This window comes from Melospiza georgiana, chromosome 11 (assembly GCF_028018845.1).
Source record: "Melospiza georgiana isolate bMelGeo1 chromosome 11, bMelGeo1.pri, whole genome shotgun sequence".
Lineage (NCBI taxonomy): Eukaryota > Metazoa > Chordata > Aves > Passeriformes > Passerellidae > Melospiza > Melospiza georgiana.
In genome coordinates, this window is record NC_080440.1 from 10,516,214 (window position 1) to 10,588,302 (window position 72,089).

The 72,089-nt window shown below is 42.6% G+C and overlaps 1 protein-coding gene across 1 annotated transcript; it reads right to left on the reverse strand.

The window, feature by feature from the left end:
* Positions 1–17,621: 17,621 nt before the first annotated feature.
* Positions 17,622–35,053, reverse strand: TXNRD3 (thioredoxin reductase 3). The gene is made up of 16 exons (XM_058031978.1): positions 34,712–35,053; positions 29,322–29,382; positions 27,599–27,708; positions 27,300–27,416; positions 25,472–25,544; positions 24,465–24,584; positions 23,920–24,062; positions 22,414–22,529; positions 22,081–22,306; positions 21,776–21,868; positions 21,285–21,361; positions 20,583–20,739; positions 20,269–20,376; positions 19,294–19,389; positions 18,953–19,087; positions 17,622–18,827 (listed from the first exon to the last, which is right to left on the reverse strand). Exons 1-16 carry the CDS (start codon positions 34,889–34,891, stop codon positions 18,765–18,767), a joined length of 1,875 nt encoding a protein of 624 aa, XP_057887961.1. The 5' UTR covers positions 34,892–35,053; the 3' UTR covers positions 17,622–18,764.
* Between the last annotated feature and the right edge of the window lie 37,036 nt (positions 35,054–72,089).

Consider the following 72,089-nt stretch of genomic DNA (forward strand, 5'->3'; position numbering starts at 1 on the left):
TTTAGAGAAAGTTTCACCATTTCATTGATTTTTTCAGATCAATTTTATGAGCAAGCACAGGAGAGCAGTTGCCATTATCTCTGCATGGATTGAAACTCATCAACACTGCAGAACATTTTGTAAAATAAGTATCAATGATAATACTGGGGATTGAAATCATAAATTGACCAGCATTGCACCTAATTCAGCAAAAAAAGATGAAATACCTGAACAATCCTTAAAGCAGGAAGCCATGCTCCAAGGAGACTCTTGGCAGTTTTTTTCACATAAGTTGTATCTAACTGGATGGAAAAGATGCATTAGTGTACAAGGAATTACCACTGCCAGTATTGGTGAGGAAATAATGAAAATGTGATTGGCATAAATCATTCAGAAATCTTCCTACACAATCCTGATCCATATATTAGATTGCCTGGCATTCCAGAGCTGAGAAGTACTAAGGTCAGACTTACTCTGGAGTACTGTATTTCTTTACACATTTTATTGTAAATAGAAAGTGGAATTCTGATCCCACGGGAAATTCCAACATTTTGACATTTATTTTCAGTGCAAATAACAAACATACAGGGTTTGAATCACTGAAACTCTTACATGCAATAGTATAGGAATATCAAAATAATGTAAATATCATGGAAGTTGAAATTAAATGAATAAAATGCCAATATTAAATATTTCAACATTGCCAAAAAGAAATAAGGTAAAATTATTCATTTTGATATTTTCCTATCAAATTTAATCTAAATCAATGTATTCACTTAAGATGATTCATTTCTGATGAAATTGCATTGTCTGAGTAGAAAATTGGGTTGCTTTTTTTTTTTCAGCTCCGTCTCATTATTAAAGATTGATCAGATTGTAAAAGCGTTGGGGAAAAAACCATTAGCAATTCAGCTTTTGCAAACTTACTATATTGAGGTAATTTTGATTAAAATTTCACCATCCCCAAGAAGGAAAAGCAAATAGTCACAGTAATTGTCAATCATATGCAAAGGACTTACAGGTGGCTCTAAAGTGACTTCATAAGAGATAAGTAACTGAATTGCTGAATGAATACAACCATTTGAACACAAGTTCTGTCTTTTCCTCTGCAGCTCCTGTGGTTCCCCACCCTCAGCAGCAGCCCCTGCTTTGGTCACTTTTCCAGTGTAACCCTTTTCCTGCCTGTGACAATTTAGAGCTGCTCTGTTGTACCAACATCACAGTGTCCAATTTACTGTGCTAGCAGGGAGAAAAATTTGTATATCTGACTTCCTTCTTATCAGTTCAGTTCTAGCTCCTGCACCTTGTTTCTGTGGCTTCCTGTGCCACCTTGCTCCCCCTTCTCTTCTAATTGTGATTCTTTCGTTAATACCCATTTTTAATCATCCCTCATCTCCTTCTTTAGTTTTTCTGCTTTCTTACAAAATACTCTGCAGAATTTGTGCTGTCACAGCCTAGAAAAGTTCTTCCCTCTCCCCAGGAATAGTCTCCTAACTCATTGACCTGTCTCTCATCCTGCATTAAGCTTAAACACTTCAAGACTCTTTGGGGAAAGAAACTCCACATTTATATAAATGGCAAGACTTCAGCAGTATTCAGAAAACAAAGAATAAATGTGCAGAAACTTTCATTCTGTAGGGAAGGCAATTTAACTCTACAGCAAGCTAATTAAGGCAGCTCATGAAGATAAGGGATGCCTTCTGTTCAGATGTTGCTGTGTTTTATCTACAGCCTGTGCAGTTTCTGTACAGACACGCTCCCTCCACTCCCCAGGTGCAAATGGAGATCAGACCTCAAGTGTTTCAGTGTCCTTGGCTGATTGTTACAATGGTTCTTTCACTAATCCTGCAAAACGAGAGTAAAATTAGTCTGAAACAACAGATTACCCTGGAATTGCTAATAAAACAATAAGGAGGACAAATAAAAGAACTTAGTGTAACATTCTGGCTGGTGCCCAACTTTTGGTGCTGTTGTGCATGGAAAAAATCTGTCTTGGAAGCACAGTTGGACCTACTGATAAATACTGAACCTTTCCTCATCTCATGCACCACTAAACTTCTTGCAGATGCTTAAGTGACTTCAGCAAAGTACTGCCGAGAGCAAAAACACCAGTGAGAAGTGGCTTTGGTTTCCAGACAAGCAGCACATTTGGCCCTCAGTGGTTCTGTGAGTGACCCTGCACACTTCCCAAGCTGGAATTGCTAAGTTCATCCTCCTGAAATATGAAAGTATTTCTTACCACACAGTCAGAGTTTCTCTGGTCAGATTTGTCTGTTTCCAAACTTCTCTCTCAAGGAAGTTTCTCCTCTCCCTGAGTCCATGTAATTAGCCCAGGGTGGCCCTGCCTTGTTCCACCCTAAATTCCTGATGGTATTTCTATACCATAATTGTGAACATTTATCACCAGCAGGTCTCCAGGCAGTCTTGAGACTTGGACAGCAGAATGTAACTGGTGTTTAGCACTTGCTTTGTACACTTCCCAAATGCCAAACAACCTTTCATTACCTGCTCTTGGCAGCTGCCCAGGAAACTTGGGCTTCTCAAGCCCATGTGAGTCTGGGAACAGTACTAAAATAGTCTTCTCAGATTCCTGGATTTTCATTTACTTCTGCTGCAACAAAAGTATTTCTTTATTTTTTCAGACTGAGAAAACCTCAGAAAGCTGGTGGCATAATTTCTACCCCTTTGGCTGCTGATCAACTGGTGAGCTGGACCTGTGCAGCAAAACTCTCTAAAAAATCCTTTAGGTCAGTTCCAGCAGATGAGATTGCCTAAAACTTAAAGCTTTCCATTTTGTATGCAATCTAAGTGTATTTTTTGTGGTTGTTTTTGAGTGAAATTGTTGAATGTCATCTCAGGAAAAGAGATGCTTGTGCTTTACTCATTAGGGAAGGCCACAGTCTGCACATTTCCAGAGATACAAGATAAGTCCCAAATGGAGGGATTCGGTGATCTATCATTATGTTAGGTATTTTCCCCAACATAAATCACCACCCAGTCTGTTGGGTGCTGTATCAGGAGTGGGCTCAGCAGACAAACTGCAAGCCCTGGCACAGTCAGTGCTGAAAACCCAAAACCAAAACACAGCAGCACACAGGAATAAACAGAACAACAACAAAGGGCTGGGGAAATACCTGAGACACTTCTTGGCTTGATGTGTTTTTCTGGTTTCACACTGCTGTCTTCTCATGCTAGGTGTGAAGTGCTGTTATATATTATTGCACTATATAACAGCAATGACAGGATCAGCACACCAGAGAGAGCAAAGGAAATCTAGAAGACAATTGTCTCATATAAAAGAGCAAGTCTAATAAATTGGCCATGACTTATTTATTCTTAATTACAGATGGCTTATAACCTTCAAAACAGAAGTATTTTTCTTATAGTAAAAGCAACACACACAATTCAACTCATCCATTTATGTGCTTATAGGATTTAAAACTTTAAAGTAGGGGTTTTCACCCTTTTAAACTCTAATGACTCCAATGATGCTTCCATGTCCATTTAATGAGGAATGCTAACGAAGCCAGTGCCTGGAAACAGTGAAAGGTCAAATTTCCCAGTTGTTTGGGATGAGACAAACACACATTCAACCACCCAGACCAAATGGGAAAAAGCAAAAATGTGAACTTGCACTCTATAGCTCCCAGATTTAATCTTGGCCACTGGCACAGTTTCTTGCTCAGGACAAAACAACAAAAAACTCATCCTGATCTTTAGGATCTTTTCTAACACTAATTTTAACATGGCTGGTGTGCTTCTAGGAAACACTGAAGTTTTGACAAGTTTTACTGCTAACTAGACTGCTAGAGTGCAAAATATAGATCTTGCTCTAGTGAAAATCTCCTCAGTTCTACCTCAGTGCTTTAATTTTTTTGCTCTGCCACCACTACACCTTTGGGGCAGTCACTTCACATATTGCATACCCATGGTGTTGCATGATGCTGTGATTTTCCCTCTCCATAAACTTTTCCAGGAAACAGAGTTCTGTAACTGTGACTGTAGCTCCTTTCTTATCTTCACATCTCAGACTGGAGCTGCAATAAAGCTCAGGAGTTCTCAGGACAAGAAATGTGCCTGGAGAGATCAGCTGTGCTCACTCTGTATTCTTGGACTGAGTGCTGTAAAAAGCTTGCCCAGATGCAGCCACCTCACAGGTTGCACAACCCGAGGTGACTCCCAGTACCTTTAACATCCCAGCAGGGACACACCCATGCACCCAGAGCCACGGATAAGTCAGCAGAATAACAACCTTCCCCACATTCACCTCGTCATGAAGAAGGAGAAAACCCCTGTGAACTTCAGCAGTGCACAGAGCCAGGCCTGTGAGAGCAAGTGTGAGAGTCTGATCAGCCCTGAATCAGGAGCTGCTGCCCTTCAAGGGCTGCACTGTGCTGCAAAGCTGCTGCATTATTCATTCAAAGCCATGGTGCAACTTCCTTTCATTGATCGGGGATTTAAAGCTGGCTCCAGCGAAGGGAAGGGTCAGAAAACAATTACTTAGGGCTCCACAGAGCCCCACAAAGCCGGGCTAGATAACAGCAGGAGTCACTCCCTGTACTTGCCCCATAACCTCTGCCTGGGGCCACCACTACTCTCCCACCAGCTCTGCCAGCTAAATAGGGGTTATTGCACCTCTGGCTGTGTGAGTGCTGTGTGTGTGTGTACAAGCAGGAAGGAGGATTGGTTTTTCCCTGTTGCTACATAGGTAGATCTCTCACCATTTTCTGGGAGAAAATATTTAAATCAATGGTGTGTCTGAAGATTAAATCCACAGGCAGAGGCTTGTGCAGTGCATTTTGAAATTAACCTCTGCTTAAGAGCAATGACAAGCAATCATATAGATCTGCACTTGTAATCCACTTCTGCATGCTCACTTTAGTGAAAACAGATACTTTAATAACATTCTCTTATAAATATCATTGCTGCTCCTAGAGAATCCAGTTGGTATTTTGTAATTTCTCACATCCTGTCAATACAGCCCTCAAGCAGCTTTCAGATGCAGAGCTGATCCCCACTGCCCTCTGATACACCTGCACACACCCTCTGAGACTTCAGGTGTTGCCAAATTCTTACTGATGGCAGAGTACAAATTGCAGTTGCCCTGGAATTTGTCTAGCAGATTTCCCTTAGTGCCCAATGCACCCTAAGCTGTGCTGTTCAGATTTAACAGCCTCTAAAATGCTATTCTAAACCAGATTTCCCTTACTATGTTCCTAGGCAAATCTATGAGCTTTCACTCTGGATTTATTCTGTTTGAGAAACTTCATTGCTTTTTCTTCCTCAGCTTTCCCTGGAGCCACATTAGATTTTAATATCTTAACCACAGAAGAATAGTAGCTTACTAATATTTGTGGAGGACACACAGGCCACCAGAACTCCATGGGACTCATCCTCTCCTGCCTACATTTCATTGAAATCATCACAGAATCACAGAGTGGTGTTGGTTAGATAGGCATTAAAGACCATTTAGTTCCAGCACATCTGCCATGGGCAGAGACATCTAACACTAAACCAGGTTGCCCAGAGCCTTGTCCAGCATGGCCTTGAACACTTCCAGGGAAGGGACATCCACAGCTTCTCTGAGAATTGTGTTACAGAGCCTCAGGACCCTCACAAGGAAGAATTTATTCATGACACCTAACTTAAACCTACCCTCTGTCAGTTTAAATCCTTTGTGTCCCTTAGTCACAGACCCCACATGCAGCAAGGATTTGGGATATCCACCTAAATAGGCTTCAATGTGATATTTGCCCTGAGACAACACACTTGCATTTTGTTAGAGGTTTTTTTTTTCAGATTTATTTTTAAATACAAGTGGAAGGACTAATATAAATCTAGCCAAGAATGGAGTCAGGCTTTTTGATTCCCAATGTTTACCTTAAAAGCCATTTTATTAATTCTGGTGTGATAGCTATGTGAGTATTCTGAAATAAAGTAGAAAATGGAAGTAACAGAAAAGTAGAAAGGAGAGATAATTCTACCTAGAGACAGAGCAATCCACACCCCACATTACTGTGAAATGCTGTGATGAAGGTTTTGTTTTTCAGGTTCCTGGTTGCAATCTCTTCTTTGAATCAACAGAAAATGGATTTGACTCTGATTCCACCCCCCACAGGTCTGTACCAGGACCATGAGAACAGAACTATCAGAACCAGAGAGAGCAAATCATCCAGCCCCAGTTTGATTTGACAACTTAGCTCCTGGGGAGGAGGTGGAGACTTCTTTACCTCTGGTGGTTAATTAAAAGAAGTTTCTGTACTTGTGGAATGATTTTTGTTCCTTGGGAATGAAAGATGCAGCGGAAGGTGTCAGATAATCCATAACACATTAGCTTCTTTTCCACCTGCTCCACAACACTCCTGAATAAGCCTCACCAAAGGACCAGAATAACAACAGCTCAGTGAAATAAAAATTGGTCTGTGAGCCTCATTCTCAGTGCTCCAGCTCTTGATCTACAAGTCTGATACTGTACAAAAAGGGGAGACCCCAGCACGGGAGCAGGGAGAAGCAGCAGAGCAGGTCACTTCTCCATCCCTGCTTGAACTGCTTGCACCTGACTGCCCAGGGCCCCCTCACCAGAGAGAATCTCATTGGGGGACTAATCCAAGTTAATCCTGGGCTTTATGGATGAATGACACCTATGAACAGCGGTGCTGATGCTTTATCTGAAATTGTGCATCTTGCTGAGCACAGCAGCAGCAGGAATCCTGGAATCCTCTCCTGGCCTGGAGGAGAGCAGGAGTGCAGCAGCTTTGCTGGTGGAAAGGGACATGAGAATGTTTTGTGACAGAAAGAGACAGCAGAAACAGTGGCCCGTATTGTGAGTGTTGTAACAATTTGGTCTACAGTCTGTATCTTAAATGTGTTCCTTTTTGTATTTTTCCTGTTTGAGATACACAGGGAGTAATAGAATTTTTGCTCTGGGTCACTTGGTGATTCCCTAGAAACACATTAGAACCGCCTTTGGAAATCAGCTCCACTGCAAAGCCAATGAAAGCACCCCAGAGTCACTATTATATTACACAGGAAACAATTCAGCAAGATTGGAATTATTTTATTAGACAGTAAAGCAGAGTCTATTTGGAGATACTACCTATTTTAAAATTCAGTGATTATCTGAATTGGTATTTTCTTTGTTACTTAGAGGAGACAATATTTGAAAGGGGCTGGAGAGAAATAAGTATTGCTTTTCTTTTTGTTTCTGATTTTTTTTTTTAAGAAAAGCTCAAGCTCTCTTTTTCTTTCTTATGACTTCATTGTGGGAGAAATTATAAATAGAGTTTGGAGATAAAAAGGAAATAAAACTAATAAGTTTGCTTGATTATTTACAGCATATAAGATCACTGCATGGCTCTGGCTACAGCTCATGTAAATTCAGCTCCCTGACTGGCAGCATCCTCACAGGTTCTTTTAGTTTTCTTAATCTAACATAACTTCACATAACCCCAGACAAACTCTGTACAATACAAATGGACTCTGAACATATTGTGATGCTTCTAAATCCCACAGACACCTATGTAAATAAACAATTACACACTCAATCCTCTCTACATGCACCACAGTGGGTGCTTCAGGAGACAGCACACATATTCCTTCACTGAAAATACAGCCCATTTGTAATATGAGCTTTGTAAGTGTTGGATTTAAACTTGAAGCATATTCAGAACACAACTAAAATCCCATTAAAATGGAAATGAATTTTCTGACTCCTATTTTCTATCAAAATTTTTTTCTCAGTTTCCCTCATCTTCAGTGAGGGTTACAATTCAGTATTTGTAGCTTCCTATTCAGTCTAGTAGAATAAGCAGTATTAGCAAGGTGGAAGCTTATATTAAGGAATAAAAATCGGAGTATTTTCAATAGTACTAGGAAGGGAAACATCTGGTTACATCAGCACAGCTTTCTCTCTAATCACATCACAGCTTTTGCAGAATAACAATTTCTGTGATGTGAGGTTCATAAGGAAGGGATGTGAAAGCATTGGGTTAATTTGAGGCTCTCAGCACATCACTTGCCATGAACAGGTTCAGGCAACCAGGGCTTGCAGAGAAAGCCAACAGCAGCAGAGAACCAGCAGCTCTTACCTGCTCAAGCACTCACTCACCCTCTTCACACTCCCCTGGCCCAGGCAAGATGAAGTTGTTGTGTGTTTAATCCAGACTTTAGCAAGGCCAGTGCAATCCTGGCTCCAGCTTCACCACGTGCTGCTTCTGCAGCTTCAAACTTCCCCATCCCTTCTCCTTAGCAACATTTTCTACCCTCTTTCCCACAAAACCTGTGCAAGCACAAAAAACAACTGGAGCAGGGGCATTTCAAAGCTTACCATAGCTCAAGCAAGATCATTTTCAGGAGACTTATATCTACTTTAAGTGGAGCAAATGCATTGAATGAACTTCAGAGTCTCTGTTTTGTTTCCTGTGGCTTCTCTAATGTTTATTCCTGTAGAAGGAAGAAAGCCAATATTGACACTGCAACCAGAAGCCACTGAAATATGTAATGCACCAATATAGATACATCTTATCTATATTCATATATACACACCCCCTCACCATCATCTCATCTGATTTCAGCTAGAAAACTGTATTTGTAATTTTTCCTCTGCCAAGAAAGTGAGAGAGATGGGACAGAGTTTCTCAGCAGCCAAGGGCAGAACTTTGGACAAGCAGCATTTTGAGCAAGGGAAAGGGCAAAAGTAAAGCCAGGACCTTTCTGTGCAGGGTATGAGATCCCCCAGAGCTGAGTTGTTCCATGGGGTGTTTGGACAGCAGGCTCATGGCTGACTGCAGCAAGGACACAGACATATCCCATTTGTCTGGGTGCGGAGGGAGCATTTCAACCTTAGCCAAGGGAAAAAAAAAAAAAAAAAAAAAAAGAGGGAAAATGATAAATTAAAACTAAATTTTCATTAAAGGAAAAGGATTACCTTAACTCAATGCTAAAGAGCTTCCATTCAACTAGTCCTCTGCTGAGGAACAGCCTTGCTGTTTCAGAGAGTGTTTCTACACTTTCACTTCATGCTAAAATTTGTTCCCCACTGATGCAATTAAATGGGGGGCAGCATATACTTCATACATTTTTAAACACTAAAAATTATTGGAAAATTTCAAATTTTGTTAAAAGTGTTGCAGATGATGAAAAACCATCTAGCTGGAGATGTCCAGCTCCAACTTTGATGGAAGATGTGTTTCCACCTGTAAGTGCTGAGAGGTTGCTTTGTTGGTTGGGACCTTTCCCACACATTTCAGATTTTTGGAATTTACTGTTTCAGTGTTCTGCCATTCCCACAAATCCACAAACCTGCTGTCAGCCCCCAGCCCCACTGGTTTCTCACTGCATTCTGTGGGCTGGATTACTTGCACCCTCAGAAATGGATGAAGCCATTCGAATGCTCAGGGGCTGCCATGAGAACAGCACAGCAGCTTCTCCTTTGTCAGGCACCAGCTCCTTTCAGCATGCAGGGCCAGAGCACAGGCACAGAGGAGAAAATCATGAAATAGCTGTCAAAGGCAGCCAACATCAATTACAATACACTGCAGGTTAAATTGCACACGACGCTTTCTCAAAGCAAATCACCTTCTCCTATAAAGAGGTTTTATGTCATTTTTAAATTCTAATGATTTGCTGAGAACTCAATATCAAGAGAAAAAAAGGAAAAAAAAATCGATTATTTTCCACAGATGGCCAGTGGACTCAGATGCTGCTGTGGCACAGAAGGGGCAGTCACAATGACATGGCTTTTCCCTCCTGTTAGCAGAGATTATGCTGCATTAGATGGCATTGAGAGGGTGGAGAAAACTGGAATGCTTCTAAGACAGTGATGTATTGTAAAGCTGGATGAGCTAATTTTAGACCATTTAAAGTCAGATATTGGCAGCAGTTTTTCTGAGAGCTCAGTTAAGGCTAATTTACCACAAATCAGCCACTGAACTCATCCTGCAGATGGCAAAAATGTAAAACTATCATGCACTTAGAGGATAAAGAAAATACTGTGCTGGTTCCTGCAGGTTACATAAAAATGCTTTTAGAGGCAGTAATGCCAGGAGGACATGACTTGCATTTTTATACTTATGAATGCTCTTCCACAGTAATTAAAAATGACATACCCCATTAAATCACTTAGTACATACCTTAAAGCATATGATGCAGAGGTTTCTTGAAAAAGCCAATTACACAGTGTAGCTCTGTACAAGGCCAATGCTTCAAAGCAATTTTCTGATTTTATGAGTTACATATGCTTCAGAAAGGGAGATTTTTTTTTTATTACTGGCAGGAAGATACACTGCAAATAAGATACAAGCTCCTACTTTATTTTTTTGTTGCTGCTGTGAATTAAAAATTTCATTGCATATCTGAGCTTCAGCACAAACAGCAACACTTCACTGGAGAGGTCTTTTAATGTGAGAGAATCCTTTTCATGCTGAACCTCCATGTAAATAAAGCAGTAGTAATGATTAAATGATGGAGAGGAGTTTTGGCATTGCTGCCTTCTCCCACCAAAGAACATTTCTGCCAGAATCCAAGGGAGAAGCCTTGAGTCCTTGCCATGTAGCAGGATACTGAATTACTCTTGCAAGACTGCAGAGTCTGACTGTGCATGTCATAGGAATCATTCAGATTTCTTTCCATCGTCTCTGTTTAACCAACACTGTTTTGCTCTGATGACACTTCAGGAAAACGAGCTCTATTTGTCTACATAAAGATATTTTTCTTACCCAGATTTGAAAGAGGAGCAGTTCCACTGAAAACTGCAGTTTTCTTTGGTCAGGGCAGGGTTCTTTCCTTCTGTTTCAGAACTGAGAGACTCCCAGACCAGAGCACACTGAGAGCACGAGCCCCCAAGTTTCAGAAGCCCAAGAGCTGGGAGAAAGGCTCAAGTTCAGTAAAATCCTTCATGAAGAGCAGCACAACACCCAGCACTGAGGGGGTCTGAGTCCAGTAAAAACCCACCTGAAAACTAAAATCAGAAGAAATGTCAGGATGATGTTTACCTGTGAGCTGAGGACACCAGAGAGGCTTTGCCAAGCTGGCTGGAGGAGGTGAACAGGGAATCTCATGTTGGAATTTTTAACCTGTAGTGAGCAGGGAGCATATGGCACCTCTCAAAAATCTGTCTTTAATGCTGAAATTCACAAATTTTTATAAATATTCTTCTTTTAGGGTTGACCTCCTGTCACTTGAAATTCAACCAAATGTCTCGTTACTCACCAATCCTTGGAAAACCTCTTCTTTGGACAAATCTCCTTGTCCACTGATATAATCTCATTGCTCCAGCCAAGAATTAAAATATTAAAAAATGAAAAAGAAATATTTGAGTGGACAAGGGGATTTGTGACAGCCTAGGTATGTCTGTGACTGAGCCCTTTTTACTCCAGCATTCTGCTGTTTTTAATAAAAAAACTATCAAATCACACAAGATTAATTCCCAGGAAGATAAAAAATAATTTCATCCAATTGTTTTCCTGAGACTACCACTAGAAAACAGAATAAAGGAAAAATTAATTTTTGTAATGACAAAAAAAAAAAAAAAAAAAAAAAAAAGGCAGAAGTTGGCTTATAGCCAGAGAGCATTTTAAGCCACTAAAGAAGCTTTAAAAGTGCCCAAGACCCTTTTTCCTGATAAACTTCACTACAAATTTGTAGTCTTGACATTTTTCCAGTGTTTAGCATTGGCTTTGACAGCAATATCCAGATGTTCCTGCTCACTAGCAACTGCAAAGTCAGGGCCAGCCTCAGAACAAGTTTATCACCCTCAGAAGTTTAAGGGCACAAGTTTAAGGGAGAGATTTTTGAGGGATGACAGGCAATTAAAAACGCTGACACCTCTTTTATGAGCAGTTGAAAAGATAATTGAGGAATACAAACCGATCTGAGTTAGAGCTCAGTGCGGTGAGCAGGCACTGCCTGAGCTCTTTGCCTGCTGCTGTCCCAGAAGATGAACCCTGGATGTCCTTTGGACACAGCATTTTGCAAGCTGGGTTCTCGAGCCCACCTGAGACAACAACAACCTAAGAAGCAAAGCAGCAGCTGAGGCTAAAAAGGGGCCATACAATATTTTGTCTTTGCTCCAGCTACTGGGGTTCTAATTTTAATGTAACAAATCAGTGATACAGAATATTAGACTACTACTTCGTTTCCTTCACATTAGGTAAGTACTCCTCATACTAAAGGCTAAAATCTTTCACATTGTAATAATTATTAAATACATTTAAAGTACCATCATTCCAGTAAAGGATGACTTAGGAGACCACAAACTAAAAAGACTCCAAAAATTTAGTGTAAGATTTACCCTGAAATTTTTATATTTCACTCTGAAAATCATTAAGTTTTTAAATGCATGCTACTATTTTTAAGACGAGCTGGAAAATTCTTTTGATCCTCCAGGTATTAACCATCTGCTTAGAGCACAGGAGCAATGAAAAGGCAGCAAGGTGAGCTCCCCATGGTGCAGCCCACCAAGCCTCCTCTGCCAGAGGCAGCACTGATGTCTCCTGTAGGACATGGGAAAAGGCCACAGAGTTCCAAAGTCAGAGATGAACAAATCCCATCTCTACTGCAAACTATGCTGTTAGATCCATTCTTATGCTTTCCCCTCCTTTTTTTCATTTCCTTAAGGTATTAAATCTAAAAAACCCAGAACAATCCCAAAAATAAATATCAAATCAAAAAGTGTAGCAGATATTTATATTGCTATCCAAAATTGTGAGTAGCTAATTTCATTTGTTTATGTTAGGTTGAGAGATAATAAAATGTTTTTTTTTATTGTCTTGTATTGTTATGCATAAAAAGCACTACAAATTAAAATATTAGTGATGACCTGTGCTGAAACAAATTTTTTTTTCCTTTGGAAGAGAAGAAAATAACCATGTAAGAAGAGTGTTCCCAAACTCTACTCAGGAACTCATCTTATCTTTAGAACACTGTGAATTTTGATGTGTATTACTTTTTTGGTGTCTGAAAAATACATCTGTCTTTGTGATTATGATGGAAGAAAGTAACTCAAGGCTCAACAATCTTCTGCAATATTTAGGAGCAGTCTATGCTTGCTATCACATGCCACAAGGATGGACTGCACAGATAGTTTAATCCTTGATTACAAGTACAGACTCTTGGAATACTGGAGCAATGCACAGATGGTGTGATACTAAACACAACAGCTCTGCCCTATTCATGGTATTTTGTGAGCAGCAGAAGGACCACAGGAGAAGTGCCAAGCCAGAAATTCCCATCCCAAAAGCATCAACTACTTATTTGTGCTTGATAATTTGAGAGGGACTGAAGGCAGTAAAGTGAAGCTGTGTCCGTGGGGAAGCCACATGGGGAGGTTTGGGATGGTTCTTCCCAGGAAGGGCCCCAAACTGGAAGGATCAGGGGAGATGAAGGGTGATGACCTGACCACAACCCTCCATCCCCAGCTCCCTGTGCTCCTGGGGAGAAGCTGAGCCAGCCAAGAAGGTTGGTTTGGTTTTTATTTCTCACTGTCTTACTCCAGTATTGATTTGCAGTAAGTTAAGTTACTTTTTTCCCAAGTTGAGTCTGTTTTTCCCATGACAGTGACTGGTGAATGGTCTCTGTCCTCATCTCCACACAAAAGCTTTCTCTTTCTCTTTGTGTTTCCTTCCCTGTCCAGAGAAGGCAGAATGAGAGAGCAGCTTGGTGGGCAGCTGATGCCATCCCAGGTTAACCCACCCCACTTTGCTTACAGAATTTTCATAGGGAAATCCAGAAATTCAGCTTCTCAGGGCCCCCAGCACCACCTGGCACAGCTGCAGACCCCCAGCCAGAAACAGCTTCGTGTCAAATGGATCCTGTTGGTGACATTGCCTTTAACACATCTCCCTTCAGACCTCTCGAGTGCTGTGCAAACACCAACTAATCCTCTCACTCATGCAATATAAGCTTATCCTTGGAGATGTTAAGTAACCAACCCAGTCACACCACAAATGCAAGACAAAGCAAAGCTTTAACCTCTGCTGTCACAGCCCACATTAGCAAACCTGAGTACAAGGCACAAACACATTTAAAAAGTCTGCATTCCCTGCTGATTGAGGTCAGGATCAGCGAGATGAACTTCAGCTCCTGTAGAGTGCAAAATAAATTAAATGTGAACATCTCAACAGCAGAATCTTAGGCTTCCTAATTTAGAAACTCAGCTCCTTTAATAAGAGGGAGAGACAAACAGGAGCCTGAAGGGAAGGGGCTGTTTAATGATGCTTCATCCAACGTGGGAAGCAGCTGGCTTGGTTCCCAAGCTTTTTTCCTCCACCTCCCTGGCCCAGCAGAGACCTTGAATATTATGGAGATGCCAATCTGGAAATCAAGGAGCACTTTTCATCACCTTCGAGGGGAATAATCCTTTTCAAGCTTGTCCCTCAGCTGGGAGGAGGGCAGGGATTGGCAAAGGTCAATAAAATCAACATTCAAGAGCAATAGAAATGCAATTGGGCTGTAATTGAAAGCCTGGAAAGTGACAGAGGAAGGGGAAGAGAATTAAAGCAGGGGGTGTTTGCTCCAGGGAAAGTGTGGGGCCTCTTTTTTTGGGGAAAGAGTAGGAAGATCTCATATCCCACAGGAGAAGCAATAATCTTGCCAACAGGGGCAGATGAGTAGAGGAACAGAATTAATCAAGCTGAGGGAAGTTCTTCCTGAAAAGGAATGGAACTTTGCATAGTAAAGTCTGTTTCTCAGTCTGCTCACTGGACTCTATCTACATTAGAGGTAGAAAAAAGACAGAACATGCAGGAACATCACCTGGCAACAAACCTGGCTGCTACAGTCCCAGCAAAGCATTTTTACCACAGGCTGGTATAGGCTTTATCATGATTTTTCATCCTGCTTGAGGCAAGGGAGGCAAAGAAGAGGTGAATGAAACCAATCCTTCCCCTTCCACCATTCTTTTTCCTCTTCTGCCCAGGCTGTGCCAGTGAGGGCTCCCTGCCCTCCTGATGCCCACTCCAGCCCCATGACTCCCACTCCATCCCACTGCCAGAGCCCAGACCCCAGCCCTGCTCTGCCCTCGCCCACACAGCATGGCAGCCCCAAGTCAGAGCACGTCCAAGGCAAGGTTACACAAGTGAGTCAGTGCCAGGCTCCCAAGAGTGACATTTTTACAAGACAGAGCAGGGGTGAGCCCTGCCAGCACCTACCCACAGCACCAGCCCCTGTGAGGAGCACTCAGCAGAGCAAGTGCTGCTTAGAGGGAGTTTCTTGTCCAGGTTCACTGAGGGCTCATCCCACTCAGCCACAGCTCAGGTGCAGCAGCACAAACAGGGCAATTCCATCCCAGCAGGGTGGAGTGCCCAAGGGAGACAAACCAAATTCCTTACACACCATACTATACACAGAACCCCCCAACTCTGGTATTTCAGAAAAGAGAAGAGAGCAGTAATAATTTTTAACCAAGTTAACTAAAGAAGTAACAGTTCTCTCCTCTCACTAGCCAAACCCACAAAGCTGTTAAATGGTTGCAAAGCCCACAAATAAATTTTCCTAAAAGTCTTTTAAGACAAATTTTTCTATGTAGAAACCAGAAGTCTTTATATTTTCACCACATAACATTTGAACTGTACACATTGTAAGAACAGCAAATTATTTCAAGAAAAGCTAGTAAAAAAATACTACAGGTCAAAACACTTCCAAACTTGGCTATTTCTACTTGAACCTCTAGATAAGAGTCACTTTTTTCTTTTTTATTGATATCCATCCACAATTTTACAGCTGATTTTGGTACTTTGAACATTTCTCCCCTTGCAGAGCAGGAACCACAAAGCACATGACATTCAATAGATCCACTACTATTTTTAGTTAAAATGCTTGATCCTTCCTTCCTCAGTTGTTCCCAACTCTTGTAAGGCACATCCAGGAATTTTTCCCTTGCCAATATACAGGGAAGGCTTGACAAGCACAGAATTTTAACATGTACTTTTAACTTCAGTTTAGAGCTAAGGAAAAAAAACCAACCCTATTTTTCAATTTTCTGCCAGTATGAGATGTGCTGTAAAAGGGTAAACACTTCAAGTCTTTGTCAAAAGCAGCTCCAAGGGGAATTGTGAGAACCAGAAGATTTAAACAGTTCAGTTACCCAGGAAAAGTCTTTTGTGTCTAATTTTGGCATTTCATGGCTTATTACAGAATACTCAGCTCCCCCTTTTGTCTCTTACTTGCCCCCACAGTTCTTGCACAGGCCAACTTTAGCTGCTTGTGTTACTCAAGATAAATTACAGTGCTCAAGGTATAATTAAAACTTATGCTATGTGGAAAGCCATCTACTAATTTGATGATTGTCTTCAATGTTTACAATAACTATAATCATAACCACTTTTGGACCTGAAATGGATAAATATCACCAATAAATTTTAAAAACACAGAGCTTTGCTGTTCATCCACTGTTTCAAGAGCTCCAGTTGAGGTACAGAGTGCCATAATTATCAGTGATCTAGACAAGCAGCTAAGCACAAATTCAGTCACAACTGAGCATTTTCAACTACAGCTTACAAAAGCTTCCTGGTATTAGAGCATGAATAAATACCAGTGTTTTAAGAACACAGAACAGCTCTTCAGGGTTTGTTCAACATTTATGACAACAGAAATGTAAACTCCAATTTGCCATTAATGCCATTGCTGGAGTGTCCTTATTACCCAAATTCAGGGTATTATTATGTTGCTACAAGTCCCACTTCTCAGACCTCACCTTCTTCTCTAACACCTTCTGTCCACCATAACATTTTGGCTTTGATCCATGGCTTGTTGTCACACCACATTTTATTTCACACGTGAGCCTACTGAAACACAAGTGACATGTTCACTTCCTCCAGCTATAAGCTACTTGCTGTGTATTTTACCAGGAGAGTTGAAAGCTTTAAAGGGTAACTCTGCAAAAGTTCCTGATGCCACCAGCTGTGTATCACCTAGAGCTGACAGCTGGGGCAAGCATGACAAAGGGAACATCTGCAATTAGGACACTGTTACAGATATGCAAGTGGTAATTATTGATCAATTAACATGAACCTGCAAATCAAATCTTAATCTGAAATAAAACTCAATTAGTGCTTACTAATAGCAAATTCAGGAATTAGCACTCATTGGCTTGGCTTCCTCCTTCACTTCCTCTCCAGCAGGGCTACACCAGGTAAACTTTGCTATTCCCAGTCAGTTTGTCATCATTTCTACTGGACCAGAAGTGACTCCTCTGCAGCAAAGCAGCCCCTGCAGCTCAGCAAGCATCTCCCCTGTCAAGTATTTTGCAGTGCTACTGAGACTGGGTTTTGCCCAAAGTCTCCAAGAGTTACTAAACTTGAACACCAGCAAGATTTGCTGCTAACACTACCTAGATTTTACTGAGCATCTTTGAGCTGTGTTGCAGTTAAACAATACAAGGTATTCAAATCTTCTGGAATATAGAGAAATGGTATAAAACTGATCTTTCAAAGTTTGAACTCACCTAAATTCAATTCTGTATACCCAAACAGAAGCACATCTGATATCCTGAGCAAGCCCCCAGGGGAGACAAGACAACTTGTTTCTCCATTTAAAAGATTACAATATGCACAAATCCACAGGGGTTTTAGTACTGTATGGGATACACAACATAACTCAAGCCCAGTAAAATCTCAGGCAACAGAAATCATGAGGTCAGACACCAGTGTTGTATGCATTGTTTATTGAACTTCAAATGCCACGGTAGATCACAGATTAAATAGTTAAAAACTGGTTACTATCATACAATGTTCAGAACAGTCTTTCAAAACAGCTCTTTGGACAAAACTAAGAGCCAGATTCAAGCACAATTCCCCCAGGACAGAATGCTAGGGGTGGAAGAGAGCTTCAAAGTACTGACAGCACACAACATTACACAAAGCACAGCAGGTCATTGCCCTGGGCTGCCACATCAATCAGAGCAGCTCTGTACAACACCTTCTGCCTCCATGGGCAGGCACCTGCTGTGTCAGTGGGACAGAGTCTGCTTCTCCAGGACTTCAGCATTCCACATAACAGCACAGATAGAATTCTGGGTTCTGTGAGATTTTGAATTACAGAGCTGAAACCAGATTTAAGCAAACTGACATGGCCTTGCACTTACACTCTTTAGCCTTGACACACAAGACACCTACAAATCAAATTTTTATTTTGAAGACATGATGTCACCTGAGGTCAAAAAATTGTGAATGTGAACAACAGTGGTGTCCTTCAGTTACTTACTCTGAAGTTTGACTGGTTGGGGTGGGAGACTAGTGCTTGAACTGCACTGCTCAACACTGCATCCTATTTATGCCACCTTGTCTCAACTGAACATACAATTAAGTATAACAAAATGCATCAAAAAGATAAATCAGTCAACAGAAAACTGTTGGCAAGAATCACTCAATTATGTATTTGTCATCTATTTCAAGCATTTGTACAAGACACTGGAACTAGAAGCATTAGCTTTAATTTGTGCAATTTAAGAATTTCCTTCAGGAGGAGTTCAGTCATCTGACTAGAGAGGAAGCTCCCAGCCTTGCCTGGCAGTCATCAGTCGTAGCTCACCTCCCAAGAAGATTTAGAGCAACAACGTCAAGAAAGCACCACAGTGCTAATCCAGGCAAAGTCAGGATTCACAGTCTGAGATTTCTCTGCTGCTTTACTGCTCCATGTGCAACACACCTCGTGCTGAGGAAGCCTCTCCAAGGCACCACTCCCAGCTGCAGCACCCACAGTGGCACTGCTGCAAAGCAGTTGGATGTATTAGAGCTTCCACAGGACCGAGAGTGCACAACATGGAAACAAGTAAAACAGCAGGTTTAACCTCAGCAGCCCTTCTGAGTGATGTCCTGGCCAGAAGATTTGGTAATATCCATTGTAGTGAACACCTGTAAGAGAAAAAAATAAGAGTTTATTTACTGTTGCCTGCATTATCCACATGGCTACTGATCTCTTGGTAAAACTGTCTTCAAGAGCAGGTTTTAAATCAGGCTGTGCCTTCCCCCTTTCTCACCTCTGCACAAGTAGGATGGATACCAATTGTTTCATCAAGTAATTCTTTGGTGAGACCACATTTAATTGCAGCAGCAAAACCTTGGGTAACTTCACCAGCATTGGGTCCAAGAACATGCAGTCCTATCACACGATTCTGCAGAACAGATGAGAGAAAAATATGAGTCAGTACCAGGCAAAGTTCAACAAAAGCTCTAGTGTGTAACTCCCACTACAGTAAAAATGTTACACAAGCAGGTCAATAGCAGAGTCTTTAAGAAAAAATGAACTTCTTCAAATAAAGTAGTTCTGCAGTCCTTTCCATTTCAAGAATACCCTCAGCATATCCATCCTGCTACTTACATTGTCCTGTTTATTGCAGATAACCTTTGCATAACAGGTATTGTTATCTCTGCCTGGCACTGTCCATTCAAGTGGCCAGAACAAAGTGTGATAAACCTGGGAGAAAAACAAGAAAAAGAGCATTAGAATGTCATTGATTCAGTCAGGCACAATTCTAATTTTAAGTATCCTTATAAATTGGTGGTTTGACATTTAACCCACTATATTCTTGTCTATAACAAACGAGATGAGTAATTTTTTTTCCACTCAGCCCACAGAGTCCATACTCCAAAACTCAGCAGAGGAAGACTTGATTCCAACCATGTAGCTCTGACTTAAATACTTGATAAAAACAGCTACATTGTACAGTAGTTGCAAGTCAAACTTTCAGAAAGAGAAGTACAAAATATCCAGTTACTGTAAGTTTAAACCTACTATGCAAAACAGTAACAGCAGAAGCTCAATAATGTCAAGTGATTTTGACAGATATAAGGAATTAAACAAAAGGCATGCAAAAGCAGCTTCTTCATAACTCCTTAGAGATGTGCAGAAACCAGAAATTACCATAAAATGGGGAAGTTATCCCCAATACTCCTATAGGCCTATGTTAAGGTCAGCAAAAAATAAATTCACAAGTCAACAACAGTGAGCCAGCAGAAAATAGTTCATCCCAGGAGTTTGGTACACTTCAGCAATAAAAGCCTTCAATTCCTGACAACAAAAACCACTCCTACAGCTCTGCAACCCAAGTCTGGCCTCCTGAGGTCAAATGCTTCTCTCAGCCACCTGCAAACAGTTATGCACAATTCTAATGGCATTAAGTCCAGTCCAGGTTTCTGTGAGTCCAGTACCTTGCTGGCCAGATGAAAACAAAGCCACAACAGTTCTACCTGTCTAAACTTCTAATCTTGTAAATCTATGCCTTGAGACTAAAGCAGCATGGCCCAAGAAAAACACCCTCAAGCTACAGGTTAATTGACTCTTGGGTGTTCTTACCTCCAAGTTTTGCTCTCCATATTCATCTATGGCTTTTTGTTCAGGATACCCACAGCTGCCATACTCTAAAGGGGTAAACACTGTTGTTGGTACATTGATATAGTCACACTAAAAATAAAAAAAAAAAAATCATATTTAGACTATGCAAGTTCTATACACTACATAGCAGAAAAAGTTATAGAACTTTTCTTCTTTTTAACAAAATACTTGCAGAGCCAACAGATAAGTGGATAAATTAACTCATGTTATTGCAGTTTTGAGGGAAAAAGCATCTTATTGAGAAATAAATTGAAGTTGTCTGCTTATAGCTTTACCTTTTTGGAACTGCCTCCATACAGCCTTTGGGCCAGCAGTCTCCCTGCCTGAATGGCAACTGGAGTAAGTTCAAGCTTTCCTTCCAAGATATCCCCAATTGCATAAACATGAGGCACATTGGTTTGTTCTTCATCATTTACAGGGACTTTCCCATTCCTTTAAAACAAACAGAAGACCACAGAATTTAGCATTACAACTTTTCTCAGATCTCTATAAAAAAAACAGGGGAGAAACTTATTCTAACTACTGAGCTCATTTCATTAAATATCTTTATGCCTTTTTTACTTTAACTGCAAACTCTTCAGAGCATCAATCACCTCCAACTCTGACACACTGCTGAAGTCTGTATTCAGTGGGCCAGTTCAGACATGAACAACAGTGCCTGGCTGATGGCAGTCAAGCTACTCAGACATCTTTGGACTCTCAGTCTTTCACCTGATTATTACAGAACTCTGTGCTATCAGCACAATGACCAACTAGTACATATTCACTCAGAATAGTTATTTTACAAAGTACATACTGAAGAAATTAAGGTAATGGACAACTGTACTCAAATTGAGAACAAAAAAGTTTGCAAAGGTTTACATAATTGTCATATATAACAGTGGGAATTAAAAGACCATCGGTATCATAAACTACTTTTACAGAGGTAAAAAAATATCCTTGCATTTAGTGGTTTTAGGGAGTTCAGCAATACTCACTTCTCATTGATTTTGACACCAATTGTCTGTAGCCCAATATTCCTGGTACAGGCATCACGACCAATGGCTAGCAAAACCTAAAAAAACCCAAAATTAAATGCAAACACTTTACACAAGAGAAGTATAACATACGATTTCCTTTAGTTTTTCAGTGAAAAAACTGAAGCATATGAATAAAATGCCTTCCACACTTTTTTTAAAAATTTGAAGGAGCCACCCATAACTCTCTTCAGGTACAACTTGTTTTAGAGATGTAACAAGCAGAAAAACCAGAACAGAACCAGAAGCAACAACACTGTTTATATGACCTAAACTCCAGGCTGACAGGGTTCAACTAAAGACAAATAGTGAATTTCCACTTTTTTTTGCTGCCAGTAAATTACATGAACAACTTTTTAAGGAGGAGTTCCCTTCAAGTTGTTCAAGAAAAAGTATTTGAATACTATTCATGTGCATCAATAGCCATTTATTTCAAATCCAGACATGCTTACTGTGTTATATTCTTCTTCAAGGGTTTCCGATCCTTCAGTAGACTTTGCTGTCACTTTCAGTCTTCCTGGCATTCCTTGCTCCAGCTGCTCAACCTGTGCAAATTTTTGTAAGCTTAGAATGACCTGAAGCAGCAGAGCTCACTTCCATTGTCATTCAAGCCTACTAATCTACCATTAAGCAGTTAAAAAAAGCTCAGTCTCATAAAACATTTATTTGTGCACAGAGCCAAAGCCTTCCCAGACAACACCTGCATTTTACATGTGCTGTTCAAAGCAATGATGTGTTCAGAGAAGAAAGCACTTGCCTGAACAGGTACAAACTTCTTGATGAACTTCACGCCGTGTGTTTCCATGTAGGCTCCGACCTTCTCTGCCATTTCCTGGTCGAAGCCCCGCAGGAGAATGGAACGGACCATCACAGTGACATCCAGCCCCAGGCCAGCCAGAAACCCTGCACACTCCAGAGCCACGTAGGAAGCACCCACAACCAGAGTCTTGCCAGGGCAGTAAGGCAGGGAGAAGAGGTCATCACTGAAAAGAGAAGAAGCCTAAGTTATAAGGTCCTTCCAACACAAGCTTGTCTGACTTGGCAAACACCAGAGCAGACAAGTTCAGTCTTCTGTGCCTTTTCATCTCACCTTGTAATGCAGAATTCTTTATCTCCAGGGATACCCAGGTATCTTGGCCTTTCTCCTGTAGCCAGCACAAAAGTTTCTGCTGTGTGATAGGTTACTTGTCCCTTTCTGTTAGTTGCCTGTTGATGAAGACACAGTTAAGACTGACATTTTCATATGCTTTAAGATAAAAATTATGTAATCCTTTCCTTAATTATTGTAGATATGTTTAAAAATCAAGAATAAGCAGTTTGAATCAAGAACAAATGCATTTAGAGATACCACACAGGTCACTGAAGAACAACAGGTTTAAACAACTGACTATCAGGCTTTTCTTCCATTAGAGCACTTAAAATCATTTGCTCTTTGAATCCTGCCCATTTTAACTGCTAAATTAGATGGGATTACTCATGAGAACTTGACTTCCGAGTTATAAAAAGCCACAACAAATTAAAGACAACCCCTTTATCCCCACAATAAAAGGCCAATGTAATGAGAGGGACAGCATAACATGAATTAGTCCTTCAGCTAACGTCAATAAAAAGTAATTAAAAAAAAAGGTAATTAGTTACATGATTTCAGTTCAGAGGGCCTAAGACCCAACCTTGCATGAATTCTAACTAACTTGAACTCTAATTTGAGATTCTTGGTCTTTGGAAATTCCATCTTGCCAGTGCATCTCTTCCAGAATCTGACTTTCATTCTTGCTGTTTGTTAGTTTTTCCATCACAGATGAAGGGAAACTTTTTCCCCATTGAGTCAACAGGTAATTCAGGTTGGAAGTGATCTCAGGAGGTCATCTAGTCCAGCCTCCTGCTGGGAAGTCTCTCTGTTCTACTTCATTTATTAAGGACACTTAAGTGGCTTGGACACTTGAACAGGTGGTACACAAGGTAAATTGAATTTACTATTATCTTTCAGTGCTGAGTTCTTGGTTTAAAACACAAGTAGTTCAGCCTTGATATTGCAAACAGACAATTACATGCACTGAGTGCAACAGTTGCCTTCAATATGCACTTCTAGGTTAACCTTGCTTCAGTATGCTCACCTATAGCAAGATTGGCAGAACAAGCTTTGTCTTGCCAGACTGACACTTTAATTTGTATGCTGATACAGCATAAGGTTCTAGCAGAGCTCTTATGCAAGCACTTAATCTAAATTTAATTTCAATAGTTTTTATGCTTTAGTATGAGGATTTTCCAAGTTGCAAAATCACACAGCTGGAGTTTCCTTTCTTTTCCCCCCTTCTCACTCAGGCTGCTGAAATCAGTATGAAGGTACAAACTAAGACCACCTTCCTTTATTCTTATAAGACACAGGTTTACACATACCCACATCACTCTTACAGAACTAGGTCTGCAAACACTGTGGCAGGTACTAAAGCACAATAATTATCTTAATCAGTAACTTCACAAATTAGTTATTAACTTCAGTTGACCTAACTTGGCAACGTTAAGATGAAGCCTTTTTGGTGTTGAATTTTGTAAGGCAGTTTCCCTCCCAAGTAAGTATTTTAAATGCAGAATATACCTTGATTTTGTGTGGTTCCACGAATTCTCCATAAGAATTGAGGTATGTCACAGACTTCTCTCTCAAAGACACTCGATAGCCCCAGTTTAGAGAACCAATGTAGTTCTGAACTGCTTCTACCATGGTCTCCCAGTTGTGTTTAACTGAAACAAGACATTAATTTAGTATTTAAGAAAATAAAAGTGCAATGTGCCCCTTAAGAAAAATTTAACTTATTAATTGTACATCATGCCAAGAAAACATCATTATCAGTAATGATGATACATATTAAGGTCTTGTTCTATTATGTTAATATTTATGTGACTTGTTACTATCTGAACTAAGCCCATTCTAGAAATTCTGTCATTTTTCATATTTCAGTTAATACAGGGAACAAAACACAATTATCTTTCAACCCCAAAGATTTCTATGACTGAAGAAGGAGGACACCTGCTTCACCTAAGAAAAGTACTAAACTCTGCCTCTAATTTATTAAGTAAAAGAACAGTCTTGAGCTCAGCATCTCATCTGTACAGTCTTGGGCTTCCCTCTGTGTTCTTACCAACCTTGTTCTTCATACTGCCACCCAAACTTCCTTGAATCTTGGAGTGCCTGACCCAGAAGTGCTGCTTGATGCATCAGCTTCTTGGGAATGCAACCTACATTTACACACGTGCCACCAAGTCCTAAGATGGAAAGAATCACATTATTGCTTCCATGAATGGGATTGATGCTTTCCCTAGCACATACTTTGTATATTCACTATATCACTCACCTCAGGGAGGTTTGTATAGTCACACAAGTAACATGAAACTTCTGTTGCAAGGGACATTTTAGAATACAATAAACACATTAAGTTTGTATTCAGTTTAAGATGTTATTAGGCTCACTGGCCCCAGACAGGGACAGCATATCAAACACAGAGCCTGGTTACTTACTCCACAAGATTTCAGATTTTAGTCAGGCTGCCAAGTAAGCCAGGCAAAAACTCCAGTTTCTACAATTTAGTATGATCTATTATTTGGTATTTAAATATGCCTGTGTTTGAAATACTGTCTACAAGAGTACATTCATTCCTTGACTCAAAAGAAGTTTCACCAAAGTTTCTTACTCATTCTCAGCTGCCAGTATCACTAATGAGGTCAGCCAGCAGCTGTCCTTAATTAGGAAAATGTGAGACATACATAGCCAAGCAGTCACTGTTCTAAAGGGAGCCTATCAGTTGTCTACAATATAGAACTGGATGAACTAAAAGGCAAAATATCCCCACAAACATTAGAATGTGAACATGCACGCACACACTACCCACACGTGGTTTGAAAGTGAACAAAGCTAGAAAAACTTTTGACAGAGAACAGAGAATAGCAATGCCCAAAGCAGAAATAGCCATCCAGAAAAGCAGCAGGCATGCCAGGCAAATAACTCTTGTTATCTGTGTACCCTCAATTCCTCAATTAGAATTGAGGTAAGAATTACCCTCAATTCCTAAGAACACAAATCCATAATATGTAACATCTCAGTATGTATCACTGGTACTCAAACATCATCAAACACAAGATTAAAAAAAGCTTACCCCATGTGGTTCCAAGAGGTGTTGGAACAACATAATCTAATACCATTACTTTCTTTCCCAAGGCAGCAGCTTCCTATAAAAAATGGAGAAGACCAGTCAGCATTACTGAACAAAGCAAGCCTGTCCACTCATTTATAGTCATAATACATTTAGCACTAATAAAAGGCTTCTTTACTACCTTCACCAGTTAGACATTAACATACATGGCTCTTCTGTCTCCTTCCCTAGACAAAAACTGAAATCCCTCAAGAACTGACTTTAAACTTTGAATGGCTATTTGCATGTTCAATGCTGCATCAAGATCATCCTATGCTGTCAAAAGCCATGATATGAAAAAGGTATGAGATGGGCTCTCTCCTACCTCACCTAAAGAAATATTTATGCTGTTAGCTCTGCTTTCCATTCAGGACAGAACTGACTTGGCATGTTCATGCATGGAACAGAAGGTGACACACTGGAGACATTTCAATGCAGCACCACCATGATGTTCAAGGGGCTGGAGCACACCCACTATGAGAAGGGCCAAGGGAATTGGACACATTCAACCTGGAGAACAACTGAATTTGGAGGGGACACCAGAGAAACTTTCCAGTGTATGAGAAGTACATTAAGATGACTGTGCCAGGCTCTTCACAGTGGCCAAGTAGCAAAGGGACAACAGACAATGGCTTTAAGATGAAACAAGCGACTCAGACTGGATATAAGGAACTTTCACATCATGAGGACAACCAAACAGGTTTCCCAGAAAGGCTTCCCATCTCCACCCCTGGCTTATTTCAAATGGATGAGTCCCTGCACAATCCTGTGTGACTTCACAGTTGACCTTGCTTGGAGCAAGGAGCTTATATTAGATATTCTTCTCATGTATGTCCATTCCAACCTGAATATGCCTATTCCTCTATCCAAGAAATTAGCAGGTAGACATTGTTTGATTTTTCAAGCACTTAACTCAAATCTCTAGGTGGCTCAAATCTATTTAAGATCTGCAATCCTGCCTCAAACAAGGTTTAGCTGGGTGGCTAATATTTTGAATATTACTCTGAACAATTTGGCAATTAGCACAAAGTTTACAACTGATGTCCCAGAAGGTTCTGTGAGGAAAGATCTGAACATTCTGAAAATACACAATTGGCCAACTGAAGAATTCCACTGTCAGCCCCTCCTGCCTGCTTTGTATTTTCTAATGAAGGCTGCATGTTTGGCTGTAGAGCTCAGCAATTGTCAAGACATAAACTGACAGTTTAGGACCTGGCTGAGAGATGGGAGTGTGTGTCCAAATCCCTTGGGTAGCAGAGCAAACTGAATCTGGACCTTAGGTCCTGAGGCACTCTGAACAACAGCTGATTGTGTAAGAGCTACACAATCTCAGCTTCCCTTTCTGAGAAAGCACCTGAAAAGGGAACTAAAGAGTGAGGCAGCTCCTTGAAGGGGACTGCTGGAAGCATTTAATTTTAGATGACTGGTGATACTGAATCCTAAACTGTCAAAAGGCTTCAACAGCAGCCCTTAAGTTTTCTAGATTACTGTTTGGAAGCACCTGTGTATTACACATGCAGAAGAGATAGTTAAAAAACATTTGGTTCCACCCTCAGCCAGAAAACTAAAACCTATAATTAGGATCAAGAGCTGAATAGACATCGGCAACAAAATGGTCCCTTTATCCCCTAAGTAAGCACATTACTAGACCACTATTGGTTCATTAATTAACAAGTTGAACAGTAATACTCATCAAAATATACACTGTTTTACACCAACATAATTAATAGTGAGTAACTTTTGAATAAATTTTACATACCACCTGTTCTCTAATGTCATTTTCACATCCTACCTTAGAACATGCAAGTCCACCTGAGCCACCACCAATAATAATGAGATCATATTCATAGGGTTCTGTAATGGTTTGGTTATCCCCAAGGAGTTTCTGCAGTGATCCATCCTTATAAGCCTGGGAGAGAAAAAGAAATAAATAATCAAATCAGCACACATGTTTCTGAGCAAACAACTGATAACACTGCCTGCTCTGAGTGACGTCACCCAGGCTGCTGTGTCACACAACATTCAGCTACAACCAAACTGCAAATTCCCTCAGTCTTGTCCACTTCCAGCTGGTTTCTAAAGCCAGGTTACCTGGTATGTTGCATCACAGCCACCAATGTGAGTTCCATTCACAAATACATTAGGCACTGTCCTCTGGTTCGTCAGCTCTGCCAATACTTGCTGAATACTGGCTCCATCATCTAAGAATAAAAGAAATATGTACATTATAAACAGATTTCAGGAACAGAGGTTTTTAGAACAACCTGAAGTATTAAAGGTTTGGACTGTGAACACTGTAGGCCTGCCAAGAAAAAAAAAATGTCTATAATTTCATTATAAACATTCCATTTGCAGGTTTCCTGGACATAAGCAAGTCTTCAGAAACTACTTCTCAAAGGAGCAGGCTTAAATACAAAAATTAAATTGATATTTCAAGCCACAGTTCTACAGCATGGAGTAAAGCTGAAGTAGTAAGAATTTAGCTTTTCTATTTCAAGGATTTTTATCTCTTACAGTGTCACATTTGTTGCTACACACTACAGTGTTCACTACAAAAAAATTCTTTTCCAGCTATCACAGAAGATCACACACACACCTTTTCTATCATGAGAACTTCTTGTTTTGGAATATGTTCTGTGCACAGGAACATAATTCTGCCCAGCAGCTTTGTATTATGAGACAATGGGTAAGGGAAGTATGAACATGCTTTTCTACTTACCCTAAAGCTACCTTCCTCCTTTTTCTACCCACCACACTGTCAGAAACTTTCTAGTTTTAAAATTATCATTGCCTGACCTCACCTGCCATCTGAATCATCAGCACCTACACATAGGCTCAATTTAGATCTCTCAGCAGTAAATGGGGGAATGGGGATTTACAGTAATCACTCTGACTAAAATCTTTTTATTCCAAGGTTGTATCTACTAAGTATCAGTAATCAGAGCAACTGCAAGGGAAATATATTATTAATTAGAAGTAATTCCAGGAAAAAAAATGCTGTGCATTGTACTTTACATATCTTGGGCTATAATTAATTCACAGTATGATAACTTGAATAAGAAGCAAAAGTAACCAAGAAGAGATGAATAAATAGCTAAATTTCTCCCAAATATTGCTTCAGCAAAAGTAAAAACTTCAAAAAGGCACAAGAACTTTAAAAAAAACCTTGGAAATTTAAGTTTTGTGCAGGAAAAAAGAATAGACACTCAACAGTTTACCAAACGTGCATTTAAGAGCTCAGTAAAAAACATATAAGAAACTATCTGTTCCTAAAACTACATTAAAAGCTAAGTGCATTATGTCTGTGTACACATAAGGCACTGCCCATGTCCTAAAACTAAAGCAGCTTGGGCTTTAAGGAAAAAAAACAACTTGAAACAAGCAGCAGCCAAGTTACTGGAATTTGCCCTTCCTTCCAGTGACTCAGCACTCTTCCCAAAGAAGGTCACCAACATACCAAGTCAAACATTAACAATTCATCTGAAGCCACAAGAGAACCAGGAGTAGGAAAAAATTACAGACTTATTCCCCAGAAGCCATAGCTCCTTGGACAAAAATCAGATCTCACATTCTCTATCACCTGATGGTTTTTACAGTCAAAGCCTTCAGTTATATTAAAAACACATCCTGTATAAAAACCACATTGAAGCCTAATTGCCTTTACCTCTGCATTTATTAAAATGTATTTTACTTGTTTCACATGTCCCCCAGTTAGCTCAAGACAGCTTAAGGAATCATGCAGCCTTAAGAATCCCTCATTTTTAGTTACATTAAGCAGCAGCACATTGTGATACATTGTTTTTCTCCTACTCACCAGTTATATCCAGCTCCAGAGCATAGTAGTCCACATGCAGGGAGTGGAAGAGTTCCTTCACCTGCAAGAGGAACAGACACCATGGCAGCGCAAAGGTTCCTCAGCTCAGGGTACACCTTCCCTGCTGGACACACACAGGACACCTGGAAGGCTCAGTTCCCCAGCTCTGGGGCTCCACACAGCTTTGGTAGCTTGGTTCTGTGTTCTGTGTGTTCCTCACTTAAAGCCAGAGCATTTTACCTCCCATCACCTTAAGAAAAAGCTTCTAGATACAATTTGCTTAGCTGCTGACTTCTCCACCTGCTACATACCAAAAGCTATGGAAGTGACTGCCATATAAAAAACAAAGAAGAGAGATAAAACAGCAGCAAGATTCCTTGGTAATACTAAAGAAAAAAAAAAAAGAATAATAAGCAAAACAAAAAAAAAATACTGAGTACTCAGCACTCAGCTGGGTGGTTTTTTTACCTCAGTTCTGGATGGGCAAAATGTATCATTATGTGATTCAAATCAGGCAACCTTTTAGAAACAAGATTTCTACAATAACATTTTTTGTGATGCTGGCATGTGAAAACAGCTCTAGCAAGAATCCCTGAATGTCTATGGGATGGACCCACTTGCCAGCATGGAGTCTGAACATTTTGAAATCAGCTTTCTGAGGAATCTCAAATTTATGGACAGAGCTTCATCAAGAGTATACTGAGGCCCATCTAGTAAGTTTAAAGATATCTAACACACAGGGAATAAAATGTTTTTAATATTGTTGTGACTCACACTGTTACTATACTGAATACTGAGTATTCCAGTGTTTTCTGATTAAGTTTCAGCTTTATGCAGGCAAACAAGAAGATTCTGTATTCTGCACCAACTACAAATCCTTAGCACATCATATATCAACTGTAACATTCAAAAAAAAAAAAAAAGCTTTGCTTCTGTAGCTGATGATATTGGTTCTACAGTTTTAGAATAGTGGAGGTTCTAAGGGACCTTTTCAGGCCACCTGCATGAACTCCCTGCTCAAAGCAGAGCCAAATGTGAAGGCTGATGACATTGCTCAAGCACTGTCCTCTCGCTTGGAACATCCACAAGGACAAAGACACCAGAACTTCCCTGACCTGCTCAACATTTGACCATCCTCAGAGTAAAGAACTTCCATTTTACCCCATTGGAGTGTCTGCCATAGCAACTAATGTTTGTTTGTTCTTCTTTCACTCTGCAACTTGAATAACACTCTGATTGTCTTCCCACCTGTCAGCAAAAGGCAGCAACTAAAAATCCCAGTCAGCCTTACCAAAGTTCAACAAACTGAGCTCCTCCTTTCCACATTCAGTGTGTGTGATACTCCAGCCCTCTAACCATCTAGATGACCCTTGAAATTTCTTGTCCTAAGCTCACCATTACCTTCAGGCTTGCCTCCTGGAATGATTACAGCTACAGGCAGAATGAAAGGAACCACTCCAGACCTCCTGTTCTGCATCTTCTGTTACAAATCCCAAAGTAAATGCCAAGCAAGAACCAAAAAGCAAAGCTAAAGTGATTGCTACTAAGAAGTGTTAAGAATGCAGAGGCAAGTTAGAAAATTCGCTGCTTGGTTGCTGGTTTAGTTTGCAGCAAAGCAGTGGAGTAACAGGGAAGAGTTCACTGGTTTTTGTTTTCTTTTTTAAAAAACTCTGCCAAAACATTGCAACAGCAGCTGGCAGGAAGGAGGACAGGACGGAACATTACTAAACCAAGGAAGATTACACTCAAGAAAGGACAGATTTAAGGCATTTAGACCACCTTTATTCTCTACTGAAGGTACTCAGTAGAGAGAAAAAAAATCAGACAAATGCTAGCATCCTAATTAGAGGCAACTATTGCACTTTACACTTATGAACAAATCATACTTGTGTTGTGCTAATGAAACTGAAGGAAGGATCATAGCAAGCACATGAGCAGTTACAAAATCTTCAATGCAGGCAAGAGATAATAGATGACTTTGGTTTGGAGAAGGAAATGATTAGGAGGAGTAGAAAGATAACACACTAATCATGACTAATATCAAGATAAGCTGAACAGGAAATGATTTCTCAGAAATACTCACTGGAGCACTCAGCAATAACTGCATTTACCAGAAAACAACTTTGAAATGAAAAGGAAGTAAATCTCCCTGGGGAACACAACAAGAAAACTCACTGCTATCCGGCATTGTAAAAGCCAAAATTAAAATGAGATTAAAGGAGTTATTAGACCATCTAATGAAAAAGAAAATCAACTGAAAACTTTGAACGCAATATAAAACTAATACCAAGTCAGGTCAAGAAATTCCTGTGTCACACACATCCCACTGGAAACTTCAGCAGTGCACTGGGTGATAGTCTTACTTACAGCCCAAAGACAAAACTGTCATTTCTTCAAATGTCTGGGGTGGGATACAAGGCTGAAGTCACTGATACAGCCACTTACTTCCCTTTTCACCAATGCAATGGCCTCAGTTATCTACTAAACCCTTTCAGTTTTCACAAGAAGTGATGGACTAGAAACACTTCCAAGTATTATTAAACAATAGATAATTCCTCTGAAATCAAGAAATTAGTCTAGCTTTAGGAAATGCTTCCCACAGATGCTTTCTGTCACTAGGGAAGCTAAGCAGGTTTGAGATAAGCTTTCTATCATAAAATAATAATGGCATGTCCTAGGTCTGCTTTTTCAAGTATCAGCTAACACTCCATAATAGCTACAGCTGAATTGGCCAGAACCCCCTGAGGACAGAGAATGTAATCTGTAATTGCATAAAATATAACTAAAATAACCAGTAACTTTATGCAATCACAACTGTTGCTCCTAAAGTATCAACATATCACAGTGTTCAGCCTTGCCATTTTTTCATGCTAAAAAACTGTGTTTTCTTTATGCATTTCTATCTTACTTATTATCTTTTCTGGATGCTAAGCAATTGAAGAAACAGCCAAGTTACATTATGACAAGGAAGTAATTCTACCACCACCCCCTCTCCACCACTGCCCTGTTAAAGCAGTTGAACAACAAATTGCATTTGCAGAAGAACAACAAGCACAATTGCCAAGTCATGCTATTAGCTAACCTGAATACAATCACCTACCTAATTCACTCAGGGAATTTATTTGCAGTTGTGTTTCCAAAGAAAAGTGCCATTTTAATTTCCTTCTAGCATGGCTACCTCCACTTGAAAGAGAGAATTCTTTCCACCCCCAAATTAGGTACTTTCAGCCCATGAGCACTAAACATCTTTTTCTATTAATCCTACCAAAAGCACACTGCTAACAACCATCCACAGTAAAAGATAATACAATGCACACTATTCATATCTGTCTAAGAACTCAGAACTATGTGATTACAGTCTAAGTACTCAAGCTGTAACTACACTTCCAAATTACATTCACTTCATTAATTCTATAGACTTGATCAGCTAACAAGAATCCTGCATTAGCCATTGTTTTCCCATTCCTTTCAGTAATTTCTAAGTCTTTGATAAGAGGGATTGTTAATACCCTTAGTGTTACAGATATTCCTCTGTTTTATCACTTGATGTCTCACGTGTGGCTTCCTTCTTCCATAAACTTTCTTCTTCTAATTCTCTGTCTGCAATCTATACCCCTTCTCCACATTTTCTTTGTTATATTACCTTTCTGTTCTGTTCCAAGCAGGAAAATAAGCCAAGGAAATGTGACTACCAGGGCAGTCACCTCTTCCCCCCAGCTCTATTTATGACCTGTTTCTTCACAAAAATTCACACAGCATTTCTCAACAACCCCTCCTAGAAAGGGCCGTGACAGAGGGTCCTCCTACTCCCTGTGTTCATTCCTCCCCTTTGCCAAACAATAAGGATAATATTCCTAACATTCCTCATATCTGACTGCTTCCCTGAAGCAAGCCATCTGCCTAATGGAGAAGCTATGAACAAATGCAGGAAAGAAAAATCTGGAATTTAATTATTGGACTACAGTCAAGTCTTTTCTCCCCTTCTTGTCTTAGTCTAGAGCCTCTGCAACACCACAAGCAGATGAAGGAAAAAGACACAAGGTTTAAAAAGTTACAGTGCCATCATGTGATCTCAAACCCACTGAACTGAGTGCCATGAGCATCAGCATTTACAATCACACAGCAATAAAAGCACACAGGGCAATACCGACAGCCATGACTAGGTATTTCTTAATGGGCAACTCTGAAGTCCTCAAGAAACGATTTTTCCTCAGCAGAAGATAACACTTTTGTCAACTGGACTAGACAGAAGCAAGACCCCAGCTCTTCATTTACTGAAACTTAGAGTAAGTTGCTAAGAAGGATTTGAGCTACGTACTCTGATTTACTATCTGCCAAAAAGTTCTTAGACAGAAGGCACTGGTTTGGTTGATCCTCTCAAACACAGAAGTTTCCTTTCCCAAAACCTCAAAAAAGTTGCAAGTGAGGATATATTCAGTTCAGTTTTCTGCAAGGAGGTCATAATATCTCTTCCCTTCCCAGAACTAAACCTAACCCAGAAATGGGAGTGAGGCTTCTGAGTATTTTCCTGGTTATCAGTTGTATTGAGGAACACCAGGACTTGATCCAACAGTTCCACTCATGTTCTTACACAATGGCCATATCAAATATGGTAGTGTGAGGTTCAAATAAAATTTCATAATATACTCTTTGTAACTATCCAGGAAACCTAAGGCCTACAAACCCTCAGGTCCTGTGTGGACTATGACCAGTGTATTGGTATCATAAAACTCTAATGAAGGCCTTGGGTTTTTTAATGAGCTTGGCATACTAGCTATAGCCTAATGAGTGTACATTGGTGTAAAATTAGGGCTAAAAAGGTATTTTTCTCTAAATATCACAATTAACCAAGAGCGCTTTTCTCTCCTTTTAAACACACGCTGCGATCAGGATTTAGAACTTTTTCATTTGCTACAGAGTCAACCTTCCTTAAATTTAGAAAGGGCAGAAAACTTAACTCATCCCTGCCGTGGGGAGCAGCTTTGCCCAAGCTGAACACCAATGTGGTACCCAAATTTCCAAAGAGAAAGGAACACAGCCTGAGCTTCGAGCGGCTCTAGAGCAGAGGAACAAACACACTGTGCAGAACTCGCCACACATCCACCTCCCACCGTGGCAAAGCGAAAGAACCACCACGAACTCCACTTCGCCTGATTTAGAGTAGCAGGAGGTTTTCCAGCACGTGGTGCTGGAGCGGGACGGACACAGCGCCACTTCCACACGCCCCAGAGCCCGCAGGTGCCGCCGCACGCCCGCACCGCCCTCCCTCAGCCCCGCGCCCTGCCCGGGCCCGGCGGGCGCCCTCGGGCCAAGGTCTGCCCGCGCCAGCCTCGAGGGACGGCCCGCGGGGGACCGCGCCGAGCGGGCTCCAACGGCCGCCGCCGCCTCACCTTGTTGCAGTAGGGGCAGTAGCTCTTGCTGAAGATCATGACGCGGTGCGAGGCGATGAGGTTCCGCACGCGGAGCTTCAGCCCGTCCCAGTCCGGGAGCCGGGTCTGGACCGGCGGCGGCGGCGGCGCCATGGCGGCAAGATCGCCTTCGCCGCGGCGGCCGGGCTGACCCTCGGCCATGCCCGCCCCTTCCGTAGCCGGCAGCAGGATGAGCGGGCCAACCTATTCGGAGGGAGCGAGGGGGGGACAAAAAGCCAGGGAGGGCTCTCCACCCTGCATTTCAGCCACAAGCACTATGAATCGTTGTAAAATAATAAAAAAAGTCTTTTATACCAGAGGCGAAAGCGTCAGAGTCTGCCTAAAGGCTACGTAGAGAAGAACAAACTTGCGTTGTTTAAGCCTCTCTCCCCTCTGAGAGGGGGCGTGAAGTGAGCCAAGAGGAGGCCGGCGCGAGCGCGCATGAGCGGCCGGCGGGCGGGCGGTGCCGGGCGGGGCGCGGGGCGGGGCCGGTGACCGGGTGGTGCCGCCTCAGCGCCCGCCCGGCCGAGGCTGGCCGAGCGGATAGTGCTGGGCAGCGCGGGCGGGGCAGGGGGTGGTGTCGGGGTTGTCCTTTGCCCCCGCGGGGGAGCGGTCGGCCTACGGCCCGGGTTGGACCTGCCTCGGTGCCCTTTAAGTTAGCGCGAAGTGTGGGGGAAAAGCTGCTTCCCCCACGGGCCTCCACCTGCCCCTTAGATCTCCTGCACAAGAAGGAGAACGCGTCCAAGTGGAGCATCTCCTATAATAAAATGGATTAATAGCAAAGAGAGCAGAAAAAGTTTCATTTTCTTACACATTGCAGGTCTGAAGGAAGGGCATGCTGAGGCATCTGGTACTGCTTATTGCATACATTGCGATGAGACGGGACTACTCAATGCGCACGAAGCCTGGTGATTGCCGGGGCTGGAGGGTGGCACGGCAAGAGCCCCTGTGAGGGCAGGGGCAGGAGGAGCCCTGCCTGGGCTTGGGGCAGTGCCGGTGGCGAGCCGAGGCCCCGAGAGCTCAGTCATGTCCCCGAATGTGCGCCCATTACAGCGGCAGCTTCTGTGACCGATCCTAGGGGGTTGTTCTGGTTTAATGTCTAAGAGCTTCTCTAAATCAAACCATGAGAACTTCTGAGTGACAGGAGTTATTTTCTGTAGGTGAGGAAAGCAGGGAGTGATTTCATAAGATTCAATAAGGAGTTTTTAACAACCTAGGTAATGAAGTCCATTGCTCCTCCCACACCTGCCACAGACCAGTCCTACTGCTATTTACTAATGCTAAAAATAGCCACATATAATAGCTGTAATGCCACCAGCGATGAAAATGGGCCTGGTGGGAGACAACTGAATTAACTTGCTTAATTTCTTTTTGGATCATGGGTACCTACGATGTTCACTGCCCAGTGAGCTTGAAAAAAATGTACATTGCATTTATTTGAATGTTGGCAATGAAGGAGATCTAGACTAAGACTTTCTACATTCCCCCCAGAGAAAAACAAATCTACGTTTTGCAGCCTTTTATTTCAGTATCACCATATAGGAAAGTGGATACAGTACCTGCAGCTACTGAGGTTTGACATAACATGCATGGGCCAGAACTACCCACTGTACTTTGTTCATAGTCCAAACAAAACTGCTTGTTTGGCTAATTGTTCTCTCTCCTTCTCAGACTTGTTGTACCTTGTGAGAAACAGTGCTGCCTTTATTATTGGTACAGGAATTAATATCCTAAGCTCAAAGGTTTGTGCCACTGTCTGAAGGTTGGTAGGTTTTCATATTAAACTTGGTCTGTTTCCTTCAATATAAACATCCATCAGCTCTAGAAGGGTCTGAGAAAGGAATAAATATCCAAAAGATCTTTTTCTGTTGGCGTGCTCAACACTGATGGCAGTGTGCCAAGTCCCATGAGGAATAAATGTCCAAGACAAATTAAGTCACTTGAGGGTTTATTTTCTGCTCTGTGCACTCTGCTGTTGGTTATTACCACTGTTGCCTTAGAGCAAGAATGGGGTAATGGTTTTAAACTAAAGGAGGGTAGATTCAGATTAGATACAAGGAAGAATTTATTTACAGTGAGGGTGGTGAAGCATTGGGCCAGGTTGCCCAGAAAAGTGGTGGATGCCTCATCTCTGAAAACATTCCAGTCCAGGCTGGATGGATCTCTGATGGATCCCTGCTCATTGCAGGGCTTTGGAGTTGGTGGTCTTTAAAGGTGTCTTCCAGTCTAAACCATTTTGTAATTATATGATTCTGTGGAAAATGGAGGAGGGGGACAATGTTGACTTGCAAAACAAAGGGGTAATCTGGCAGCACTCTGATGGCAGCTTTTTGCTTAGCTTTGTTTTCGGGCATTGTAGGTGGTTGACAGAAAAGGAAAGGAATGAACTCTGGAGAAAAAGAAATAAATTAGTGCTCAGTGAATGTCCATTCAGTGAATGGACTGCCACTTTAGTGTCCTGTCTCTGTACCCCAGTAATGGCTGTGATTATCATTAACAGATGATGCCTTAAATCTGTTTTCTGTTCTGAGGCTTTTTTCTCCCACAGAATACCAGATCATACTCAGCTCTCAGGATCTTACTCTTCAGGTGTGCTGGGGAGAGATGTAAGAAGTCCTACAGCTTTTTGGACAACTGTTCCACTCATTAAGAGATTATGTCAAAATATTTGAAACAGCAGAAGTATAACATTCATAAATGAAGTGGTATGCAAGAAGAGATTTTGAAGAAGGGGCAAGTGACCTGTGGAAAGGATCAGAAACTGTTTTAAGGATAGGAATGCAAAAGACTTGTTTAATAAAGGTTTAAACATGCTTGCTTGAACCGTGGCTCCCTGCAGGCCAGTCAGCAGCTGTACAAAGTGCTTACAGGATGATGATGAGCTTCCCCACCTTCCACATGAAAGGCCCTGGCCTGCTTTCTGTAATATAAACTGTCTCATTATGACAGTTCTCTCCTAGGCATTATTCAGCTTAGTCTGAGGATTAAACCAACCACATAAAATAATTCTTAATAATGTAGCATTATGTGCTATGGGAAGGCATTGAGGTAGAAGTGGTAGGGGAGGTTTATGAATAGAATAGAATAGAATAGAATAGAATAGAATAGAATAGAATAGAATAGAATAGAATAGAATAGAATAGAATAGAATAGAATATGCATGATTTACTCAGCTCTTGCATAGGACTAGAGCGCTCTTGGCATTATAAAACTCTGATCTCATATTTGAAAGAGTAAAGCTACACACCATTCTGAAAACCATGAGTAAGATAATTTTTGCCACAAAGGAAATGTTCCAAAAGGCAAGTCCATGCAGACAACAGGTGCTGGAAGCATTTCTAAATTAAGTTGTTTGCAAGAAGATATTTGGAGGAAAGAGCAAATGGCTCGTAGAAAAGAACCAGGGAAGTGTGTTAAACATAACTGCGAAAATCTTTAGCCATTCTTTCATCTAAAACCAAATTAATTTGTCACCTGGGCTTGCTCCTGTTCCTCGTGTGCAGTGAGATAGCCATGAGCCTTGATGCTGCTGAAAGCAGTCAATTTAACAGCAAAGAATAATCAGAGAGTTCCCTCCAGCCATATCCCTTTGTTCCCTGACACAGCCTCATGTCACAGGACAGGAAAAGAAAGAGCATGACCTACCTCATTCATCTTTATATTCTATTGAGGACCTGTCTATGAAATGGTATCCTCTGAAGTTGCTCCCTCCCTCTTTTATGTATCCAGAATGCATAACACAGATAAGAAAGTGTAGGGAATGTACTTTGAAGACCAAGAAGGTGACAAAAGGCCTAAACTGTGGCCTCAGTCTTTCCCACATTATTCCAATGCCTTCACTGGTCTTCTGGGAACTTCACCCATCTGCATCAGGAGACGAATAAGGGTGCTGCATTTTAGAACTGCATTTCCTGTTTTGGGGAAGGAGCTCCAGATCTCCCCAAAGCCATAAGTATTTCATGGGTAGAAGAAAGAAAAGAGATGCTGGTTATTAATTCAGAAAAAAATAACAAGTGTCTCTCATTGGATTACTGTAGAAATTGGTCTTAAGCCAGGAGACAGCCAAAGTCCTTAGCCACGAGCATGGCTACGCCCTTTGTCAACACCAACAATGGAGAGTCAGTGGAGCCTGAGCCATGCTGGAGGCTCTTGACAACCTGATTTGTTTGCCAGCCTTTTGGGTGACATGTGGATGGCCTGAAGCTCAGACTTTATGGATTAGTGTTCATGGCAAATGATATCAAAAGTCTTCTGGTTCATTCAGAAATTCTGGCACCATTAAGTACATTAAGTCAGCTCATTGAAGTGCTGATGGTGAACATAATCCAGAGTGTGTAATAACCCTGGGCTGCAGGCTGAGATGAGGACAGTGTGTCAGATCACACAAGGCTTTGGCCAGGGAGCAAGGGGGAAGAGTTTAGGGAGAAATTGAAAGAAAAAGGAAAATAAGCTCTTCAGCTGAGTAGCAGCACTCTCCAGGAAGGGCCAGGCACAGCAATAACTTGTGTTAGCAGTGGTACAACTAAAATACAGCAAGCATACACACAGCAGAGGGCAAGCACATTTTCATTGTTGTAAAAATTCGACATCCCACCCAGAAAAACTTGTCTGGACAGTGGCAGTGTTGGAATGAGGCCTGAATGTTAGCAGCTAGTGAGAAGTCAATGGGGGGAGCTCAAGACCCACCAGGAATAATTTTTCTTCAAGATCTTGAATAAATAGTGAGAAACTGTTTTGCTCCTTTTTAAAAGGCATCAGAAACAAGGCAGTTAAAAGGAAATAATCAAAGTGGTAGAGTTAGGACCTGCATTTGCTAATGATGTACACATGTAATTTTTCCATGCAAAACTCATGCTTGTGAAGTTGTAAAAGACAGAGTGGGTGCTTCAAGTTCACTTTCCTGGTTTTGCAAGCCATCTGCTAGTTTGTGCCTGCAAGTGAGATAGGACTGTATCTGCTTTCCTGCAAACGTGATGTTGGTAGTCCTCTGTTTCAAAATTTAGCTCTGGTGGTCTGCTGAATGTGTCTCATCTAATCTTACCTGTCATACTTTCAGTCTAAAATGTATGGTTAATGTCCTTTGAACAGTGTTTTAGTTTTTATATAGTATCATTATTATGAAGGTCTGAGGTTAGCATGAGATTTTCTGAATGTGCCCTAATTAGATTGCCAACACTTAGGCTCAGAGAATGTGTCCTCCTGATGATGTCCCATCATCAACAAGATGTTATTTTACAATAAATAATAGAGAGTTACAATAAATAGTAGAGAGTTTCAGGCCTTTTTCCTCAGGAGGCTGCAGTGTGAGGGAGAGCAGTGAGGAGGCTCCAAGGATTTGTGCAGACCAGGGTCTCCCTTTGCCCAGTTGAAATATTAATGAAGGAGAGAGACTCAGGCAGGATCTAAACCTGTGGGATAATGGCCTCCACAATTCAGTTGTATTAAGTGCTGCAAGCCAGAAGCTTTCTCCAGCTGACAGAAAAAGTGCTGGTGCTCAGCTGCTTTACAGGATAAGCCCTTTATTTATCTGCTTTAATGAACAGCATGGTGTCCATCTGCCGTGCACTAAAGTCACCTTTCCTTTCTGGGATTCTTATGAAGGCTTTTTAAAGGAGAAAGGAAAAGAAAAGAAATGCAGACATAAAGGATAAAAAAAAAGTCCTTAATCTTTCAGAAATATGGGAACTTGGCTGTATTTCTAAGCAAAACCAGTTCCTTTAAGTAGTCATATGCTGCACATTTCCCAGAAGGGTATTTTAATGAAGGTTGTTTTGTGGTTTGGGATTTTTGATTCTAATCCATTTTAGCAAGACAACTTTTGCACTTCCAGTGCAGGGGTCTCAGCTGGGGTCTACTCCCTTTTGCAGTCCTCTCTTCCAGTGAAATTCCTAGAGCCTTCCTCTGTCCACAGTGCCATTCTCCACTTGAGAGAGATGGTCAAAACTACCACAGGCTAATATTTCAGAACAAGGAATATTCAAATGTGTCCTACAGTTTCTTTAGCTAGTGCAATTTATTTTATCCTGCAGCTGCATGGGAATGCTCAGCAGGAAGGTCAGATAATAAATTCAGAAGCACAGATTTCTACATTGCCTTTTGTCATAGATTTATTATCAAGAGTGTCTCTTAAAGTCTATTTACATGGTTTTTCCTTTAGGTAATTAAACACTGTGCTGAACAGAGATTCTCCCAGCTTTTCACCCTTGGGGTAGCTATGGCAGAGAGATCTTTCTCTGTATGTAGATTTGCCCAGAGTTTTTAGTCTCCTGCTCAGTTTTGTCTTCCATTCTGTGGACAAGCAGGCTGGATGTCTTTGAATCTTTGGAGTTGAGAACTCTGCCCTTTGTGCATTTTGGTTCACACATGCTCTGCTCCCTGCTGATCAGAATAATGTTGCTGACTCCATGTGTCAAAAGAAGCCATCCTTTTAGGATTTTTGCTGCTTCGGTGGAATTAGATGATTTTCATAGTAACTGGTGCTGATAAGCTGTTGGCTGAATTTCTGGCTCTGTTCAAGGTTTCACATCTGCTCTGTAAGGTGGTTCCTTTGGTAAAAACAGGCCCGCCCAAGCAGCTCGTGGTATTTTTCTGCTCCTGGGTGGTGATCTCAAGGAACAATCTTACTTGAGGTTATTTGGTGCTTCCAGGCCTGGCTGGGACCCAGGAAGAGGCAGAAAGCACAGGAGTAGGTATTGGGGAAAGGAGAAGTCTTAACAGACTGGTATTTTCTAAAGGTTTAGAGATTGATGAAGCTCAAATTTCAGGGAAGATTCAAATAAACATGTATTTTTTTCTTAAATAGATTTCTTGACCTTGCTGAACAACAGTACATCTCAAGCACAAACCCAGACTGCTGTCAAATCTCATAATTTAAAAAGTTTCTCAATTTTTTATATTTTGCTAAAGAGAGCGATGGGGAGAGAAACTTTATCATCTTTTTAAGCTCCTCATGCAAACAGTATTTTGGAAACATGGGTCTGACTATGTAACAAACTCAATATTTCTTAATAGTACAATTTTAGAGCTAGTTGATTTTTGTAGGCTTTGGTGGAAAGACTCAACCCTCGGGTCTTTAGAGATTGTAATCTCATTGACTCTTGGTACAATTTTTAGGTAGACTCTATTCTTCTACCAGGCTAACCCAGAAATCAGAATGAAATGTTCCCAAACACTGGTGCTTGGGTTTGAACACAGTCTTATGGAGTATCTGAAATGTTTTTGTTCTTCGTCTGCAGCACTAGCAGGGTGCTGTTTTAAAATCCTAATGCCTGTGCATTCTCTGAATCCCTGTGTTCAGAGGTGCCTTACATTGCCAAGACAATATTCACAGTATGTCTAGCTAATTTAAAATTATTGACTTTATAATTGGTGAATCTGTGAACGAAAGCCTTAGTACTGTTCAGTGAAGGCCTAAACTCCAAACCAAGACAAATGCAGTTATTGATTTTAATTAACTGAGCCTGAAGTGATAGTAGCTCAAAGTAAGAATTGCTGAAGTACCTTGTTGGCCTCGAGTTTCTCAAGGCTGTTTTGTGTTTGTCCTTCTTTTCTGTGGTATTCCACAAAGGTCCCTGTCCCCTGGAATGTCAGCTGCTGGCACTGCTGTCAAAAATGAAGAGTGAGATGACAGAAATGACTTTTCCCAGCCCATCCTTGTCTCCTGAGAGGGTGCCCAGCAGGAGCTGAGCTGGCTCCATGTGGTGCAGGTTACCTGGCACCAGGACTGGGAGGGCAGGGAGGGCTTTGCTTTGGCTTCTTCACACAGCCCTTGTGAGCTTGGAGGATGTGCTGATGGGGTTGAGGGTGGTGGGAAGAACAAAGTAATGGCAGTATAGGAACTAGTTATTTAGCTTAAATCACTGGGTTTGGAGTTCTGCTTGGAAAGCAGGGCCAGCCAGGCTAAGGCAGGGAGCTGCATTCCCTGCCTGTTTTTTCAATTGCTTTCACTGTCCCTTGTATAGAATTCATTTTGTTATTTTGACTTTTCTCTGGCTAAAGTGTTTTATATAGTACTTTGGATGTTACTGAGTCATTGATAAGTACTAACAAACCATCTGCTTATCTCAATTTGAGCCAGAGGATAGGCTGAAAAGCATGGCTGGGTTGTTTTGGGTTTTTTGGTTTTTTTTGGGAGTTTTTGTTGGGTTTTTTTGGTTTTTTTTTTCCTGTTTCATTCTTTTTTTTTTTTTCTTCTTCTTTTAATATGTTGGAGAAAACTGCAGCAGAGGGCACTGTGTTGTTATGTTTCAGGGGAACACTTATTGAATTGCACTGGGTGGCTGAGAGCAACCTCTTCCTGAATGCCTGTACAACTAAATAACAGAATATTACAAGCAATTCCTCTGAACATGAGGGTTTTAGGGTTTAGAAAGCAGGCTTTTTTTTTTATATTGTAAGGACTTGGCTGTTTTAATTTTTAGAGTACCTGGGAACTGCTGGCATCAGGATCTTTTTCTGTTCTGTTCAGGATTTGATAGACAGCCTCATTAAAGGAGCAGCATAGAACACAGATGACATTGAGTAGGCAGGCTACCTATAATAATGTCATGTTTTGTCATCTATAATAGATAGTTCTTCCAAACCTTTGGGATTCCCACAGCACTTGGCAAATTAAATATTTGAACGTTGTTAAAGGGAAGCCTGTTCAAAGAGACCAGGCCGCTGTGAACTGGGACACCAGTGCCTCTGCAGGAAGAGGTGGAGTGCTGAAACTCCAATTCAGGGAAGTCTCCATTCACACAAAGCATGCCAGGGGACATTTTTAAGTGTCTCTTCAATAATAAATATGGCCTCGTTTGAGTCATGATTGGTGAGAGCTGGGTACAGTAAATAACATGCAGTGTTTGCAGAGCCCTGCCTCAGGGCTCATCACACAGCAAGCTGTGTGCAACCCCCTTACCTTCAGCTGGCAGTAGGGAGGTGGATCTAACACGTCAGGAAATGAAATCCATGCCTTAAAAAGTCTGTGTTTGTTCAGACTGGAGCCTGGAAGTGCAAAGCCATCCCCCCCATGCCAGCCTTTGCTCTCAAGATAATGTTGAAGATTGTTTTAAGTTAATTATTTCTGGATCGTCAGGTCAGTGGTGAAGGCTTCTCTGGCAGACTGGGACACTGCTGGGATAAATACTGTACATCCCTCTGGAGCAGGGCTTTGGTGCCACAGACTGTACCAATTAACAGTGAAGCACAAACTCACAAAAGACGCTCATGATTGTTCTGGTGCTTCAAGTTAAGCATGTGCTTAGAAACATAATAATTGGTTTTATTTATTTAATCTATAAAGCTGGATTTCTGGAAGAGGGAAACATATCAAGGAGAAGGATGGACCACTCTGAAACCATCCAGTGTGGCAGGGTATTCTAAGGGTGAGGAGCAGATGGAACCCTAGAGAATGCAGGTTGATGCCATGAGAGCAGGAAGTGAAGTCTGTCTTGTTTTGGGTCAAAATCAGAATGTCTTACTTCAGAATAAGTTTATGACTTTCCTAGGGGTCATTAAAGAAAGTGGAAAGTGAAGAGGCAGCTATAAAAATGAACAGCATTAAAGTCTCCAAAAATTAGAAGAGGAATAAAAGGAACGAGCAGAAAGCCTTCCACTCACTCCATCACATAAATGATGTTCTTATTCTAGTAATGGTGACAGGAGGTGGTCAGGTGGCATTATTTAGCTGAATGGCCTGCGTCTCCATGTGTGCTCAGATAAAGTTCAAAATGACCTTTAAAAAAATCCATTTTTAAAGATTCCTTTTACTTCAGAAAGGTCCAACTTTAGTAGCTTAAATTTAATTTTGTTCTTGAGGGAATCAGCTGTGGGGAGGGAAGGCAGCGCCAGAGATACTCACGGTAAACTAATAGCAGGTAAAATGTCATTTTAAAAGACTGAGTGGAAAGCATTTGCCTTTGAGAAGAGGTAATTAATGAATGCTTTTCCCCTAATTTCCTTTCCTCAGGTTTGATTTCTGATGTCTTTCCTGACTGCCTCTGTTTCTGTTAACACGAACTGATTAGCTGGCTCATTGGTCAGGCTGAACCCAGGGTCACAGCACAGGGACTCTGCAGTGGCCAGCTGCACACACAGGCACAGGCATGGGGACACCAGTGTCTGCAGCTCTGGGAACACACAGCTCACAGGACAACCCCCACTGCTCCTTGGTAAGCACAGACCGTGCTTTTTCCCCTGTAACAGAAGGATAAATTGAGTGCAAGCACTTTCACAGCTGTACCCTGTAAGGAACAGCAGTGACATGTTGTACATGGCCAGGGACTTCATCACTTCTGAGGAAGCAGTTGCACTCCTTAGTTCCTACACTACAGAAATCTGTTTTCAGGTTAGTAGTGATGCCAGGCCAAGGAGAAATTGCTGGGAAACTCCTGTCAGAACTGACTGGATGAGGCATTCTGGCACTGGCCTGTTACACAGGAGTGGAGCCACCTGTCTGATCCTGAGGTGGCCTTTGCTTCAATGGAAATTTGATTTTGAGCTCCTTTTCGTGTTTACTGTCCTTATGTAGAAAATAAAAGTTGTGCCAAGTTTCCTCAGTAAGCATTTCAAAATGCACCATTGCAGCAGCTGGTAAGCAAGGAAAGGAGTGGCCAAATGTGTTTTACAATCAGCAGGAAAAAAAGTGCCACCTCAGTCATTGGAGTGAACAGTAAAATCCTCCACACTTATCACTGTTGTCCACAGAAAAACATCCTTTCTTCATCTCATACTTCCTTTTGCTGCTTGGAAAATCCTGTCTGGATGCTGGGGACAGCTCAACACTTTCATGCTGTGAGTTTGAGGTGCACAACACATGAATTCCTGGCTGAGAATTCCTAATGTCAAGCACTTAAGAGCAGTTGCAGAGCTGCCCAGGACACTTGCCTCTTGCACCTACAGTGTCCAGCTGCCTCTTGAAGTGAAGCTGGATTTAGCTGTGCTGATAGCATTGCTTTGGTTAAGCCTCTGACAAGCTAATTCCCACCACTTCATCTTCCCTGGAGATCCCAGCCCTCCCTTGGGCTTGTTTAGAAGCACAGAAGAGGTTGGGCTGGGGATGGCCAGTCCAGAGTGGCCATGTGTAAAACCAGCATGTTCTGGCCACTATGGGGGGGTTGTGCAAGGCTGGCTGGGTCTGTGGCTGCCCTGGGGTGGAGGGATAAGCAGCTCCTTGTGGGCTGGGCACTCTGTGGTGCACTGGCTGAATTTTTGCCCATAATCCCAGTGCCTGGCTCTCACTGCAGGGTGCTGCCAGGGCTTGGCTGTGCTGGCAAGGCAGCAGCCTGGCCCCCTGCTCCCACCCTGGTGTGTCCCACTGATAATGTCCAACAGGAGATCCAATTAGAAGCTTGACTGGCTAACCAGAAACAGCAGCTGGAAGCTGAAGTTGGTGTGCCTGCTGTGGATAAAATAGAAAACTCTACCTTCAAATCCATCTCTTGGAAATTGCTGTGTCTCAGTTCTTTATTGCTAAGGAATAGCCTATCTGCTTCCAGGCCTCTGATGCAATGAGTCATTCACAGGAGTCCAGTAACTCTTTGTTTTCTCTTCCTGCCATCAAACACAGATCTCCCTCCAACAGCAGGTTGTGTTGGATCTAAATCTCTGCTGAGCCATTGTTATAGAAAACAAAAAATTCAAGTCTGATCCCATTGGTCTCTCCCTGCAGGAAGAGCTTGGACCTCGATGTACCGCCTTCCTGGGAACATCTGCAGGCTCCACTTTTTTTTGGTATTAGGTAGCTGAGAGCTGTCTGGATGACCCCAGGCAGATAGTCAAAGATGACTTTAAAGGCTGGATAATGTATTTCACAACAGCATAATCCTGCAGTAGCCTGAGGGTTTAGAGTTGTTTTGTACTGTTTTTGATGTAGGGCTTATTTTAAGTTTTATGAAGAGATGTTGCTTTCTTAACTAACACTGCAGTAGCTTAGGAGCTCTCCTGCTTAGGACCCACTTGCTTTAGCTCTCTGCACAAACCCCAGTAGTTTTGGGGGGGCTTTGTTCAGACATGTGCATGACAGGCACTGCCACTGCCACATGGAAAATCTTATCTTCCATGTCAGATTTATGTACATGTGCAAACACATGCTGGTACATGCAGAGAGGGAGCTGTATGTCCTCACAGGCATGTGTCTATACAGGGATGTGCAGAAACAAACCCATACATGCAGTTCATTTGAGGCCTCTTTATAATATTTGTTCATGTAGTAGTTGTGCATGTATTATTGTCTGCATCCTGACTCCCCTCAGATCCCTCTCAACTGTTGGTTTCACCTTTGCCACAGAATAACTGGACTAGTGATGAAATCTAGGGAAAAAATATGGGGTCCTAATATAATAGAACAGTGTAGGAGTCAATATTGAGGTGTTTTCCTCACCCTTTCCCCCCAACCCCTTCTATACCAGTCATAAATGGTACTCCTGCTGTTTTCCTCTTCCAACATCTTTCCTTACAAACTAATAAGTAATCAGGTGTGATCAATTCCAGCTACTACCCTCCTGCTCATCTACTACATCTAGTGCAGAGCCATTGTGTAAAAAAGACCTCCTGGGGCCCCTGCATTGATTTATTCTCAGCTGATCTGAAACTTCAGCCATTTTCCTTCCAACATTGTCCCTGGCAGTGCCTGTTCTGGGAAAAGGAGGATGCTCTGCAGGCAGCCTCTGGTGTGTGACCTGGATCTGAAGCCTCAGTGAGTCTCTCTGGTGCAGCAGGACAGACGTGGGGCAGCTTCAGGCAGGGAAATACACGGAGGCTCAAAAGGGGGCATCTCAACAGTCTCCTTTTTTGCATCTATTTGTAAGCCATGAGAGAAAAGGACCCATATGTTTTCCTGACATGAAGGCTCACAAGGGAAGTGGTATGAAATAAGGAGGGAGTTAGGAAAGTGAAGCTCTCTTCACTCATCTTCTGCAGTATGAGAGACAAAGCACAAGAAGTATCAAATAACCATCTAATCCAGATCCCTGGTGTTGACCAGTAATGGGGGATGGTGGTGGAGCCTGGAAAAGGAAAATAAGAAAGAGGCCAAATGGATAGAATAGTCTCTTCTGCAGCTCCTCCCCAGCAGCTGGCAACCTGCAGTTCTAGGGATAGTCTTGGAACCCAGATTATGTTCTACTGAAGGAATTTTGCAAACAAGCTGGGTTTGCTGTCCCAGGATGAAGATGGAGCTCAACAGAGAGGTCTCAGAGCAGAAAACACATAGCCCTAGAGGGACTAGAGCAGCAGTTCAGACTTTGGTCCTCCTGGACCTGCAAGCACAGATGCAAATGCTCTGCAGTTCAGTCTGCCAGCCACTCAGAATTAGCCCAGCTGCACCATCCTTGATCTTTCTGCATCTAGAGAAATGAAACTCAGGGGCTGTACATCTATGCTCATGGTGCCAGTGTTGACCTTCTCTCCTTTCTAGCTGAGAAAGATGAAAGAAGGCAGGGTTTGGATGCAATCAAAAACCACCAGAACTCTGGCAACGCTGACAACAGTGACAACACTCCCCCTGCTAAATCAAGGGGGTTTGGGTTAAAGCCTTGACATCAGGGCTCTGTAAAACACAGGATCACAAGATATGTAAGGTTAACAGAAAGTTAAAGCCCCAAGTACCAGAATGCCTATGTTTTCAGCACATCTGTGTTTTCAGTTTGGATTAAGTGCTATGGCACCCTTTGATGCAGGAGTCGCGTTACAGCCTGCCTGTAGCTGTAACCAACAGAGGCTGCTGCTTTTGCTCCCTGTTCTCTTTTTGTGCACAGCCCATTGCATCACTGGAGCAGGATGAGGATAGGGAAACTTTGACCCCAGTGTGCACCCTTGGTGCATCTGGGAGAATAAAATCCGCTTCTCCCCTCAAGCAATTATAAGTGATAACTATTTTGCTATTCAAGGACTGTGATTTCAACACTCAGGGGGTTAATGCACAGGGGAGGCAGCCGAGGCTGTCGTGCTGGTGCTGTATCAAACAGCACAGTTTCCAGGAAGATGAATATCCGTAACCAAGTAGCACAGCAGAGCCCAAAGCCTGTTCAAAAGAATTCTTTTTGATGATCTGGTTTTATTACTTTCAATGAACTGGAGTCTCCAAGGTACCAGTGAATGAGGGATGCTGTAAAGCTGCATCTTGTATACATGTTTCAAGCTATGTCTGCTGGTGCTGAAAAGGATGAAAGGGAAACTGCTTAGCAATGACCCAAGGGCCCAAACCCAGCTCAAGCTTCCATGGGGCATTTGCTGAGATAAAAAGAAGATCTTAACCATTTGCACTGGGACATGACAACTGGGACACAGCCTACATCATTTGCTGGCCCCACTGGGAAAACGAATCCATTTCCAGGACAGAGCATGTGGCATGTGTTATGTGTTTCATAAAAGCTCTTTGCCAGCTGGAAATGAAAAATATGAAATGTCAGATCAGGAGCAGGTAGATGTGAATTACAAGGCTCTGTGCTATCTGGAAAATCTATGGGATTTATTGTGAGACACTGCAGTGGTCAGAAGCCCTCTAGGGAAATGCAGTGCTTAACTTCACTGATCTTGTTTTCTCTGTGCAGAATATGTGGATTTGGGTCTGAAACCCAGCTTGGACCAGGAGTACACGCACCCATTTGGGAATGTGGTTCAACATAAGCCCTGCCAGACATGTGAAGGGAGGCACAAATGAGTGAAACTTGATCAGAATCAGCAGAAGGAGCACCCAGCCATGTTTTCTTCTTCAAGCACCTTCTTGCCATTTCTGTAACAACACCAAGGAGAAGTTTTATAGCTATCAGCTGGAGCTCAGCTTCTAAATGGACAGACTCTGAATGGTGCAGAAACGGGGAGTGTTTGGAAGTACTCTTATCAGTAAAGGAGGTCAGCTAGTGCCCATTCTTCCTAAGCTCTGCATACACCATTATAACAATATTAGCCCATGCACTGCCTCTCAGTGCTTTTGCTTTGGAATTCAAATCATGTGTGTGTTTTATAAAAGGCTCTCTAGTGTGAGCCTCAGAAATACATATTCACACTCCAACGGTGTGGGTTTTCTCTTCCCTGCCTAGTGCACAAATTACTCATTGTAACATGATAAATGAATGGGGCTGTGTAACCCTCTTTGTAGTTTACAGTTTTTATAGTGCTTTGCCACCATATGTTTTAAATTCATGAAGTAGTTGTAGTGTGTAACAGGTTTTTCTGTTTGTTTATTTAGTTATTTGCTAATTCTTACCACTGTATATAGATGTATGGGTGTGTGTAATGTATATAGATATTTGCCTGGTGAACTGAAGCTTAGGAGAAAAGATCAGCTGTATCTGGAGAGCACTTGGGGAGCAGAAAACAAGAAGGATAAAAGTATTTCCTTGATATCTGGTGAGAAGTGAGGAGATTGAATAGACAGTCACTTCACAGGGGAATTCACATTTCATGGTCTGCAACATTTTGGGGCAATTTTTGCTAAAGTCAGCTATATTGTACAGTCAAGGAAATACAGAATATAAAATTGTGTTTTGAAAAGCCTGGGGAATCTTCATGTGATCTGCAGCTTGCAGACAGAGAACAGAAGTGGTGAGCCAAGGAATGAGGAAAAGCCGAGCTTTGAATAAACTTCTGGGATTTCTGATAGGCATTGTTATAGGATCCTATAGGAATGGAAGCTGGGGGGAGGACCTGAAAGAAGTGTCTGATGAGGAGAGTCTGGATTCCCATGTATGAGTGTGAAATCTTTTGCTTCAAGCTGCAATGCAATAATCTTCCCTAAAACCCCCATTTAACTCAGTGAACTTCTGTGTGGTGCAATCACAGGAGGAACAAACCCAGCTGGTCCTTCAGGGGGGTTGTGCTGGGAAGGGACTATTTGTGGACTGGGCTTTCTTCTTGCCAATTATTCTGTTCCTCTTGCAGCTCTCGTGTGACTTCCCAGCAGGCACTGTTTGCTTGGGCCTATCTGCTGGATTCATCAGTTGTGAACAGGGAATTATATTCAATGAGTACCCAGACAGATTGATTAAATTTTCCCATGTTTCCTGGTGGGAAATCAAGCTGGTATTTTAGTGGCAATCCCCAGATACTAAGACAACTTGCAGTCAAGGCCAGGCAGAAGGAGTACAAATAACTGCCTATAAATCTGTATACATCTATATCTGTGTAAGGTGCATTGTTTGCACATGCACAAACACATGCATAGGTGTGTATAAGTGTGATCATGTGTATTTACTCTGTGCCTGGCCAGTTTCAGTATCTTTCTGAGCAATTCCACTAACATTCCCATGTGTCTCACTCTTTAATGGAGTTGGACAGGATGTGTTTGCACTTTATTTAAGAAACACTGTAAAAACAAGGGGATCTTAATCATCACTACGCATGGTAGCTGCAAATTAAATATCTGAGGTCATGGAAGCTCATTCATCACAAATATCCTAAATGTCTCTAGGAGGGGACTTGAAGAATCATTGTTAGGTCACCTGAGGGAGACTATTAGGAGGACATATGTAGTGTAAATAAAACAGAATAATATCTATAATGATGGATCTGATGCTTCTAATAAAAGTAGTTCCTAATTTTTTAATGTTTTATTTTAATTATATATCTTTCCCATTTATAAAACAGCTTTTTAAGATGGTACCCATGCCGTGACTTCCAAGCTTAGGAATGCAGAAGGGAATCAGGGAAGCTACACAGGAAGGGGTCAAACAGCATGGGGGAGAGAGGTTGTCATAAAAGAACAAGAATAATTTTCAATATCCTTTCTCTGGCCTCACCAGATGAACCATGGGGCCCTTTTGTCTGGTAGAAATTACAATGTAGCTGATGATTCAGAAAAAAACCACTAGCTTAATTAGTAGTTCCATTAAGCCAATTTTCTAATAGCAAGAACAAAAATTCTTTGTTCTCCTGGAAGGGTAAAATGATGAGTATTTTCCCATTAGGATGGTTTATTTACCTACTGATGTTACATTTGTGCGTGTATTCTGGAATAAAGCTAAACCTGAGCTCTGGATCCAATACTACTGAATTTTGGCAGATGGAAGATTTATACACTGACTTGGAGTACAAACTTGGCTTCCCCATTGTGCTGACAGGCTGAAGAGACCTCTCTGTAGGTCTAATACAAACCATGCCTCAGCAGAATTGTGCAATTCCCAGCCCCTGATATTACATCAGACTCGCCAGGTACTCAGCCCCTCCTGGAAGTCTCAATGTGAGGCTCCTGAGCAAGGCTTTGAGGGCTTGCTTCGCCTTCTGCTTTTGAAATGGAGAAATGCAGAATTTCTTATTTGCCTGCATGAGGATTGAACTGAGGAGAATGTTCCCCATAAGCTGCAGACATCCCAGCTGTGGATATTAACTTCATCAGGACGATGCAAGGGTGTATAAACTGCACCCAACACAGAGCAAAACTTTTCTCTTCAGGGCTGAGGTTTACATGCTGCTCTGCAGCATGGTGTTAGGAAATGGACAGCAACAGTTGGGGATTTTTAAAAAGAAGCACGCAGGGCTGCTTTAGCCATCTGGAGAAGCAACCTTGATAATGCGCAAATGCTTTGCAAGGTTTTTGTTGGCAGTTGGGGAAGATATGGAGGAACTCGAGTTCCTGAAGTTAACATAGCAGCTCATTGGCTTGCACTTGACCCAAAATGAAAGCAAAGCACTTGTTTGCTCTAGAAAGGGTCACCATCTCCCAGATATTTCTGTTCAGGGATGTTTCCACCAGCAGTGATACAGCACCCAGTCTGTACCAGGGGAAGCTGGTGTTGGTGTCCAGGGTGAGGGTGTGCATGTGAGTGCAGCTGAGTGCTGGAAGTGGGGAGAGAGGAGGGAACTCACTCTTAAAGAGGCTCAGAGAAAAAGGAGATTAAAAAAAAAATTACTCTCCTCATCCTTTCCTCTGTGAATCGATTGAGAGAGATTAAACAATTCATTGAATCACTGCCAATCCAATGAAGCATTTACCAGCACAGCCCCAAAGAGATCCTCAGAATAACAGTGGAGATTCCTCAGCTCAGATAGGACTTGAAAGGTTCAGGGCTATGCTGCAAAGTGGTCTTGAAGGCAAGATCTGAGCTGTGCTTTTGCCTGAGGAGTGCTGATGTGCACACCTTGTCCTTCATCACTCGTTAAATGAGTGTTTGCAGAGCTGCAGGATTTCACAACTGCCTTCTGCTTGGGATGTAATCTGATGGGGAGACCTGGGGGGCCACAGTTGTTCCGTGGTTGGTGAGGTAATGCCTGTGATGTTGGTCTGTATTGTGTTGAACAGCAGAGACAGATCTGGAACCAGCCCCACTGGTGGTTGTTTTGGGTCTCTGGGCTGTGCTAAGGAATTTAGCAAGACTGAATCTGTTTATGCAGATATCTCTGGGCTTGTTTACACCCAGGCTTTGTGGGGCCATCTCACCAGCCTGCTTGGCTCTGTCTCCTTTTATTCACTAAAGGCAAGCAGAACTTTGCCCTCACCCATCTGCTCCAAAGGTATTCACGCTGCCTGTCTCTAGACAGACTTTCTTCTAAAGACATCACGTGGCACTGCTCCTTCTCATTGTCTTGTTCCCCATTTTGCTTCAGTCAGATCTGGATTTCAAGACAAAATTTTGGGAGCAAGAACAAAATTGAAATGGACATTACTTGTGAGCAGATTTTAGCTCTACAGGCACCAATTGTAATTAATCTAGCCTAAGGTCCTCTTTGAGCCATAGAATTTCATTCAGTGATTCCTGAAGAATTCCTTTGATTGCTTTGATGTTATTTGACTTCCCCTTCGGCAAGCCATGGTCCCCTGTAAGGTTCAATCTCTCAATTACCTGCACTCCCACTGTTAGGTATGGAATAGTCCTGACCCCCGTGGAGTCTGTTGAAATCAGCTCTGGGCAAGATCAAGCCACAAGTCTGTTCTGCCTCCTCCCCTCCTCTTCCCCTGCACTTCCAGTTTTGTTGCTTGTTATCTTGTCAAGTCCTGCCTGTGAGAGGCCCTAGGTCCTGCATTTTTGCTGCTGTCTCCCTGCTTCCAGCCCCTCTGAGGTGAGCCCGTGCTGAAGTGGCAGATCCTGTACCACAAGATGCCTCATGCTGAGGACACCAAATGCCATTGTCAGAGGAGGTGAAGCTGACACTGGTAGTACATGCAAATTCAGCCAGAGACCCACATCCCAAGCTGCCATGTAAATCCACATGTTGACATCTGCAGGCACATGCCCTTGGTTCAGGATTTCAACAGTGTCAGAGGAGGTGGCTGCCAGGCATTGACTTCTGAATCTGATTTACAAGGAAAATTTGCACCGCTGTGGCATAACCTTTTCACTGCCTTTGCTCTGAGCAGAAAAATGAATTGTTTCAGACAACTCAGGACATGTTTCCAGGACCACAAGTGATAAACTGAGACACAAGTGGCCATCAGCAGAACCAGCTTCTGCCCGTGCAGCTGCTCTTAAACCCTCCCCAGCGGCAAGAGAAAATGGTGTTGCTTCAGCTCTCGGGTTTGTGTAGTCAACAGAAAGAATCAGGTCGGGCCAGAAGAGTGATGTGGGACTTAGGAAATCTTTGTTTCCCATCAGGCTGCTGATTCCATGTGTGGCTATGGGCATTTGCTCCTTGATAGCCAAACTGCTGCAGAACATGTGGACTTTGGGTCTGGTAGGGCACAGCCATGGGGGAGTTTATTGTACTCTTCCCATCCTCTGCAGACAGACATACAGACATGGTCAGGTCTGGCCACATCTGCTCCTGGATCCATGAGCCATGGAAGCTTTCTCAAGCCTCCTGCTTCCTTCTCTGTGCCAGAGCAGAGTAGCTGCTATCCTAATAAAGATTAGGAAGGCAAGCAGCCTCATGCTGTACCAGGCAGCATCAGTGGGCTCAGACCTTCCTCCTGCCCCTGGAGAGATCTGTGCTATTTATCTTGTTTTGAATCTCTGTCTTAATATCTGCAGCTTCTTGTTTCGAATGATTAGTGATCTGATGACTGGCATTAACAGTGATTAACAGAAACTCTGCAGAGAAAGAAGCACTGCCTGTGTATACACCATCTGAACTGGGGCTGTCAGTAAGTAGACTCAAGAGAGATTTATTCTGCATCACTCCCAGCCCTAAAAGAATGATGCTAAACTCTATCCCTGCTTTATGAAGCCTCTTATGGCACCCCACTGCTAGATTCAACAAACCATTTTGCATATATTTACAGTCTTCCTAGCCCATAAAAGCTGGCTTTCCTTTATTAACTACGGTTTACTGCCACTCTCAGCAGAAGCAAATAATGCAAATAAAACTGTACTCATTCTGAAGACCCCAGTACACTTCCAGATGTTGTTCACATTGGCAATGTCTTGTCAAACTGTAATTGCATGTATTGTGATTATAAAATGGTTAATAAACACAAGTCTGACAGATATTATCATTTCCTCCACCCTTTATTACCACTGCAATGCATGAATGCTTTGGAGGCTCCTATTGTGTCTGTATCCCTGACTCATCCAAAGCCTCAGTGGCAGTGAGTGCTGAGCACCCACAGTGGTCCTCTCCTCCCTGCAGGAACTTAGAATGCCTGGAGGAAAAACTGGGAACACTTAGGAGTATGGTTAGAGTAGAGGAGAAGGAGTGAGCATCAGAGCAGGCTTGTCATGCCAATGCCATGAGCATCACTGTGGCTGTTTACATTACACTCTTCACCTTGGGCTGTTGCAGGCAGGGCTGTAATGAACTTCCCTTGAGTTAAAGTGGTCACACTAAAGGTATTTTCAGGCTTTACCTCTCCACAGATCCAAACATTAATTCAGATCATAATAATGTGCTCAACATCATGGGTAACTGACTGTGGAAAGAATGTCAGGAAGATTATTTGCTTAATCCTTTGGTGGTTGCTTGACCTCATACATCCTCATGTTATTGTTTGGGGTGGTAGATCAGGGCTGCAAATATTTGTGACTGCACCTTTCCACAGCAGCCAAAATTACTTTGGATGGCTGAGACTCAGGATGCAGTTCTGGAGGCTTGCAAGTGGCACCTCTCACCCAGCCTGCTGGAGGAGACCTCATGAAAAATCATGTCTGGAAGGTGGAACAGAGCCAGCCTACCCAGAGTCTCATACAAACTAAAATGTCCTCACTGAGCTCTTCCATCACAGAGCAGAGTGAGGATTCAGTTCAGTCTCCTGTGCTGAATAAAACAACAATATTCACCTCCACCCAATATTGTTGTGATGGGTCATGGGAGGTGGCTTTCAGTGTGCTCATGGCCCCAAAGAACAACTAAGGAGTTTTCTGTTTCATAAAACAGCCTTCTAAACTTGGTGAAGTTTGCTGGTTGCTCTTTTTCCAAACAGCCCTTGAGGGCACAAATGTGGGTCATGTCTGTCCCTTTGGTTGGAAGTGTGCTTTGCTCTGCCTGAAAGCATAGCACACAGTTGTTGGCAGCACTCTGAGTAAATCCAGCTGCACTGTTTAGCAGTTTAATTATAATCTCTGTGCCTATGGCACCTTCCATCCAAGAATCACAGAGCTCTTTACAAGCATTAATTCATTTTCAAAGGTAATCTGGTGAAGTAGCTAAGAATCCTGTCCATTTTCTAAATATGTGTAGGGAGAGGGAGATGGAAAAGGGTGTGAAGGCTCAGGAGGATTAAAGGTACAAGATTCATCCTTCACATGATCATTTATGACTCCAAATGTAGAGATGTAATTTTTTAGCTAGGTTGCACACCCCAGTGCAGGTGTAGGCTTGATAGGGATCCCCCATCTCATTATGCTCCACCACTGCAATTTTTGGCCAAGCTGAGGATCCATTTGTGTGGGCATTTTCACACATGAAACTGCGCTATTGGAAAAATCGTGACCCAGCCAGCCTGACAGTGATCAAAAGCTGTTAGCAGGGCTGGGAGCAGAATCTGTGCATCTCACCTCCTACCAGCCTGCCTTTGCACCTCTCCTTGCTGTTCTGAGTGAGGGCTCCTGAGGGGAGTCCTGCCCTGGTGTTGCGTGACTTTTCTGGGTGCCAGTGGCTCTAATGCATCTTTGAAACTAGTTTGGCACCTCAGAGGAGAAAATCAAAGCAGATCTTTGCCTTGCATCTTCTGTACCATGTGTGTGGTCACTCTGATGATGAGTTCTGACAGCATAATCTTACTAAAGTTCATTCCTGACAAACGATATAGATATGGGTTTAGGGAGAAAATCACACAGTGTTAGCAGTGACAAGGTAACCTTTATCAGGGTACAGTCCCTATTAATTGCTGGAAAATTCCTGCTTTAGAGAGGTTCATTGGACTCACAGTTGGCTCTGCCTCCACTTGCTTTTGTTCCAGTTTGACTTCAACGTTATAATTAATTTGCTCTCCTTGCCTTCCCTTGAGGCCATTGCCTCTGTCAGTCCACAAAGCATTTCTCAGCAATATTTCAGGAGAAGCTCATAGGCTTGATAAACCTATCTAGCCCTGGATCCCAAAATCTGGGCCTGTTTCCTCTCCTTCTGTGCTCTTGGCCTCAAGAAACAAAATGGGTTTTATGATTTAGTGTCTGATTTCTGTGCTGAGGCAAGAATGATGCAATCACCACCATTTGTTTGTGGTAGCATCGTTTGTACAAACGCATCCCTGATGATTCATAGGCAATTGTGGTTGGTAGGTACCAGGATGTATGCACTGAATGGGTTTTTAGTAATGTATTCACTAGAAATTAAGCTGAAACTTAGCAGCTCATTTTCCAGATGCCACTGATGCAACTGTCAGACAGGAACAACTCCCAGTGCCTGCTTGCCTGAGCCAGAATTGAACAGGAGATTTGCAAGTAAAAAGCTTTGGCTTACAATTTCAATCACCAGCTGAAATTTTTTTGGCATTCAGCTTTACCAAAAGTGCTGAAAATCTACTGTCCCTAAATCAGGTCACCTTAACTTTCCTCACATTGGACACCCATAAGCAGAGCCGCTGGAAACCACCAGCAGATTGGGGAAATACTTGTTTTTGTTTCCAGCTTTGGAACACTTGAGGATGCCATGTCTCCTGCTTTTATGAAACACAAAGCCCAGAGCACACTTACACAGTCCCAGGGTTAGAGGGGAAAGCACAGAGAGACAAAAGGCAAAGGCTTCTAAACCAGCCATCTGCATTTAGGAGGCAATGCCCAAACTGAGGAGTGTGTCCCACTGAAAATCAGAGACATTTGAGCTATCCTGATGGTTTGATGGATTTGCTCAAGGTTGCCTAGGGCATATGGAGCAGAGGTAGGAGCCATGTCCAGAACTCAGAACTTCTTGGCTAAAATCTAAACCATTCTCTTCCTGCTCCACAACTTGCCTATCCTCACAAGCTCAGATGGAGAGACTTGGTAAATGTGCTCAGGCAACACAGCTTCTTTTTTCCTTTCTTTTTTTTTTTTTTCTGTCTGCAGAGAAGATAATATTAATTACTCTGTATTCTGGAAAGTGATAAATAAATAAATAGATGGAAATCCAGAGGAAAAAAAAATCTGTGTATAGGAAACTGATGATTTATGAGGCACCACCTGAGGTAAATTCTCCATCTCTTTTATGCTTGGCTATTTCAGTGCTGCATTCTCAGGCTGGGAGAATGAATCCTAATATGCAGATGAGGCTGTGATAATGATATTGTGCTGCCTGGATTACAGAATCATATTTTTGATGCAGATGTATTGAAGACATCTAAGCAGGGCTCTGAGTTCCCTGCATAATTTGATGAACAATAAGTAAGACACAGGTATGCCACGCAAGCCGCAAAATGTTAAAAGGTTATAGAAGTGTATTACACCCAGTCATGTGAGAGAGCAAATTAACAACACTGTTCTTCCAAGGAGACATGGGCTGTAGGGGGAAGATCATCAAGTTGATCTCACTGAGAGAGTTTAAAAAAAAATAAAAGAAAAAGAATAAAAAACCCACTTGGTTATTTTATGGACTTGGCAGCTCTGGCTGATGGGCTGCACCAACTCAGCTGTATTTCCAGCTGAATTTGAGTTTACTTTCAATTTTTTAAAAAATATATATATTTATTTCAATAACTTGAGAAAAATGTGTTTATTCATGCCGTGGCATTTCCTGTGCTACTTTGAGATATCAGTAAAAGAGTCTTGGCACAAAAATCAGTCACTTTGGAATATTCTCCCATTAGTTTGCCCTGTCAGTAAAATGGGAAGCATGACTCTCCAGCATACAATTCCTACTGACATTCAATCAAAACATCTGACCTAACATTTTAGTACTGACACCCAAATTACAGGGCATTTTCTGAATAGCTAACAATTCCTTTTTTTTTTTTTCTTTTCTTTTTCTCCCTTTCTCTACCTCTTTCCCTCTCCCCTCCCTGTCCCTTTTTCCCTGTAATGTGATGTGTGGCTGTTCCCTGTCAGGCTGGAGCACGTTCCCATCCTGCTGAGTGTCAGCGTGCTGCTATCGGCTCGCAGCAAATTGTGCTTTTCCTGGGCTCTGCCTGATGGGATGAATGGCAGCCCACAGATAGTCCTGTCCTTCACAAAGCAGAAAGGCCCAGAGTTCCCACAATTGCTTTTCCCTGCAAGCCCATTATGGTAGCAGGTCAAGGGAGTCAGAGAGTTGCAGGAGAGAGAGAATTAAAAATAGTGGTCTGGAAAACTTGGCGATATCCTGGCTGCAATCAGATGAAGGCAGAAGAGTAAGGGCATAACAAAAAATCACCCAGGAAAAACTGTTCCTCTCTCTCCAAAGCATTTGTGTCACCTGAACCTAATATGGTTTTGCAAGTTCAAGGCTTTAAGCTGAGGATGAAACCACAGCTTCAACTTCCCCAGTCATCACGGACAGAAAGGTGATGTTCAGTGGCAGCTCTTGCATCCACATGTGCTTGTCACTGAAGAGAAACCCAAACTGTGCTAAAAATGGGACCTAGACCTGGATTTCACACAGCCTGCTGAATTAAAGCATATTAAGGGTGGGTGGTAATTGCATTACATGCTGCATTACACAGAGCTGTTGGTGAAATCTGAACACAGACCCAAGTTTTCCTTCCAGATGTCTGTCTTGGCTGATGCACTGAGAGAGGGAGGCAAGTGGCATTTTGGATGGGTGTCCTATCACCTGCCCCACTGAATATGAAAAAGCCAGGAGTGTCTGCCTCAGGAACTGCCTGAAGACCTGTTCCACCCTCAGAGTTCCCTGGGCAGGATGGGGCAGAGCTGCACATCATTGCCCTGTTTCTTACAGGCAATATGTCGGGACGCTCTGTGTCCAGGGGCTACTCCTTTGCTGCTCCTCATCCCAGCCCTGGGCTCTGCCCTGCCCCAGCCTTGTGTGGAGGAAACAGGGACACTGCTAGAGCAGGAAAGAGCCCTACCTGAGGGCATCACTGGCTATTGCTCCAGAGAGCGCCTGGCCTCTGTTAAACCCTGCCAAGGAGGCTACAAGGCTTTCCTGAAGAGCTCTGAAGCAATAAGCACTGCTTTGCCCTCCTGCCACCTCAGACAGCAACAGCAGCTGTTGCCAAGCCAACAGGAAAGCAAAGGAAGCTCTAGTGCAGGGGCTGGGAGGTGCTGCTGATGATATTCACTTGCTGCAGTTCAAAAGTGCTGCCAGGGAGCTCGTGGAGCAGGCAGGTGTCCAGGCTTGGAAACGCTGGATGTTTATGCAGGGGTGAGTGGCCCCTGTCTATTCACAAATTCCTTGCCTGCACATGCTGGAGGTTTTATGAGGAGAGCCTAAAGGTAATAACAAAGTGAGGAAGAAGAGGAACTTTCCAGGGCCCCATCCAGCTCCATCTCCATTGCCATGCGTGGGAGGTCACGGGGCTCTGAGCAAGCAGACGGTTTCTCCTCACTGCCTGGGCTGGCAGCATATGGCTTTCCAAATGTGTTTGGTTTCAAGGTTTGAGCTGGTATCCAGCTTTACCTTCCAGCAGGTCCCCATCACAGTGCTTCATCTGCCTGCCTGAGTGATGGGCCAAATGCAGCTCCTGTGTGCTCTGAGTACTGTTCCTGTAGCACGAGCAATATTGTGATGCTGGACTCAGAGTTACCCACATCTCCCAGAACTTACATGCTGTCACGGAAATATGGTGGGATTTCAGCCCTGCTGGGTTCCAGATTTGCATCAGTGAATCAGTCCTTGTTCTGCTGCTCCTTCTGGGAATAAAGTGTTGCCAAGGCACAGGCTGTAACTGTCCAGAAAAGGAGGTTGTTGTATACCTCTGTTAAGGAGGCTGTGAAGGAGTTTGGGGTTTTTTTTAACTGATTTTTGGTGACACCTCCACTCTTCTCAATGCAAATGACTGGCAATAAAACGGAGCTAAGAAGATGCTTTTCCTATGGTAGTCACATTCCTTACTTTCCCTTTGTTTGACTGTTTTTTCCATTTTAGGCTATGGTGTCTTTAGAGCACAGACATCTCTTCATCCACCCTATACCCCAACGTTAATTCTTTCAATTCCTTTCTTATCCCGAGCAGTGATCTTCCACTCTCAAGCATTAAGGTAGCCCTTGCAATGCCACCTTAGCAAATGTTTCTGCAGCAAATTTCTGTCTGCTAAAGGGCTCTTCTGTCCAGGGCAGAAAGGTAGAACTGGGAACTAATGGCCAGGAGTTGAAGCCAGATAAATTCAAAGGAGACATAAGGAAATAAGGTTCGCATTTTAAGCAGTGAAGTTGATTAGGCACTAGTCCAAAGAAAGTGGTAGATTCCTTATATCCACCTGGCCTTAAGGCAAGCCTGGAAGCACTTTCTGGAAGATCTGTTTCAGCAGACACAGGTTGTTACACTCACAAAGGGACATTGGGTAAAATATAATGGCCTGAAATAAACAGGAGGTCGTCCAAGCTGTGCTAATGGCCTTTTCTGGCCCTGAGCTCTATGTCTCAGTGAATAGCACGCATATAAAAATATACTCTCTAAAGCAAGCTACTTAAATACGTGCCTGACTCTCAGTGTGGAAGTATTCCAGCTCTCTTCTGGGGGACTTGCCTACTAAATCAAGACTCCTGTCCTGCAGGCTTGATCTGATACACCTTGAAGTCAGCAGGGGTCTTATCTCTGACCACTTCAGGCTGCAGATCAGGCTGTCACAAAGACACAAATAGGTTAGTACAACTCCTGGAAGTGTGTTTCATGCTGAAAGCACTTTGCACTCGTACGCGCTCTGTCTGATGAAGGATCTCAAAGCATTTTGCAAACATTAATTCGCTACTTAATTAAACTTAAAACACAAAGCAGATGAGCTTTGTGTCTTCCTACAAGCACCATTTATCAAAGGAACAGGTTGCTCTTGTCATGCTGATAACAGTGAGCAACTTTCCCGCTTGTATTGTGTTTCCAAATCCAGTTTAAGTTGTTTTCCTTCAACATGAATAATTTTTGAACCATTTTTGAAAGAAAAATGCAATCCAAGCACACTTATTTTGTTGGTGATGCTGGAAATTAGAGTACAAATGCTTTATCTGCATTACAAATACTATTACAAAGTGCTGTGGCGCTTTAATCTATCTTCTAGATTTTTTTTTTATTATTATTCATGCTTGAAGTGCTTCGTCTTAATGCTCACAGTAGTTACCATAGGTACACACAGCAGCACCAGCCCCACTAGAGGGTTTTCTGTGTTTTGTTTTCTTTTTCCTGATGCTCTTATTATTTGGATGACATTAAAGTATAAACAAGCCAACAGATGTGCCCACAACCTGGTAGCTCTCTTGGTGGAAGGAAATACTTGATTGCAGGAAGAGGGGTTTTGTGTGTGTGTTAATACTGGGATAATGTCCTGAGTGCTGCTTGACGATGGTGTTATCAGAAAGTAGATTGGAAAATGTTGCCTAAAAATCACATGGGAGACAGTACATAGCTGCAGGGAAAGACGTGATGGTGCTGGATTTATATTTGGGGTTGGCTTGACTAATGTTCCAGCCCCTATTCTGAAGCACAGTTATGCCTGTCTCCCTCTGGCTGTTAAAAGCTAAAGGATGATGGATCTGAGGCTGCAGCAGGAGGGGAATTATTGGAGCTTCAGTTCCTTCAAAATGCACCATCTGTTTGGCAGCCAGGGTGACTCCAAGACAGGAGACCTCTCATATCTAAGGCTGCACCCTCATATTTGGTCCTTCCTACAAATAGAGAGAAACCTGACAGATGTGGTATGTTTTTTTATCTAAGGACAGTGATTCTCTCTGAAGAATAACATCCTGTGTGGATGTCCCATCTCCTCTGCTCATCACTCAGTGTAGGCTCAGCCTGACACCTGGTGCTCTCAGGGACAGAGCTGCTGGAGGGGTGATCACACCACCTGAGACAAAGCAGAGTGCTTTTCCTGTATTTCTGCATTTTGGGGAAGAAAAGGTCACCTGCTGTAAAGCAGTGGTTTCATTCAAGCAGCAGCAATTACTGCACTTTGCTGCAGGTGAGGGTCCACAGCAACCAATTTTATTCCTTGATTACTCAGAAGGGGCACAATTTTTTCCTGGATCACTTGATAGTTGGGTGAATAATGATTTACAAATATTCCTATCAAAATCCCCCAAGCCAGCTTCTTTTATCTGATTTCCCTCTCCTCCCCTTTTTAAAGCAAAATCTCATCAATCAAGCTATTATGAGGAAATGTTAGTATTTTAAGTGCATTTGCTATGTATGGACAGAGTCGGCGCACGTATCCAAGCACATAAAAATTTGATAATCCACATTTCAAAAAGAGATATCAAAAAGCATAATTTAATATGTTCTCACTGAAAAAAAAAAATAAAGAACTGCACATTCCTTAGTAGTGTATATTCAACAATCCTGATTACTGAAGCTATTTACATTGGGAAGATGATTTGCACAACCTGAAGGGTTAGAAGATGGTGGTGTGGGTGGGCTGTTTTTTTTGTTGCATTTTGATTTCCAGGGAAGGCCAAGTCTTCTGATTCCTGGGAATGCACCAACCTGCAGGATCAGCACTGAACTGCAGATTGAGCCATGGAAATGGTTCATCATAATCTCTCTAAAGATGGAGAATGATCAAATTGGGCTGTTGTATTGCAAAATCCCTGGCAGAACCAAAGTCTCTGGGATTTTTAGGCTGGTGTTGTTTATATGTGGTTGCTGAAGGCTACAAGCCTGGCAGCCTTTTTCCCATGTTTTCACCTATGGAAGGAGGAGTAGTGTTGTGGTAATTTGGTGAACACCCCATAAATTTTGGATGGGTTTGTGGACAGACATCATGTAGAAGCAGAATTGTGAGTGGTCTTGTGGGACAACCTGCAGCAAGGCTTTGCCTTTGATATGTGTTTTGGGGCAGATAGGAGCAAAGAGATATAAAATTATTTCATAATCTGTGTTCTAGGCTGATCTGCTCCATCGCTGAGATACTGAGCTGTGAAAATGGAGTGTTTAACCATAAGTATTTGTGACTCTCCCATCTTGCCTCTGTTCATGGATGAACACAGGAAGGTAGCAGCACTTTCATGTTAGTTTGGTGGACAATCAATTCCTAGAAGGAGGGCACGTGCCTATGAGGAAATGTGCTGAAATTTATGCAAATGTATGCAAATGTACACAAATTTGCAATCGACTTTCCCCCCACCTTCTTTTGCAGAGGATATTAGCAGGTAGACAAAGATCTAAAATTATCCAATTGAGAGGAATGCTGTGAAAGAGTCAGGAGGGGCGGGTCCCCCGAAGTTTGGAGATTCAGTAAATGTGGATGTTTACTGAACTCTCTCCTTCCATCCACCCCTAATAAAGAGATTAATCATTTCTCCCTCCTACTGCAGGAAAACCTAAAATCATAAGCACCTAGTTGTGCTGGGAGCAGTGAATTCACATGAAAACTGTTGGTCTGTTACTGAATTGAAAGGAGTTGCCAAACCTAAAGACAGAGTTCCTTTCACTCCATTTTTTTCCCCTGTAATTTGGAAATTCAGTGACAGAAGGATGATTTTCAAGCTAACTACTATCTGGATTGCTGAAACACAGACATCCAGAATTTGACATTTTGAACAAAACAGTACTTGATCCAGAGAAGTAATACACATCTATGTGATTGCAGTGTTGGGTTTTTCTTCCTCCTGTAAGAGATACTTTTCCCCTTTTCTCTCAGCAGCAAACCAGAATGTTCTGCACTCTCATAATTACCCCATAGTGGATTGGGTGATTCTGTATTTGTGTTGGGAATAAGATGTCTTCGTTTCTTCATGCCATGTAAAACATTTAAAATTCTAGCAATCCAAAAATGCAGTTACCCATGAAAAGAAACATTTGCAGAGGTAGGGCTTGGGTCTGAGCTGAGCAAACCTCTGCTTAAACCTTGAATGCATGCAGGTCTGGCTGTTGATGAGCCTGGGAGCCCTTTGTATTTATGGTCCTGCATCTCCATCATGCTGCTTTCACTGTGTGTGCCTGAACAGCTTTGGGATTAAAGATGAGTGATTCTCTGCTGCACTTCACATTTGCTTAGGTGATTCTCCAGCTTTTGCCCAAACTATTCAGCTCTCCATAGTTTTTTGAGGACAATTGGCAATCTCATAGGCAAAGATATTAAAATCACAGGATCATTTAGGTTGCAAAAGAACCTCTAAGATCATCCTGACCTGGCACTGCCGAGTCCATCATCCAGAGCCGTGGGTGACCCCTGCTCACATCCCTGCTGGGCTCTGCAGTGCCTGGCAAACACAGGGCAGGACAGCAGCACCCCTGTCCTTTACAGGGCACACAACACCTCTGATTGCCCTCCACGCCTCCCATTTGGCTGAAGCTCCGGGAGGCTCAGAGAGCCATTCTCCTTTTGGGTCAAACCGTGGCTGCTCTTCCTCCTCTCGGCTGGAAGCATCACCACTTTATAAATCGCGAGGGCACAGGAATGCCGCGGCAGGGGGCTGGAGCCATCCGGCTCCCCGTCCCTGCTCCGTGCCAGCCCTGGGGACAGTGACCACAGGGTGTCACTCGCGCCCCACGAGTGGAGCATCCCCGGCGCTGCCCCCGGGACGCAGGGCGTGGGGAGGGCTCCGAGCCGCGCTCCGGAGCCGCAAAATGCAAACCCTGGTGCTGCTCGCCGGAATCGCCGTGCATTTGCACGGCCCTTCTGATAGCCGGGATGCGGCAGAAGTTTCCAATCTGCTCGTGCCTTCTCTTTCCAGAGAAAAACCTCGCCGGGAATGAATTATCATGGTCCAGTGCAGACACAAGCAGGTCTAGAGAGGGATGTGTGGGAGGATGAAGGAGAGGGGGATAAAATAAATAGAGATTTGCAATAACCTGCACTATTAGTGTTTGCCTATTTCAAACTGTCTTTAGGGGGTTTTCCAAATTTCTTTTAATGGGATTTATTTTTCTTAGACTCACAGGATTTTTCTCTTTTGGACGAGGCTCTTGGAACATTTGGTTTTAAGAACAATTCTTATTAAGCTCTATCTAGCAGTCTATCTGTCACAGACATTTTCTGCATATACAATCACGCTGACAAGTGTCTAAGATTTTCCAGGCTAGGAAGCCTTCCATTTGGAGCTGGCAGCTTGGGGCATGGGAGCCAGGTGGCCTCAGGAAAGCTGATTCAGCACGTGGCTCCTGCCATGCCTGCAGGACTTGGCCAGCAGCAGCATTTGTGTCCTGCTGGGGCAACAACCATCTCCAACGAGCTTTGCTTCCTGACCTGGGAAAAGGGATTGGGCAAGGGATGGATGCACCGAGCTTTCCCCCTCTTGGTGCTTTTGCTGCATGAATCGCATCTTGTCTGCCTCAGGCATAATCCCTCCTGCTGGGTCTGTAATTTGCCCATTTGTGTCAATTTACAGGTTAAAAAGAAGGGTCCCAGTCCTGCTGCTGATGGGTCTCCAGACAGCTTGGGTGGAACTTTCTGCTTGGATGTTCACAGTGTTTGGGGATATGGGTAAAGGACATTTTCTTCTTGGTATGCAGATCACCAGGGTCCATTGTGAGAGTGCTTGGCCTAGTTACCTCTTGTTCCCCCTTTTCTCCTGTGAGTTCTCTAAGTGTAAAGAGCCTTCTTTTCCTCTGGAAAGACTCAGCATGATACAGTGAAAAGAAAAAAAAAGGAAGTGGACAGAGCTCCTCTCCCTCCCCCTCTAATATCTTAGCTGGTTCATCAGCAAATTTGCAATGAATTTCTTTTCCTGGTCTGATGCAAATCCCTGTTGGGGGAAAAAACCTGCAGATTTGAAGAAAAGGAAAGTATCTGCTCTTTAAAACTAATAGTTTTCCAGCAATTCAAAGATATTTTCCAGATATTCAAAGATCATTTTCCAGATATTCAAAGATACAACCTTTGAATTAATCTTTCTGTAGGTTCCTCTTCACAACCCTTCATGAATGCGCAGACAAGAAGCTAATTTGTGCAAAACACCGAAGTGGTGACACAAATAATTCCTTTGTACGCTGCACACCCCCCAGCTGTAACACTGTGATCTGTTTGCTACTTTGGCATATCAGGAATGGGGCAGAGGATGCCCCAGCTCCTCTGGATGATTTGTCATTAGGGATAGAGGTGCTTTTCAGGTTTTTCTCTTGGACAGAGTCCCGTGTGTGCATCCAGCACTGAGATATCTTCAACCTCGGGAGCAGAGTCCTGTCCTTGGTGACCCTGTGCCCCTTTCCCTTGTGTGTCTGGGCACTCCTGACCCATCAGAGTGGGAGATCAGATCTGTTTGGAGCATGTGGAGTCATTCCACATCACTAAGTTAGCCTGGAAATGAGAGTTGGCAGGGGCTGTTATCTATTACCACTCGACAGAGGGTTGGCTTCCTGTCAGATTTGTCTCTGGAGCCTTCTTCCACAGGCATGTGTGTCCCTGTTGCAAACTTCTCCATCCCAAATGACATCAACTGTGCCTTCCCTGCAGGAGCTGAATTAGCCCTGGAGACTCACTCATCCGTCAAAAGCTGGAGCCAAGTCATGCTAGGAAAACAGCAGGACGAGGAAATTGTGCTTTCTGAGTCCCACTCGTTTTATGGATAGGTCAAGACCTGCAATCACCAGGGTCATCAATCCAATTAGAGAGCCTACTTAATGAAACCCTGTGAATGCTCATTATCAGCCAGTACTGCAGTGTGTGCCACAGTAGAAGGGCAACAACACAGACACAGAGGCTGCCCAGAGATGCTGACCTGTTCAAAGGACTTTTCCTGGGCATGATTTCTGTGGCTGCCCCTGCAGCTTCCCAGCCATTGCCAGTAAATCAGAGGAAGGTGAAATTTGTGAGTTTAATTGTGCCTGCAGTTAATGCAGAGAAAATGGGAGCTGTGGGCTGCTGCAAGGCTATTTCTTTTTTGTGAGATTCATTTCAGTGAACTTCACCTGGTCACCGAAACTCCAGACATTCTTCTAAAATGTCTGAGCCTCTCTCTCCTCTCCCGAGATCGATTTTCAGCTCTCATTGAAGCTGGTTTCTCCTTCAGCACAGGTGACTTTGTGGGCATCCTGCTGATCTCCATTCTAGACTGAGGGGCTCCAATTTTGGCAGACACCATCAATCTAGAAGTGTCCACTGAGTCACTCAGACTTCCAGCCCAACCATCCTGATTGTCCTGAAGCATGGTTTGGGTTTGCCTCAGCTGCACTGCATCTTCCCAAGTGGGCACCTGCTTTTGAAAGACTTCATCTATCCTTGATATTTCTAAATATGATGCTTTGCCCACTAAGCAAACAGCTAGAAACCAAAATGGAAACAAGGGAAAATATGACACCCTCTGTTAATAAATGCAAAGCGAAGGAAAACAATTTTGCCAACTAGGCAACTCAAATTAGACTTCTCTCTCGGAGGAATATGGTCGATTTGTAGCTCTTATTACAGTGTAATGCTATTTCCCTAAAAGTTTGTGTGTGCATTTTAATGAATTCATAAAACCCGGACTGTAAAAGCCCCATGGGGGAAACCTGGCAGCTCTTTAATTCAGCATTAAAGCTCAACTGATGTCAATTGAATTGATTTCTGTGCATAGAAATTGCATTCATTGAATGAAAACTTTAGCCCTTGCCATTCCCCCTTTCAGAGCTCACTGTAACACAATTGGCTCCTTGAGTCAGCTTCAATTACATGTTGAAAGTTTATAATCTGGTGGGCTGAATGGAGGCTGTGAAATCAAGAGAGAAAACCCAGCTAACCTGATTAAACCTTACACCACGGCCATCCTGGGGCACTGAATCCCTGCTGCAGCACAGGGGCCCAGCTCTTCTCAGAGTGAGCAGTGATGGCAGATCAGGACTTTGGTAACAACCACAGCAACCTCAGTGCCTCTAATGGCAGCTCAGAGCTCTGATTTAATTTTGAATTTCTCCTCTTTTAGCCTCATGAGAGACTTGAATCAAAAAAAAAAAAAAAAAAGGAATTGTGAAGGGAATGGAAAGATTCAGTGGTTTTGCTGGGTTTGGATTCTCTTCTAGTGTCAGACACATCTGTGTTGGAGTATGACCCTATTTGCAGTTGTGTTTCTTATGAGTTTTACATCCCTTGATTTTTACTATTAGCCTGGGGGAACTCCAGTAATTCCCCAAATTTTGACCTAAACAGAGTCAAGGCCAGGAAAGTTTTACTTGTTGGAAAGTTTGAGTTGTTTCCACCAACTCCAGTCTGCAGGAGGAGTTGCTGACTCCTGCAGGTATTTCAGCAAATGCAATCTGCAACAGATCCCATATTTTGGATTTTATTTCTAGAATTGCTCCCAGTTCTCCTATGAACATAGTACAAACCTGATGAAAGCATCCTTCCTTTGCACTGTTCTACTGAGGGTCAGATTAATGTTAGTTGTTCTTTTTGCTTTTCCAGTGTTTTGAGTACTTCTAATGCCTTTTCACTGCTCCCAGAGCCAAAAGCATATGAGGAAAAAATTGTGGCTCTTCTCACTATTAAAAACCAATCAAATGGGCTTTTTCTGTGTTTCAGCCTTCAGAGGAGGATAGACTTGTTCAAACCATTTGCTTATCTGGAGCCAGCATCACTGTAATTCCTATGGCAAAGAGCCACCTTCTAAAATCCCTTTCAGTTTGTTTGGATCATGTGCAAGGAATTATTCCCTAGTAACAACAGTGAGTGTTGGTATGGCGTGTTCCAGCCAAGAGCCACAAGGTTTACTGCAGCCACAGATCCTCACACACCCATCTGAGACAAGTGTTAGAGTCCTGTTTTATGGATGGAGAGAGTGAGCAATAGGGATGTTCAGTGGCCTGGGACAGCCTGGCTGACTCTCTGACTGCCAGCCCTGAGCTGTGCTCTCCCCCTCAGCTCCTCCATGGGTTTGTGGGACAAGCCTGAGACCCAGAGCCCCAAAGTTTTGGATGGAACCCCTTTCCTTATCCTGACAGAAACAAAACTGCAGGTCTCTGCTTTTATTTGGCCTGCAGATCTAAAGGAAAAACCTCATCCCTGTCATGGCTCCTGAAGGTAGGTTGTGACAGTGTTCAATGGGGATTTTGGATGAGGGAAGAGATGAGAATCTGACTCCGTGCTTCAGAAGGCTGATTTATTATTTTATGATATATATTATATTAAAACTATACTAAAAGAATAGAAGAAAGGATTTCTTCAGAAGGGTGGCTAAGAATAGAATAGGAAAGAATGAAAAAGGCTCTGTCTCAGACTCTCTGTCTGAGCCAGCTCACTGTGACTGGCCATTAGAAACATCCAACATGGACCAATCCCAGATGCACCTGTTGCATTCCACAGCAGCAGATAACCATGGTTTACATTTTGTTCCTGAGGCCTCTCAGCTTCTCAGGAGGAAAAATCCTAAGGAAAGGATTTTTCATAAAAGATGTCTGCGACAGTAGGTCAAGGACAAGATGCTTCACCACATCTGGGTTACAAAGTAAGGCCTTTTAAGTGACATTTGCACTTTGTGGTGCACAAGGGAGGCTTTGGGGTATTAGGCTGTGTGCCAGATGGCCAGGTAGTCCCAGGGCAAGCTCAAAACACCCAGCAGAGCGGGAGCCTCCATTGGTCCTGGGCCTGGATGGGATCTTTTTTCCATCATTCACAAGCTGGTCTCCTATTTGCAGTCCACAAGCTCTTTTCAAATCCTTCTTTGGAAAAAAAAATACCGCAAGCCTGTCTTGTTTAGTGATGCCATAAGAACTGAGCTAATTGCAGAGGAACAGGCAATTTTATTAGAGCATTTCAATGTACACTGTGTCTTTCACAGTGGGACAGGGGCTGTCAAACACATGGAAGGTGCCCAAGAAATGGTCACAGATGATAATTAGCATAAATGATACAGAACCAAAAAAACCCTCAGACTCTCAGAGCTTTGAAAAGCAACCAATAATTTTGGGCACAGCTTCACACATGGGCATAGCATCCCAGAGTCCTGAGCAGCCTCTCTGGAAACAGAATAACACAGCAGAAAACTTTCCTTGAAGTTCCATTTCTGCTTTCTTTTTCTTATTTTCAACTTCCTCAGCTAGTGCCATGTCCTACAGACTCACCAAGCGGCACTTAGCAGGATTGACCCTGCCTATTATTGACTTTTTCTCTGCATGCTTTGTTACACCATGAAAACTGTAGAGCCTGGTGGATCTCTGCAGGCTTGGATAAGTGAGCAGAGTATTGGGGGTGATGGTAATCCAGGCACACAGAGGGTTCATATCTCTGTTGCCATAAGTTTAAGCGGGAGCACACATTGAAAATCAATGTTCCTGCATCCCTCTGACCTTATTTTCCCAAAAGACACGGCTGCCCTTATAAGTTTTGGGGAAAAAAAAAAAAAAAAAAAAGGGAGAAGCAAAGCAAAAAAAAAAAAAAAAAAAAAAAAAAAAAAAAAGTCAAATGTTCAACTTGAAAATGAATCCCCATTTTCCTAACCAAATGCTGGGGAGAAATCATCCTCAGCCTAGCCCATGTGCTTATCATTTTACAGCCACAACATACTTTGCTTTGTTGGCTTTGCCAAGCAGCATGGCTGAGATGCAAATTGTGGGAAAGAAAGGAACAGCAGAAGGACTTTGTTCCCTTTTCCCTTCATTCAAATTTTTTTTGCTGTATCATCAACTTCAGGCATCCAGCAAAAATAGCCGTGAAATATGGAAATGTCTTGTTCATAGCACAGCGATTTTTAAAGGCTTCTGCTGTGCAAATGCAGCTGAGATAGGCTTCTATAGTCTCTTGTCATCTCCCTCTGTAACTGCTCTTCCTCACTGTTTCACTGAATAAGCAGATACAACGGGAAACTATTCACCAAACTAAAACAACATCAAAAGCCCATTAAAGTTCTGATTTAAACTCTCCAAGAAGCGTGGAAATTCTTAGCTAAATAACAGGCACCCGGAATCTGTTTGCAGCTAGCCATCACCCTTAACATTATCCAACTGTGCCTGCATATTGGATGGCTGGCACTTGGCTGCAAGTGTTTTCAGAGGGTTTAAACCACGCTCCTCACAGCCTTTTCTGTGCTGCTCCTTCTCTAACACTGCCCTGTGCCCCCTTTCTTTTGCTGTCTGCTTGGCAGCACAGGGACAGAGCAGGAGGCTC

Bases quoted from the DNA above. Each gene is read 5' to 3' on its own strand.
- TXNRD3 (XM_058031978.1), bottom strand. From the start codon at position 34,891: ATGGCCGAGGGTCAGCCCGGCCGCCGCGGCGAAGGCGATCTTGCCGCC. The intron at 29,383-34,711 runs GTGAGGCGGCGG...TTCCTCTTGCAG, and splicing joins ACTGCCCCTACTGCAACAAG to GTGAAGGAACTCTTCCACTC. The intron at 27,417-27,598 runs GTAACCTGGCTT...TTTCTCTCCCAG, and splicing joins GCTGTGATGCAACATACCAG to GCTTATAAGGATGGATCACT.